This window comes from Haemaphysalis longicornis, unplaced genomic scaffold (assembly GCF_048455015.1).
Source record: "Haemaphysalis longicornis isolate Haplotype H1 unplaced genomic scaffold, Haemaphysalis longicornis Haplotype H1 scaffold_9, whole genome shotgun sequence".
NCBI lineage: Eukaryota > Metazoa > Arthropoda > Arachnida > Ixodida > Ixodidae > Haemaphysalis > Haemaphysalis longicornis.
The window spans coordinates 63,156,643-63,228,581 of record NW_027526460.1 but is presented as its reverse complement, the minus strand read 5'-3'; the positions used below and the strand labels follow the sequence as shown (position 1 = coordinate 63,228,581).

General features: G+C 47.4%; 2 protein-coding genes across 7 annotated transcripts; both read left to right on the top strand.

Annotated features, from left to right (window-relative positions):
* The first annotated feature begins 14,924 nt into the window (after positions 1 to 14,924).
* On the top strand, positions 14,925 to 18,409 carry LOC144153230 (beta-alanine transporter-like). Its single transcript, XM_077684881.1, has 2 exons — positions 14,925 to 16,058; positions 18,404 to 18,409. Exons 1-2 carry the CDS (start codon positions 14,925 to 14,927, stop codon positions 18,407 to 18,409), a joined length of 1,140 nt encoding a protein of 379 aa, XP_077541007.1.
* A 23,346-nt stretch (positions 18,410 to 41,755) lies between these two features.
* LOC144153910 (venom serine carboxypeptidase-like) lies at positions 41,756 to 62,408 on the top strand. Of its 6 annotated transcripts, none has more exons than XM_077685665.1 (7): positions 41,756 to 41,899; positions 49,386 to 49,576; positions 52,062 to 52,192; positions 53,999 to 54,176; positions 58,836 to 59,184; positions 60,194 to 60,446; positions 61,618 to 62,408. In XM_077685665.1, exons 3-7 carry the CDS (start codon positions 52,089 to 52,091, stop codon positions 62,174 to 62,176), a joined length of 1,443 nt encoding a protein of 480 aa, XP_077541791.1. In that variant the 5' UTR covers positions 41,756 to 41,899; positions 49,386 to 49,576; positions 52,062 to 52,088; the 3' UTR covers positions 62,177 to 62,408. The 6 variants fall into 6 exon arrangements, with proteins under 6 accessions (XP_077541791.1, XP_077541790.1, XP_077541789.1 ...); XM_077685664.1 differs by having other exon boundaries at positions 52,059 to 52,192; XM_077685663.1 differs by having other exon boundaries at positions 49,386 to 49,640.
* Positions 62,409 to 71,939: the final 9,531 nt, after the last annotated feature.

The following is a 71,939-nucleotide window of genomic DNA, read 5'->3' as shown; positions in this document are numbered from 1 at the left end:
GTGGGCTGCCGATAGATCTAACTGCGAAGGTTGGCGATGGATATCCGCGAAGATAGTTTTTGTAGCTTCCGGAGCCGGTGTTTTCCGTTTGCCGATGAAAACAGTAGGACACTTTAGCACACCGTTTGCGGTTTGAGCAATCCGGCCGCCGCGGCGCAACTAGCGACACATTATGAATAAGTCTCAAAACAAATCACGCATAATTTTGTTGCTCATATCTGTTTGCTTTCATTTAAAGTTGCTTGAATATTTCTTTTTTCGGGTGAAGCGTTCACAATAACTGTAGTTGTTTTGAAAATACTCTAGCCATCACCTGTAGAGCTTTAAAAAGAAAACATGTCGTTTGCGCCATCTACCATGTAGAGTTAGAGTCAAGGTAAAATAGAATTCACCCCCGCGCAAAATATTTAGGCAAGAAATGAGTAACATATGTTGTAGTAATTACTCAGGAACCTACACTACCTTGCCCAGCACAATTCTGGAGGCTCAAAGGGTACTGCTAGCTCAGAAACTTATGTGAACTATTTGATGCGGACGTTTTGGGAGGGGGTTGAAACGGGAAGGTTGTTTTGGGAACGGGTTGAAACAGAAGGCGGTCAAACGGGAACGGCGTTTCGGGAATAGGTTTTTTTGGGATTCACCCAGTCAAGATACTCTAAAGTGGCTGGAGGTGGAGGGTGGTTTTCACTCACGGAGCAGTGTTGATGGCGCGGCGAACGCGCGCTACTACCCAGCGTTCCCTGCGCGCCGGCAGCGCGACGGCGGGAACCATTCCGTCGGCTTTGTCGTCTGATTTAGCGACGGTTGTATTGGGCCTGTTTTGGCGCAGCTACGCGTCCATTGCGGGCTTCCTTCGCACGACTTGATTAACTTGTTCGACAGCCGTTCCTGCGTAACCTGGACCCGACGGAATTAAGTGGTCGTACGGCAAAGATACGGGATTGGTGTGCAGGGCGGGAAAACAAAATGTAGAGACCACGTACAGATCTGGTCGCTAGAGGAACGCTACCAATTCGGTTGTGTTTTAAGAGTTATTGCAAAAGGAGAAAGGAGCAACTGGTTCTCATAAATAGCGATTATAACAGTTCCCTCAGCTTTCTCGCAATTCTCAAACTTGCTAAACTACCTAGTTTAAATCGGTATAAATGGGAATCACTAAGCTCACATGCCGAATTGTTTCGGTGCCTGCGCTTGTGTCGCGTGGTGGTGTAGCACCGAGCTAGCACACCAGGATGGCTAGGTTCCGCTGTATCACCCTTCGAAAGACGCTCCTCTCCGTTTTCTTTCTGCGGACCCACGGCTGGGCTACAGCGATGGCGTCCGCCGCTCTAGCCCGGCTGTGGCCGATGCTGCTGTGCTCGGGATGCCGCCCCCACGAATTCTAGGTAACGGCTGGCCGAATCTCCGGTTTCGCTCTTCATAGAGCCACGTGTGTGAATTCAAGTGACGTCGCATGGGCAATGGTTGTGGGTGTAGTTTAAAGGAGTACTGACACGAAATTTCAAAGCTGAGATAACTATGTAAAACGCTTCCTTTTTATCAGGAGATATCTCCCAGCAAGTTTCAACAGCAACCGTTCAGCGAAACATATTTAAAATCCATTTTAATCTTCGCCCGCATGAGAAAGCCCAGAGCGGGCCGACGTGACATCATCTGCTACGTGTCCCAAACTGCCGACGTCGGGGCTCCCGTGACGAAGCCGACGCGCTGGCTGTGGTTGGCGCGCGCTGCTCGGGCGTGTGTACACGTCATGGTTTTGGGACTGACGTCATGCTGCCCGGGCGTGTGGGGACGGAGAAAACCTCGGCCGGTCTGGGCGCGCGCGTGCGCTCGCTCGCGCGCGCTTCCAGAGAGGCAGCGATACGGCAAGAATGGTGACGTCATGTTATACATGCTGTCATGGCGGCCGCTCGGCGTTTTTCAGTCGAAACCGAAACTGGCACGAATAAACGACGCCGTAAATGAATGTTTACGCTGCGCTCGACCGTCTAATCTGTCTTTCTATGATTAGTGGGCTGGTAGGCACGCATAGCAGCGAAAAAAACGTAACATAAAAATTTCGTGTCAGTACTCCTTTAAAGCTTAGCTATGTTGTGGGTGTCGTTTAAAGGTTTGCTTTCCAACCACCTTCACAGCGTGGATTGGAGCCAACTATTTTTGTTTTTTTTTTTAGGTTATACTAGGCTAATTTAGCTGAGAGTTCTGTAATTGCTCGCACTTTATTTCAACATGCCAATAAGATTGCGGTTAATGTCGTTATTGTTACATACCCGTTTTCAGTAATACATGTTTCTTGCTCCTAAATGAAGGTAGTGAAAGAAACTTCGTTTTCGCTTTGTTTAATTAAAACATCGTAGGGTAACGTGAACATTTAGAACTCCCCTTCTCCAGCCACACATGTTGACAACAAAAAAATGTTCCCGGTCACATCTATGGATCATATGATCTGTGCAAGGTTACCCGTTTTCAATGCTACCAATTTTCCAGTTTCCCAAATAGTGTCCCAATTGCTGCTGTCATTTTATCCCGAGCGGTGAAGTGTGACTGCACCAGGGAACCAACGGCTGGTAGCCGAATTTGCAGGTTTTTTTTTCTTCCCTGTTAAGCAAATTCAGAGTAAATCCCTCTGTAATCTGGACTCTGTGACCACCGATAATCTACAAAACTACTTCAGTGAGAACTGGATCGCGTGCATCTTGGTCTCTCAATAGAATCACGCATACAAAACACTCATACCCTATTGCGAAAAGCCACTCAACCAAGAATTTCCGGACCTATTTCCCTAAAATACCACGTAGGAAACCTCTTCGAAGATATCATTCACAATCGCCTATCAGCCCCAACTGAAGAGAACTATCCACGTAGGAAACCTCTTCGAAGATATCATTCACAATCGCCTATCAGCCCCAACTGAAGAGAACTATTTTCCAACAAAATGTATGGTTATCTGCCGCACCGCTCCACCTTACATATTTTACTTCTGCTAAAGGAAGACATACTGAGCATGTTAAAAAAGAATCAGCAATCTTGCATCCTTGCATTAGACATCAGAGGCGCCTTCGACAATGTAACACATCGTCATGTTACCATGACTGAGCTCTATCGATTGTAGACAACGTCTTTGCAATTACAACACCTCCTTCCTGACTAGCCATGTGGCCTAACTGGCCTTTGGCCCCTCCACTCAGATATTGTCCAAGCCACACAGCAGGGGACACGGCAAGGCTTCATTTTTAAAGCGAAGCTTTTTACCTCTACCCCCCAAGGGTTCTGTCGCGACCGTTGGTGTCAACAGAAACCTCCCGGGAACCGTTAAAAGTTACTGGCACCACCAGGAATCGAACCTGGGACGAATAGAGAAATGGAGTGAGAGCCTGTTGTCTTACCGGTTGTGCTTGTGGGGACGCAAAGCTCTCCACTCCGGGCGAGGAGGCGCTGGCGGCACCCTTCTCCTTAGTAGAGCGCCTCCCTCCTCTTGCTACGGGGAACTCAAAACGCACGCGAGAGACTCCCGGGAGACTGCTTTTGGGACGCGCAGCGATCGCATGGCACGTAAATGCCTTTCGGCCACTTCTGGCCGTTTTTGCCTTGGCCGTTGTGTCCCACCAGTGTGGGTCACGGCACCCACCACGTCGATTTGCGCATGCCTTGATTGCGCCAGTGCGTTTACCTAGGATGTCCGGTCAGTCTCCGGAGATTCCACGTTCCAACGGCGGGGTTACACGCGTCCGCGCTGTGACGGCTTGCGCCGTCTAACGCCAGCGGATGAGCGGCGATGCCGCCCGTTCGAGTCCGTGGCTTGAAATGCATAGGGGCCATAGAGAGAGCCCCCTTCCCCTATTTCAGCCAGCGTCGCGGCCGGCCCAAGTTGGCGGACGCTAATTGCCGTCTCGTAGACCGTAGACGGGCTGGGCACACGCCGACGGGTGGATACCCCAGGGGCTAGGAGCGAAGTGCAGTGTAGCGCTTGTATCGTGGTTGTCCGCGTAATAAACCCATGTACTACGAAATTGATCACTTCCACGTGAAGTGACTGACGACATATACGCGCGGCGAGAGTCGTGGTTCGCTCTCTAACTCGTTTTGGGCAGGCTCTCGGCAGTTCGGTGCTGCTCGAAAGCAGCGAGAGCAACGACGGCGCGTTATTCTATTATTATTCCTTACTGCTAACGATTAAGGATACGCCCACATTTCTGGCACCCAACGTGGGGCAGCGTTTGATAGTTCATTTGCTGCCCTACCGTAGCGAGCTTTGCTTGTGCAATCGGCTGGACGCAGCAGGCACGGTAGTTGCGTGCAGTATACGTTCTTGTGAGAGCCCCCTTGTCCTCGCTTGTGGATGCCGGTAGAGCTCGAGAGCGCGACGTCTTTCTTGCTTCGAGCAAGAGAACATTGGGCTTTTGCGCTGTGATAGATTTTAAGGTTTACTCGTGGGGACGCAAGCGACGCTAGGTTGCTAAGGGGATGCTTGAATTCGAGTAACTTCCTTCTACAACGCATAATGTTCAAGCTAGTGCTTGATCTGGTATCTGTACGGATTTATGAGGCGGTTTCCCTCTGTGGGAATTCCATATATCGTGTTCACCCTGAAGAGCTAGCCACGGTTTTGGCGGAACAATTCCTTTTTCCGAACAGTTTCTCGGCCGCTTTGGTAGGTGGAGCACCGTGACGTTCACTTGCTTTCCAACGGGCGCTGAGGATAGGGACCAGCTTGTATTGCTGGTGGTCCCGGGTATGAGTGTTTCGTTAGGTCCGATTCGGTGCTCGTGATGTAAACATCACCCCGTTTATGGGTATGAACGGTTAAAGGCGGAAGTCCCGAATAGTCAGGCATGCGCAGTGTTGTGTTATTGTCCTGGCTCACCTTGGCCATACAGTCTGGTAGGCTCGAAGATCTTTTAAATGAGCAGCCGCAGTGTCGCTGGCAGGTGCGAAGTGGTGCGTTTTAGTTTTTTTTTGTACTTGGGTTTCCAACTGTTGGGAGATACCGTGCAGGTGATGACCTTAATCATGGGCCGCCAGGATAATGTGGAAATTGTGCACCTGGATTATTCCTAGTACACATTGCAATTCCACGCCCGGCCTATCCGGGGTGTGGCCCGAGCACTTTCGGTACGTCCGACCGTTCTGGGCGGGCGCATCGTACCGTCTCTGCCGACATCAGCTTTGTGGAGTCGCCTTGTCTGATAACGACCATAGCAGATTGATGGCCCCGCGCGCGCAGACAAGCCTGTCAACAATCCTACCGAGGTGATTACTGGTGAACCAGTTGACCCTGTCTCCAGCCCGCTATGTGTGTGAAAGAACGCATGTTTCTTATTGTAAATTATTCGCTGTGTTTTGTTAATGCTTGTGCGTTGTTTACAGCTTAGTTTTCGAACAGCATTGTTAAGCAACTAGCAAAGTCATTATCATACCGCTGTGAATGCCCTAGCTTCTGCAAGCAGTAACCCTGACAGGAACGCCAAAAGACAAAAGACCACTGGAGGTGGTTAAGCGACCCGCCTGAGCTTCTAATGTGTTCTTTGCGCGCAGATGTTGCAATCGCTAAATCGGCACCGCGCTTGTTTCAAACCTTATCACCAGTGAAGCGTTAGGATGCTTACGGGAGGTGGTTATCCGACCAATTCCGAAATTGTGCTGCTCCGCCCGTCCCGAGCCGCTGTTGATTAGCAATCCGTGACTCGTGGGTTGCGTAGCTCTACCTTAGTTATGTTTCTGCCCGGTGGACCTCGGCCACGACTACTCGAGACGGGTGCCGGAAAGCGAGTGTGTATTTCACACTAGGTTGGGGGTGAAAGAGAATATAAGCGCGACGTGATCGCCAGACTTCATGAGATGAAGGCACCCGGCTGAGCGACGCCTAGGCCAGTATTTATACATCGGCCTAGCCAAGCAGCCGCTTTTGCCCGATATTTGAAACGGAAGTTGTCGCTTCTGAAGGAGGGTTCGTAAGCGGCCGGCTTCATGGGCCTGGGTGTTCGGTGTAAGCCGGCACACCGAGTGTTCGGGCGTTCAAAAGAGTTTGTGTTCCGTCAGTCGAAGTCCAAGCCACCCTCCTCGTCCGGAGCACGGCGACGGCCTGGGAAACATTTGAGAAATGTTTAGGACCGATCGGAATAACGGAATGGAATACTACAACTGCCTGTGTACGCTCTTGCATGGCGTCACCACAACGCGACCAAGCTCGACGTTTGAGTGGACGAGCGGCCAATTAAGCAGCATATAAACCAATGTCGATTCTAACACATGTACAGCCGGTAAAAGGCTTGTCTATAACACAGCTTTCGTACTCTCAGCCCTATCTTGCCCCGACGGAACGGGATTTGAATAAAACGACTGCGGAATTCTGAAGTCTTAGCCCTTCGCTTTTGCCTGCGACATGTTTGGAACGAGTATGTTTCGGCAGTTTTCGGTAGTAGCTGGTTGAAGTTAAAATCGCTGTTATAGACAAGCGTTTTACCGACTGTACGTGCAGCTTTTCCAGCCGTGAGTGGAGTCCAGGATTCATAAGCAAAATGATAAAAAAACGGCCCAAACGGAACGTAGAATGTCAGACGGCACCGTCCCAAAGTGATGCTGAGGCACAGAATATCGTAGTAGCATACCGCGCGTGCCACCACATGTTCTTGCAGACGTCAGTGATGACGTCTTGTCATCATGTGCAGTCATGCTGGGGCGGTGCGAGTAGGTGAATGAGGCGAGGAAGAATCGCGGTGCGGGCGAAAATTGAATGTTTTTGTTCTCAATAACTCAGTAATACTCGTCACTTGACAAACCTCTTGAAAGAGGTGATTACTAAGACATTGATTTGCATGAAAATATGAACACCCATGTGCCTGTAAAACCTTTTTCAGGGCCCCTTTCAGTATATTAGAAGTCTGAGCAGCCATATAAGTAGACATTGTCGGCGTCTTGATTGCGGACATCGCGAAGCATCAGAAAAAGCTCTGCTTCCTGGCCTTTGCCGCGGATAACTTCTGGCCCGCATTCTAAAACGACCCAGAATATTCGCCACCATTAGAGATGGTGTTTGTATTTGGTCTTGCGCAGAAAGCGATCGTTCCTACCATCACTCTACAAGAGTAAAGCATTGCACTACCCCTTCAGAATGTGTATTGGTTGTTCAGCATTACCCCAGGACATCTACTTTCGCACGGTCGGGACGCCTGTATTATCGATCGTATGCAGGTCCGACTTCATGGCTTACAGATGGTTTCGGCCGCATGAGACATCGTTACAGCTGAATAATATAGAAGTTGCAATGCTCGTATGGGTGGTTACTGGTTCGGGTTAAAGCAAAAAGTTCGACGTATTTTTCTTACTTATGCGACACTTATCTGAAATAAGTAGTCCTTCCTCAGGCACACAAATATTCCTCTTGTTTGCCGTCAATTCAGTAGAGTGTGCCAGTTGCTAGATTGTTTATGCACCAGAATATCGATAAACGAAAATCGCTTAAACAGAATTGCCGCTTAAATAGAATTGTAGCCCGCAAGTTATTTGGTTTTGTATTCAGATAAACTAAAAAAAAACGTCCGTAATCGCAACTAAAATTTCCGCTTCAAAGTGTAAACAGAACTGAAAATGGAACTTCTCGGCAAACCCATGGCCACTAGCATCAGCTTTTTTTGGTTCCGACTCTACAGTTTTTCTTTTCCTTTTTTTATTCTCGTTGGCCTCGTAAGCCTCGTCTCCTTAGTAGTCAGCCGTGTTAGAGCGACGAACGCAACATCGGAGTTCTTGTTCTAATCGGTCGGTCTCGATTGAAGCCGCCGAGGTTAGCGGGATTTGCTCCTTCCGCCTCGTTCGTGCCATCGTGGTGTGCTATTCGTGCGTCATTACAGCCATGCTGTCTTCCAAATTCGCTGGTTCGTAAGCACTAGCGAAGTCGAGGCCTGAAGCGTTGACCCCATGCGCTTACGTTAGACAAGAAAGGACATCATTCTTGACCACGAAAGCGGCTCTTTGATGCATTTTCATGCTTTTTTAGGTCACTGTGACTAATTGTTCGAAAATAAACTTTGTGAATCTTGTTTCTAAACCTGTTGTAGTTTTCTTGCTGTCTGAAAAAAAACTGCCAGCTACCTTCCGCTTCCAGTGATTAGAGTATCATGAAATGCGTTTAAGAGTGTGTACGCACATAAATTTGCACTTTTGCACATCTCTTTCAGTGAACGGAACTCCTGTTAAATGGAACTAATTTTTTTCGGCCCCTTGACGTTCCGTTTATCGTATCCTGTATACCATACGTTATTTTTGCACACCAATCAGATTGCCGATTTAAACCGTAATCTTTCCGCAGCGTTGTGGGCCCTGGTAAATGTTTGTTGCTCGTGAAATAAGCAAATTAAAGAGCAGTTTTTAATCAAAATCACCTATGAAAATCCATATATGTTCCCCCTTATTATGATGATGATGATGACGATATGGAATTGGCCACCACTCACAAGTAGGGGAAACTATGCATGTTTAACCACTTCAGATCATTTGCAGAACAGCCAAAAACGACTTTTTTGGTATACCCAGAGGCCCCCTAAATATTAGCAGTGATAGGCCGCTTGAAAGCAGCAGTTTAACCAGGTGATAGAAGAACGTCGCCGATTATACGGCCCAGCAACCATGATGGCTTCATTATTTCAATCTAGTGTGATGGTTCAGTCGCTGTTTATTCTGTGATGAGGTTGCTCTTGTGTCCCGGTTGGGAAAATGTTCGGCTCGTTTCCGTCTCTAACGATATGCGGCATTAAACGAAAACAAGCCAATTTATCATACCAGGCATGGCCATGCACCGGTATATGACGTCGTTGCATTGCTTTTCCGTTCTACAAAACACGAAACTTCGCTGATAAAACAAACGGGAAGACGACCTCTTCCTTCTACTTAACTAAATTGTGTGGTACTGACGCCACAAATCCTATTGCTGCGACAAACGTGGGACCTTGAAGACGACGATTTCTTGGCTCGAGATCATCGCGTCGTTCGATAGAGAAACGAGCCATTTATTTGGATGTCAATGGCCTGTTTTAGTGTCAGGTGATACATAGGTGGATGGATAGAAACTTCATTGTTCATGGGATGGTGGGGACGACAGAGCCGCCTCGGTCCAGGCAGCTGCTTCATCACGCTGGATATTGTAACGGAACACATACTTGCACAATACAGCATGGCGGAATTAACCACCCCTGAAGACGATGAGGCGGGTGTGGCGGGCGCGAGCTATTTCATGGCGGCCTGTACATATATCATTCATGTAAATAAATCGCTGCATCATCGCCCATATTCGTCCCATGTTTGCCTTGTCGCCACGTAACATCTTTGGTAGAGGGCGCGGGGTATCGATCCCCGTCCTGGCCCACCAGCTTCGTGCGGTCTTGGCTCCTGAACATCGCTCCAACGCTCTTGGATTGCGGCGACCTTCCCCAACCCCGGTGAGCCATGGACGTGACCATTCCTCAGCCTCCTGTCCTCTGCCCATGACCCGCCGACACCAGACGACTGACCAGCCGCGACCTGTCGTAAAGCCCACGACGTTCCGTTGCCCAGATCTCCAGCTGTTTTCCTGAGGCTTGCGCAGGTGTTTCGTTGCATCGACGGGCACAGCTGTTCTAGTTCCGGCGATAATCATGACCAGCATCATCATCCGTGGTGGCAAGCACTTCAGTGTATATTCTCATCGCATTGCTCATCCGCATCGCCACCATCACTTTGGTTTCGCCTCGACCGGGACGGCTGTCTTCGACCGGAGGGTAATGTAACGGGACACATAGGTGCACAATACCCAATGGCGCAATTAACCTCCACCAAAGACGTCAGGGCGGATGGGGCTGGCGCAGTTCTTTTATGGCCGCTTGTACTTATATTATCCATATAAATACATCGCGGCACCATCGTCCAATATTCGTCTCATCTTGGCCTTGTCGCCACGCCGTATCAATGTTATAGTAAATTCGGACACTCCACCCACATTTTGGGCTAATAAGAATGAGGCTGCTGGTTCCCTTCGCGGCTGCGGCAGCCGCTTTAATAGCTAAGTTGCTTAAGCTTGAGCTTGGTGCGGTGGCATCAGCGAAAAAACTTGCAATATTAGACACACGTAGTGTCTCCTGGCGAGGAGGGAGAGCACGAAAGCATCGCGCGTCAGCGAAGAGCGGCGGGTGTGCGCTAGCCTCACGGACTAGCCTCCCAGCAGGGCTAAGCTCTAGTGGGGCCAAACTTCCAGCAGCGCCGAGAGCTAGCCACAAAGCCGTGCTCAACGCTACTTGGGAAACGCACGGCATAAAAGACTGTCCACTGGCGCAAAAGGAGAGACAGCGGGGCTCAGCCGGCGAGGCGGCCGTGCACTCAAAAAGAGGCCCTGTGGACACGATCAGAGCACCGGCGCAGCAGGCAGCCTGTCGTCCCGTAGACTGGCACTCTCTGGCTGCTGCTGCTGCTGCTGTTGCCGTGCCTGCCAGCCAAGCCGCCCAAATCGACTCGTAGTGGAAGGCGGGAAAGACAATGGAGCTGGTGGTTCACCTCGATTCGCCACCCGTGGGATCGGCTGTCAGTGAAGGGGACCGAATGGAACGGCCTTGTAAAATCCGACTAAGCTTGGCCTGACCCATCACCACTTCGCCTAGCCTAACAACGACGTCGCAAAACATAAAATTTAGCAAAGGGTAACAGAATACTAGCAAATCATAGCATTAAAACCGGAAAGAGCTACGTCAACCACAGTCCCGCTGTTAATCCAGGCTTGCAGAACTAGTTATACTATCGCCAAATTCTTTCCTGGCGGAAGCCAAGAACCTAAACACCCATGCGTCGATGTTTATGCAGATGGTGATAGTGGTTGGTTTAACTACAGCCCTCCGCTACGCCCTGTCACATAGCCCACGCGTTCTGTAAAACTGTAGCGTAAAAGAAGTTTGCGATTTGACTGAAGATCGTGCAATTCCTCACTCGCAGACCCTTGAGCCACTGTTTAATGCTCGCTTCAAAACAGTTTAGCCCCAGAAGTCGAAAGGTCCCACACCTAAGCCGCCCACAAATCTAGCAGAGTAACACCGTCGTGAACACAACGCAGTAGGGGCTCTCCCGCTGTGATATTTTGAGTCTTCCCCTCAAATCAGGTAACCTGACTTCCTCGCAATAAAAGTATTTTTCCTTCTCTTTACAGGAACCTTCAACACCATTGCCTCACAGATAACAAGTCTATTAATGGCAGCCTGGATGTGAACTATGAAAACCCGCTACTATGCTAAGCTACCAGGAAAACACGCAGGAATATGATGAATGTCTCCCGAAAAATTTCGGCATTCAATACATTTTAGATGCGACTGCATCTCATTCACTCGCCTTGTCCCCCCATACGGCGTTGTTGTTGTCCGTCCACACCCCTCCCCCATTCTCCTCGCCGCGCGAGCTGCGCTCTCCGCCCCTCACCCCCTCTCCTCTCCGATAGCGAACACTCTCTCGCGAGGGGCATTGGATTGGATTCGATTGGGTTGGCTTGGCTTGGCTTGGATTGAATTGGATTTGAATTGGATTGGATTAAAGGGGATTGTGTTGGATTGTGTTGCGTTATAGCCGCGCCAAGTTGCGTCATAGCCGCGGCAGGGTGTTCACGGCACGTTTCACGCGATGGGAGAATCAACCTAACGGAAACAACAACGGAACCCCCTATGCGTCGCATCTACACAGGGGTTCCCGCGAGGGGAGGTGGGAGAATTTTTTTTTTTATGTGCAAAGCACTTTAGATACCCGGCTTCTAGTTGTAGCGCGTTGGGTGTCACGGTATCTAACCACCGTAGTAACGCGTAACAAGGCGTTACCCACCAAAACAGAGGCTTCGAAAACATCGCCGCTTCCCCTGGCCACGATTGAACCTTACCTAAGCCCCTCGCGTCACGATGCCGATGTCAATCCCATTGGGCCACACAAGCACATGTTACTCATACGAAAAGGGTTGGAAGTACCTTTCGCTGTGCCGTGGCCGCAGCGGCTGCCGTTTCTCTGCCGCGAATATGTACACATAAAAAAGGAAAAAATATGAATTTACTTATTACTTGTTCAAAATAATGCAAACCCACAATCCCTTTATCGGCATTTCAGAGGCTGCGGTGCCCTCCCTTGAATGATTTCGGTATTAACGCCACGCTGGTACACAAGCCAGCCGACAGAGGGCGCCACAGCCCCATCGGCGAATCACTGCTCCGTACTTGAGAGCTTTCACGTTGAATGGAATGTTTTTTTTTTAATTTTTTTGCGAAGTTGGTCGCTTTCCTGCATGTTTTTGCACGCAAACCCAATGAATAGCTTACCACTAATCCAGAAGCAATGCCTAGTGCGCATTTCAAAGGAACCGACAAGAAATTGTCTACAATGACAGGTCATATGCGCATTCCTTGATGTGCTAACAAATAACTACCTACTGAATTCTTTCCACACGGTATCGAAAATCACACTGAGAATTTCTCTTCTTCCTCAATTGATGAGAATTAGTGCGCTGAGGAGTCTTCAAAGCCAGCATCTCTCGTAAGACCCATAATACTGCGCCAGCTCTTCGCTATCGCCAGTAAAGAGATGCGGCGTATCACCCACCTCTTTCTTGAGACTCGAAATATGATTCCGCTCCGGGTATGGGTCCGAAATTACAAATGACGGTGGCTATGGTTTCGGGCATACTTCTTTTACAACACCGAGTTCAGGGGTTCGATCTTGGGACCAGAGGGTGTACTGACGACGTGAGGGCCACTTGTGGCCGAAAGGAATATTCCTTTTTTAAAGTTAGACATAGTAAAATGCCGGAACGCCATCTGGCATGCATCATACTGTGCAATACAGCAGGGCTGGCCAAGGTTTATCTTCCCCAAAATGCATTTCAGTGACCGAGCTGTTGCCCAGAATGAAAACACGGCGAATGCTTCCAATGTTTATAAATTTGGACTCAAAAAGGTCATCTGCGCTCAGGAATGCGGGACGTCGTACTTGTATTGCGCGGTTCAAGGCGCAGACTGAACAGTTCAGCCAGATTGTAGGCTCGACACCGCCGCCATCGCCACATTTCATTGTTGGCTGAATGCGTCGATTAGTCAAACACACAGAAACCTCACAACTCTGAACTATTCTTAACTACATGCAACAAACTAACATGAGCTTTGGAAAGAACTTTGTGTACTGCGTGGTGCAACCGCGTAGCAACCAGTTCAGTCAGGTTGTAGGCCGGACATTGTGTGGAGCCCCTTCACCCCTCTGTTCGTTTTGTAACGAATGAGAGACAACAGAACATTTTTTCCTCTCCTGCCGACGGTACTCCTCAATACGAAAATGATACTTGGAAAACAGGTTTAATCAGTTCGCCCTCCCAATCTCTGTTCAATCTGATAATTAAGGGCGAAGGTGCTGGGTTTAAGTCGCGCAGATCTTTGCTGCGCCGTACACGTATTAATTTTGGAATCTGGCCGTCTCCCGTGCTAGCCCCCAGATGAACATGCACGGCTTTCATCAAAAATAGCAGTGTCTATTACCATTGCTATCAGTGCCTTCGGGGCATAGAGTTTCTTACAATATACCCTAGAGAGGAATCTGGCGCTAGCGTCTACGGGGCTCACATCACGGCCGTCTGTGTCGTCATGGACCGCCATTATACATTGCGCTCAGCTTAGTTTCATCATTGGCTTAGATTGAAACGTTTTAGTGACCGCAAATTTAAACAAACTGCCACGAAAACGCGAAGAATAGTGTGCAATTATGTAAGTGTAAAATTTTAAAACTAAGAAAAAAGAAAGTAAAGCTTATTTTTGCCGGAACGGTTCTGCCCCTGCTATTCCGCAGGCCAAGGTTGTAATTGCGAACGAGGTTAATATTTGGGGAGGAAACTCATTAGAGACTTTATAAATTTTACCATTATTGCAAATAATAATTTGCTTGAAGAGTTTGGGAGTTTTTTGAGCGTCCCAATTAAAACGTTGCCTTCGTGGTGAATCGGTGCACCGACCGCCAAGAAGTTTAACAAGAAAAAAGAAAACGTTGCGTTAAACAGTCGTGCACGATGATAAGATAGGAGGCGTACAAGCGCCCGTATCTGTCGTATCCCCGTGGTCGTATCTTGTCTTCGTCGAAGTACGTTTTGTTTCTTTTTTCGTCGGCTACAAATTTCGCGGCGGCATATTACCCGCTCAATCATGCGTCCTTCGATTGAGGCATGAGCAACGTCAGGTGCGATCGCCCACTGCCTGCTGTTTCACCGAACACGGCTACCACAGAACAGGGTTGATTTCGGCTTCCTTGTAGGTCGTAAACGTGCATAGTGAAGAAAGCAAATCCCAAAAATCTCTTAAGAATCAAATTGTCATGCCAAACCCAAGCGAAAAAGGGGGGGTCTTCCCATGAACACCCATGACGACATGGCGTACAAGGGGCAGTTTCCTCTCTAGTATACTTACTAAGAAACTCTATGCCTTCGCGCCCACTGTCTGTCCTTCACCAACTTCTCTTCTTGTTTTATTTCTTTGCCCACTTTCCATGGGTTTTTGTCCTTTTCTTTACTTTTTCCAAGTTTCGATTTTATATCGGTTTCAACACTTTCTGGTGCTACATCTCCGGACCGGGAAGTATATTTATTTATTTTCTGTTCATATTTCCCCCTAAACGCCCGCTTTAAATGCACTCGTTAAATAAATTTCTTTAATTACTCATTACATAGTTTCTCTCGGTCAGCGCAGCATTCCTGGCCAATTCCCCGTGCGTAGGTATGGGCGATATCTTCTGGCACTCCCCACAACCATCTTCCCGGGGGGATGCAGAAAAAAAAACGTAGGCAAATTAAAGGAGGAAGAAGAAAAAGAAGCAGCTCGAACGACGGCGTCCTGCCACTATTATCTTCGCCCAACCAGTTTTAACAGAACCGACATACCCCACCGGCCGTCATCACCTAAGCGATGCTTCCTGACCCGACCCAAGGAGGCCCTCAACAGGCAAGCCTGGCCACCGAGCACCGAAATGAAGACCAGAACGCAGGAGCTGACACGAGTGCTTTCGGCGAGGGCCGTTTCCAACTGAGGGTGCTGCTCAGCGTGGTGGTCGCTGGTGCAATCTCCTTAGTCCATTCAAGCATATTTCGCTTGTCGACACGCGAGATGGACCACTGGTGCATGCGTGCTCCCGCCTACTCTGAATTGAGTGTTGAGTCCTGGAAGCAGCTTGCCATTCCGCGTGACGCCGATGGCAACTACAGCCGGTGCAAGGTACGAAACCCACCATACGGCGGCCCTTCCGCCCAAGTCGTCCCTTGCAGCGAATGGGAGTTCAACCTCAGTGAGTATGGCAACAACGTGGTCAGTGAGTGGAGCCTGGTGTGCCAGCGAAGTCACCTCAAGGACATAGCGACCCTGGTGAACTTCGTCGCGACGGTCTTTGCACTGCCAGTCATCGGTGCTGCTGCCGACCGCATCGGCCGCAAGACCATCACCGTCGTGCAGCTCGTTGCCCTACTCCTCACCCTCGTCTGTAGCGGCCTCGCACGCGACTTTAGTACTTTCGCAGTGACACAAGTCGTCGTGGCCGCAACATCGAGGTCGGCCTTCGTGCTATATGTCATCCTCTACGAAGTAACGACCCCGTCCCGCAGGATACTGTACTGCACCGCAGCGCCGGCGTTATCAACCATCATCGTGCCCATATTTGTGTTCTTGGTCGACACCTTCAAGCTTAGCTGGTACTGGTCCCAACTCATTGTTGCTGCTCTGAGCTCGGTGCTGCTCGCCGCGTTCTGTGTGCTGGAGGAGTCGCCGGTGTGGTTACTGGAGATGCATAACGCCGAGCAAGCTGAACGTGTAGTCGTCAGCGCCGCAAGCGTCAACGCCATCTCTCCTTCCAGGAGCCGCGATCTGTTCAGGAGGCGGCTACTCAGCATGGACCAAACTCAGAATGCCACAACGAGAGGACATACAGCGAGCTTGATCGCCGTACCAGAACTGAGGAAGCGTTCAGTGGTCCTGGCTTTTACTTGGGTAGTCCTCAGCGCCGCCCGTGGCCATTACGCGGAAGAGCGTGGCATTCCCGTCAGCAGCCACGTACGCGTCCTAACCAGCCTAGGATTGGCATCACTGTTTCTAGCAGTCCTGCCGTTTCTCCAAGAGAACCGGTTCCTGAAAGAGGCTGTGGTGGTATCTACACTGTCTTGCGCCACGGCTTGCGCGTTTCTTTTTCTTCATTTCGATGGCGAACTCACATTCTTGGGGAGTGTGCTGATGGTGATCGTTCGCCTCTCGGTCAACGTAGCCGTAGTAATTTTATTTTATCTTTCGGCCTGCCTCTACCCAACACGGGCACGGTGCTTCGGACTGGGAACGTGCTACGCTTTTGCTGTCATCGGTAACATTGGCGATTTTCATTTGTTCTCCAATGTGCTAGTGAACCGTGAGGACATCGGATTTGGCATCATGGCGTTGCTGCTGGCGCTTGCCTCGATTGCAATCGAAAACCTGCCTTTCGGCCTACCCAGCCAATTTGAGAATGGAATGATTTTTTCTCAGTCAGCCCCCACGAAGGAAAGTGTATGTCAGCTTGACGATTTTTACCAGAAAGGACCGGCGCGGGCAGTGCTTAGGCCAAAGAGTGTAACTAATGGGACACGTCGTTCGGACAAGAAACCAGCGTCAACACGAGCTGCAACTCGGGCCAACTCGATTCGTTTCAAAAACTAGTAAAAGGACATTGCTGAATATACATATCTAACAGACGTTGTGAAAAAGTGTTCACGAATGATTGCACCGTTTCATCGCATTTTGCAAGTAAAATTTTTTCTTTCACCATATGAAACCTGGCTCAACGTGTGGAATTTACGTTACAGTTGGTTGTAGAGGAAACTAAATAAGGGAACCTTTCAAAAAATACACAATACCTCAGTTTGTGAATAAAGGTGGGCCTCGTTCTTTTTTTCTCCTGGCTTGCGTTTTCCTATCCGTCAACTGTGTTTTTTTTTGTGTAAGGGTGTTGGAAAAATTACTTTGAGAAAGTGGTAAAGTATTTTCATTTCATTTTGCAAACCTCGACTTTTTTAAGTGTAACAAAACTGCCGCGTTTGCAGATTGAATATAGTGTGCCACTAAGATCTGGCGTCAATTTTTGTACTCTTTCATTTTTTGATGAGAGTTCAACGTGACGGTATTGTGTAGCACCTGTATTAAGATGTACTACGTAGAGGACGGTAAGCGAATGGTTTTCCCATACCGTAAGAATATCACGGTCTTGCCCGTACCTGGACAAAATACTGCGAGTTATAACTTTAAGCAATATTGTAAATATAAGAAGATGGCCTGGCGTGGATCAGAACTTCTCTCTTTGTATCGGTTCCCCCTTAACTGCGTGGACGGAGGGCAGGGGGTTCAAGGCCGGCTCAAGCCAGTGTTATTTTTTTTTGTTGCAATTTTGGTCTTGTTGGCTCAGGTTGGTCAGTTGTGTTTCAAAGGATTTCTTTCTGCGGGTTAGGACAAGCCATGTTACGTTAGCTTAATGCTATGTTCAGACTACCGACGTAACAGTAATATCGTGCGCTATGTACGTAAAAAATCGCGTTTTACGTAAGTGGGCTGGTTGAGACATCAAATTATGCCATTATTTGAAGATATAACAGTTCCGACAAGAGTCTGAACCCGGCCTAACCCTTTCGGTCCTGATGCTTTTTATTTTGATGGCAGATTTTTTGGTGTAGCTTCTAGTGCTTTAATGAGTCAAACGAACCTCTTAAAGGGTATTGACAGTTTAGACGAAGTAACTACTGAGTTACCGATGTGGCGTCAAAATAGGAAATGAGGGCGCAAGAGTTGTAAACTGCGGTTGCGGGTTATTCACTTACAAAGTTTGCAGGACAACTTATGAAGGCTAAGTTGTCTGAGTAGCCCGTGGGAAACACGTTAAAGCAGTTCCGTGACTTTGTCAGACATAAGTGCCCCTGGATTTTTCGCACCAAATGTCAGTTTTTTCCAGTGCACTGCTTCATTTTTTCCCGCAGCTCCCTTGTTTGGAGTGGACGGGCCAATGCCACAACACGGTGGAAGAGCGGATAGAGGGCCATCTTTCTAACGAGAAACTCCGATTGAGAGAACTGCTGTGGGTCACCGCATGCTTACCCAAATTGACTGGGTGGCACAAAATTACACTCCGCGTGATGTACTCCCGAACTCTTGGCGACAAAAAGTAAAGAGGCTCCCTTTACCTCAAAATATGAACCCCTCACACCACGAGGGTCGCCGACAAGCCCGGGCTCAAGCGCTCAACACCACCCTCAGTGGGGATCATGCAGTTATCTACTCAGACACCCCCCAACATCGAAGGCGGCAGTACGCCATCATCGTGGCTACCACCAGAACCAACCTCCATGCCTGTGACTTACTCCAGACGCAGGACTTGATCGCAGGAGTAGAGGCACCCATCTCGTTGGCTCTCACTCAACCAGGGGTTTGGTAAGTAGTCACCGATTCCCAAGAAGCCTACCGGAATTACCCGTCGGGGTGGGTGTACCGAGCTGCAGTGCGTGTGCTAAAAATTCAACAGAAATTCAGAGAATTGTCTACTAATGCGTAGCATTCTTATGCCGCGTATGTTGAGTGTGAATTTCTTACAGCAATTTTTTTTCTTTTTTTTTATATCCTGTTCGACCAATTATCTCCATTTACGCAATAATAACGGTTATAGGTGGAGCTTTTCCGAAATCTGTATTGTTGTGAAAATGTTAGGCATTACACGGTACTCCATTATCCGTATTTTTCAAATATTTTTCCTATTTTTTTTACGTTTTCAAGATTGGGTTTTACAAATTATCTTCATTTGCGTTATTTTGATGATTACATTTGGAACTTCTCCGAAATCTGCAATATTGTGGAAATACAGGGCGTTTTGTGGTTGGTCATTTTCCGTAATTTGTGATATTTTGCCTATTTCTTTAGGTTTTTAAAATTACGTTGACCAATTATCTCCATTTACACTGTTATAACGATTACATTTGGAACTTTCGGGAAATCTGCGTTATTGTTGAAATGCGGGCGTTACACGATTCGCCATTTCCTGTAGTAATTTTGTATTTTTCTTATTATTAACTTTTTAAAAATTTGGTTCGACGAATCATCTTCGTTTACGCTATTATAACGATTACAGGTTGAACTTGCGCAAAAACTGCATGATAGTGGAAATGCCATACCTTACACGTTTTGGCATTATCCTTCAAAACTTTCGCTAGACGTATTATCTCAAATATTTTACTATGCCGATTACATTTGCAACCTTCGCAAAATCTGCAATATTATGGAAATTCAGGGCGTTAAATTTTTCGCCATTTTGTATAATTAGTTATTTTTTATTTTTTTTAGTTTTTTAAAATTTCGTTCCGCCAATTATCTCCCTTTGCGATATTAAACGATTACAGGGGGATCTTTCGCGAAATCTGCATTATTGCGGAAATACCGTGCGTTATATGTTTACATTTTCCATAGTTTTTAAATATTTTCTTTTATAGTTTTAAAAACTTTCGTCGGAGCATTGATCTCCATTTACGTTACTATAACGATTTCATTTGGAACTCTCCAGAAATCTGCTATATTGCGGAAGTGCACTGTGGTACACGGTTCCCAATTTTCTGTAATTATTTGATCTTTTTCTTATTTTATATTTTTGAATTTGGTTCGAAAAGTTATCTCCGTTTAAGCTATTATAACGGTTACAGGTGAAGCCTTCGCGAAATCTGCTACATTGTAGAAAGGCCGTGCGTTATACGTGTTGCCATTTTCCCCAATATTTACATATTTTTTTTGTATTTTCTAGTTTTTCAGAATTTTGTCCGACCATTCATCTCCATACACGTTATTAAAAGATTACATTTGGAACTTTAGCGAAATCTGCATTATTGTGGAAATGCAGGGCCTTACACGGTTCGCCATTCTCAGTAATTATTTTGTATTATTCTTATTTTTAGTCTTTCAAAATTTCCTCCGACCCATTATCCCAATTTATGTGATTACTAGCGGTAGTACTCGGTGATTGCCGGGGGAGCCATTATACTAATCACATTAATGGGGATAACACGTGGTGAGTTAATTGGTAGTTGTAATAAATGGCTAGTTCATCGGGAAGTTGTGCAAAATAGTCTAACGTGGCGGCACGACACATTACACGAACCATGGCGAATAATGATGAACGATTTATTTGCAGTATTTACGTAGCAGCCATAAGATAGCGCGCTCGAGGACCTAGCCACTTCTTCGTCACCTCCGTCGCCTCCTGACTGAACGCAGGCAGTATGGGATGGTGCTCGCCTATGTGTCCCGTGGTGGCAATATAGAACCCCTGCCTGCTATCAATACGTCGGTTTCAACGGAGGCATGTCGTGTAGTGGGAAACGTAAATCTCTATATTCTCTGCAATACTTGCTAAAAAAATTGCACCAAGCGACTAAAAAAACAAATTCACGCATGTTCGCGAAGTGAACCATGACGAGTAGGCGAAGCACTGGGGATCGTTCTAACCGTAAATTACCCGTGACATTGCCCACTCCCGCATGTAAATGTACAGTGCCTAGTATATTCTTGGCATTGTAGTAAATGAGTGACAACGCGTGTGTACAGTATATACAAATCCAATCCATTCTAATCCAATGCCAATTCAATTCAATCCATTTCAATACGATCCAATCTAATTCAGTTCATTTCGATCCAATACAATCCAGCCAATGCTCCTGGTGCATGCGCAGTACGGCTCTCCAGGAGCCACGTGAAACTGCTCAACCTCTCTCTCTCTCTTTCTCTCTAATCCATTGTGAATCGCTCTCTCTAGCCTTTCGTGAACCTTTTATTTCGTTCTTGTTCACCTTTTCTGAACAGTTTGTTCACAGATGTTTCGATATACACGGTTCTGTGCCGTGAGCGTGGACGCCGGACGCCGGACAAGCCTCTGCCTTGAGGTGCTTCGCCCCTAAAACGTTTTATTGAGACGGCGAAGTGGGGGGTGGTTCCCTATTACAGGCAGCCACGTGATTAGCGGGCAGCCATCGCTCTGGAGACCAAAAGTGTCTGGAAAGAGAGAGAGAGCGATCTTTATTGAAGTCTGACGATGTTAGCCAGGCTAAAGTGCCTAACTTGCTACGCAAGTTATGACGTGATGAAGATGATAGCGATGATGTTCAAGAACTTCGTGCGCACAGAAACTGCGAGTTATTCACAGCGACTGGTCTAGACCTGTGTGTTGCAGGTACGCTATCAGAGCTTTTGTAGCCCGTAAAGCATGTTTGGGACAAGCCCATAGTCCTAAAACATCCTTTAGCTGCGTGTCCACGGAAAGCGGCAGTCCCAAAGGCACTGCGAGGGACACTCTGAGCACTGACTCGAGCACATTCACAGAGCAGGTGTTGTAGGGTTTCCCGCACATCACAGTCTGGGCAGAGTGGCGACGTAACTTGTTTAATATCAAAGAGGAAGTTGCGCGTGTATGCGACATTCAACCGCATGCAATGTAGAATTGCTTCTACCCGCCTGGAGAGTCCGGGTGGCATTTTGAATTTGCAGTTGGGATCGATGGAAGATAGCGGGCGTAATGAGGTAATACGTCATACCAGGCTGCACGCTGCATGTTCCATGCCGCGCTGGATGCAAGGACAGACGCATCTTTCCTAGAGAACGGTATAGCTATTGCCGATGCACGATGCCTATGCGCAACCGATGCATCAATGTCCGCCTTCACATTGCCAGTTATCCCACAATGGGCTGGAATCCACTGAACTGCAATGTGATGGCGCGCTTGTACAGCTTGAAAATGTAAAGCGTGTATGTCAGACACAAGCTGGTCTTTTGGAAAAGACGCTAGACATTGAAGGGCAGTTCTTGAGTCTGTGAAGATGGCCCAATCTCGTGCGGGTTGCTTGAAGGTATGAGCGAAAGCCAACCTCAGAGCTGCAAGTTCGGTAGCCATAGTTGACGTTTTGTGACTGAGCATGGCACTGATGGGGGTACGTGATGACATCCCGATAGTGGATGATGTTGATGACACCGACCCATCAGTGTACACATGAGTGTGGTCTCTATATATACGCGAAATGTAGTCCAGGGCGAGCAAAGTGCTATCCCTTACACCTTGCGACCGGAAAATGTGCGGTTTCGTGGTTTAATGGTTAGAACTCTGTACTCAAAAAGTGTCTGGACATCCAGACCGCTGCTTGTCGCCCGGTTTCGTGGGATGGCCCGCGAAACCAGGCGCCAAGGATGACCGAGGTGTGGCGAACGCCCGATAATCTCCCGCTGTGTTGCCACTGCGGAGAGGCCGACAGCATCTACCGCCACTGCCCTTAGAAGAGGCTAGGTTTGCGAGGATTCTCCGTCGACGCACCTCGCCCTCTCTCTGGCCAACGACCACGTGAGATCGACGAGTATCTCTCTCAACCAAGCCGTTGCCCAGCCCGTTTCAACCACTCACCGTCGCCCTACCCCTACCAATCGCCGAACCGCCGTAGCAATGCTGACTTCGCCCGTCAAAGGTCCCCCAGCCCACGCGGGGGAAACTAAAAGCAGTAATTTCTGGAGGTGAAGTTGCTGTACGGCGAAAAACCGGAAACCCTCCAACAACGCAAGGACGCGCCGAAGACAGTGATTCACGACATGCCCTCATCCCGACGACCCGACCTAACCCTGACGAGACTCCCGAACACGACGACAGCTACACGGCGCTACGCGTACCCTACATGGCCGAGACTGCCGCTGAGAAGACGACGACGACGACGCACAGTGCCCGACCGTCAACACACACAAGCCGAGATACGACGCCCCGACGCACCCGGAACTCGAGGAAGAGGGCATCCGACGTGAAGGTGTCCATCGATGACTTTGATGTAGTCGCCCTCGTAGACACGGGAGCCGACTACTCAATAATGAGCGGACCATTTGCGCCTAAGCTGAAGAAAGTTATGACCAGATGGGATGGTCCGCACATACGCACAGCAGGAGAGCACCTCGTCACGCCAAGTGGAACGTGCACATCCGGCGTCACCATAGACGGCACGACGTACCCTGCCGGGTTCGTTATTTTGCCTAACTGCTCCGGCGACGTAATTTTCGGAAGGGACTTTTTGATAGACAACGGTGCAATAATTGATCGACAGGCCCAGTCCGTAACTTTTAGATGCGACGCTGAGAGGAGCATCTCTTGCCGGCGGGCCTATCCTGCGTCCGTCGTCGTCGTCGTCCGCATCCGCACAGCTGCGTCCCTCCTCCGCTCACCCCCTCTCCTCTCGCCGTGATAGCGCGCCCTCTCCCCCAACATCTGTGGCGCGCGCAGTGCGGCGCGCTCTGTCACTCCGCCCGTGGGTGGCGCTGCGCGCGGCGTAAGCGCGCTGTGTGCATGTGCAGCGCCCTCTCTCTCCGCGGTCTCCTCTCCTTCGGGCGCGCTGCGCATACAAGCGGAGTGCCACGCTCCGGCCGGTCTCTCAGTCGACGGTCGTCCGCGCTACGCTTGCTCTCTCTCTCTCTCTCTCTCTCTCTCTCTCTCTCTCTCTCTCTCTCTCTCTCTCTCTCTCTCTCTCTCTCTCTCTCTCTCTCTCTCTCTTTCTCTCTCTCTCTCTCTCTCTCTCTCTCTCTCTCTCGCATTACCCGACGATTGCTCACGCAATTTGAGTAATCGACCCAACGGAAACGCACAATTTAACCCCCTTCAGCGTCGCATCACACCAGGGTTCCCGCGAGGGGAGGTGGGCGTAATTTTTTTCCCTCCCATCACTCCATGACGCCGAAACCGAACCCGGAAACACCATGCTCCTGTAAGGATCGCCGATGATCATGTCACCCTGCCACCCCGAACAAGCTTGATGATCACCGTCTACTGTGAAGATGCTGTTCCTGACGTCGACGCTATCGTAGAGAGTTAACAAAGGTTGCCCCTCGGCCGCGGTGTCTCCGTCGCAAGAGGCATTGTGGGCTTTAGGCAACGCCAATCTCAAGTTTAGGTCTCCAATTTCACCGAGGAGTACCAGCATTTAAACAAGCCAGCTGGAATTACGTTCCTCGAAGAAACGCAACAAGCAAGTGACGTGATCGCCGCCGCTGACTTGGAACGTACACCTAAAGAAAACTTTAAGCTTCCACATTTTTTCGACGTGAATCCGGCGCTACCACAAGAAGAAAAGAACAAGTTTTGGCTTTGCTTCATGGTTACAGCGAGTGTTTTTCGTCGAACTCAAAGTTACGTCAGACACCTCTGGCGAAGGACCGGATAATAACCGAAGCTGGAGCCAGACCTACCCGACAGTCACCGTACCGCGTCTCTTCACACGAGCGCGAAGCCTTCCAGACTCAAGTAGACGACATGCTAAGTGACGACATAATACAGCCGTCGAAAAGTCCGTGGGCTGCGCCGGTCGTACTCGCGAAGAAAAAAGACGGCACTTTAAAGTTCCGCGTTGACTACCGGAGACTGAATAAAATCACCAAAAAAGACGTGTACTCCCCGCCATGAATCGACGACGCCTTCGACCACCTCTGCCACGCGAAGAACTTCTCATCGATGGATCTGAAGACCGGCTACTGGCAAATTGAAGTGGACGAGAGAGACCGAGAAAAGACTGCGTTTATCACCTCAGACGGTCTATACGAGTTGAAGGTGATGCCGTTTGGGCTGTGCACGGCACTCGCAAAGTTTCAAAGAGTCATGGACACTGCGCTAGCTGGCCTCAAGGGGCACGCCTCGTATACCTTGACGACATTGTGGTATTCGCCCGGACTTTCGATGAACACCTTGCAAGGTTGGAGTCTGTACTCGAGGCTATTCGCTCGTCGGCGTTAACGCTAAAGCCCGAAAAGTGCCGCTTCACTCACGAGGAAGTAACTCAAGTTTTTGGGACACATCGTCAACGCCGCGGGAGTACTGCCGGGCCCGGCGAAAACGACAGCCATAGCGAACTTCCCAAGACCGAAAGACAAAAAGAGCGTGCGAAGATTTCTCCGACTATGCGAATACTACCGGCGCTTCGTCGCAAGCTTCGCACGCATTGCAGAGCAACTCACGCGCTTGACTTGACGAAAGATAGCACCCATTTCGCCTTGGAAAACTCGCAAGAAAAAGCATTCTGCGAGCTGCAACAACACCTGCAACACCCGCCCATGCTCGCTCATTTCGACGAAAACGCCGAAACGGAAATGCACACGCACACCACCGATATAGGTTTGGGTGCCATCCTCGTCCAAAAGCAAAGCGGTTGCGAAAAGGTGATCGTCTATGCAAGCCGCGGCCTGTAGAAGGAGGAGAAAAACTACTCTGCCTCCGAAAAAGAGTGCCTGGCTATCATATGGGCCATTTCAAAATTTCGCCCATACGTGTATTGTAGACCGTTCAAGGTTGTGACAGACCACCATGCGCTGTGTTGGCTCGCCAATTTGAATGACCCCTCTGGCCGTCTTGGGCGGGGGAGCTTGCGCCTGCAAAAGTTCGACGTTACAATACTCTACAAATCCGGCAGGAAACACTCCGACGCCAACTGCCTGTGCCGCGCCCCCGTGGACCCTCCACCACAGGACTCCAATGAAGACAGCGCGTTCTTCGGAGTCGTGACAGAGAGCGACCTAGCCGACCAGGAGCGTGCCGACCCCGACCTGCGCGTCATGATCGACTACCTCGAAGGAAGCAACGTCGCCGTTCCTATGGCGTTCAAGCGGAAGGAGGAAGGAGGAATAAACGTGTATCTGAAGCTGTCAGCCCTGGGGAAGAGTCCTCATTCCAGGACCCCTTGAGTCCGTCCGGCTTCTTGGGCTCGCTGCACCAGCCAAAGCAAGCGCAAGTTACCAGCATTCAGCCTCAAAAACTCCGTCCTCGTGAAGAAACATTTCAGCCCCGGAACGAGAATGAATTACGTACTTTTCATCCCCGCTGACCTTCGTCAGAAAATTTTGGATGCGTGCCATGACGACGCGTCTTCCGGACATCTCGGAACAGCACGCACTATTGCAAAAATCAAGGCGAAGTACTTCTGTCCCCGCCTTACAACCGACGTCAACCAGTACTTTCGGAGTTTCCGTGACTGCCAGCGACGAAAAACGCCGCCGACAAGACACGCCGGACTACTGCAACCGATCGCCGTCCCGTCGAGGCCATTTCAACAGATTGGAATGGACCTTCTAGGCCCGTCCCCTACGTCACGATCACAGAACAAGTGGATGGTCGTAGCGACAGTCAACATGACGCGCTACGCAGAGACCGCCTCTCTTCTGAGGGGGACTGCACTAGAAGTCGCCAAGTTCTCCATAAACCGAATTGTGCTGCGACATGGAGCCCCTGAAGTCCTAATCACGGACCGCGGAACGGCCTTAATTACGGATCTTATGCAAGGAATCTTACGCTACAGCAGCACGGATCACCGAAGAACGACGGCGTACCACCCCCAAACGAAAGGACTAACGGAACGCCTGAGCAAGACAATCGCGAATATGCTGTCTATGTACGCCGACGTTGAACATGAGTCTTGGGACGAAGTCCTACCGTATGTCACGTTTGCGTACAACACGGCTGTGCAGGATACCACACGGATTACACCGTTCGCGCTTGTCTACGGAAGACGGCCGACTACGATGCTTGACGCCATGCTTCCCCACGTGGAAGAAGACGACCTCAACGCCGACGTCCAAGGATACCTTCAGCGAGCGGGGAAGACCCGCCAGCTCGCTCGAGTTCGCACGGCGTACCAGCAGCTGGTGGATGCGAGACGATATAACCTCCGACGCCGAGACGTCGAGTACCGCCCAGGGGATCGTGTGTGGGTTTGGACTCCCATCCGCCGACGCGGACTTAGTGAGAAGCTTCTGCGAAGGTGTTTCGGACGCTACCGGATTCTACAACGTGTTGGCCATTTTACCTATGAGGTGATCCCCGATGGTTATTCCGGAACATCACGACGACGCACGCGGCCCGAGGTCGTCCACGTGGTTCGCTTAAAACCTTTCTCCGCACGATGACGGACTTCTATTTTTATTTGTTCGGACTGTCGCCTGTGTTAGCATCGGGTCGATGCACTCTTAGTGGCGGGGGGGGGGGGGGGGGGGGGGGGGGGGGGCGTAATGCCGGGAACCATGCACTGGGCTTGCTTATTCGTGTTTTGCTTTTGCCGCCTGGCTGCGCCGGCTTGTGTTATCGCTGTTGTCTCCGTGCCAAAGGATGCGCGTTTTCCGTTCTTTCTTCCTGTGACGCATGTGTTATTTCTTGTGATAGGAAGAGCGTTCCGAACGAATGTGAACAGCCTAGAATAATCTTCGTCGATCTACAGTGTTCTGGATACAATTCGACTATTCCAGAAATCCTCGCGCCGAGTGAGAAATTCCCGCGGAGCAGATGCCGCGGCATTCTAATCGCCGACACCAGTGTACGCGCGTCACTTTGTGGACAGCTGTTTCGCCGCCTGTGTATTCTTTGAGTGGTTAGGGGAGCACAAGTTCCCTCCAATAAACTTGTTTTTTTCTTCAAGACAGCTGCGTCGTCTTTGGTTACGTGACAATATATGGCACGGGCGCCTACGGAGGCGCATGATTTCAGAAAGGGCCAACAGATGGCGAGCGCTATGCGAACGCGGGAAAATTCAATGGAATTCCGCGTCCAACGGGATGTAAAATTAAAAATATCTCTCGGCTTTTTATTGGCGTGTTAGGACAAAATTCTCAAATATATTTTCTGGCAACTGTGTTAACACTATTTGAAAGCAAAAAGAAATTGGATATATCGACGGGCTATGTGATTATTCAGGAATGTGTAAAAATACATCATTTTCTGGAAATCCTGATTGCCCCTATTAGGTGGGTGTCATAGAAAATGTTGTAGAAGACTGTTTAGATACCTAAGTAGGTTACCTATATCAACAACAACCACTTCATTATCTCAAATGGCGATGTGTGTATATGCGTGTGTGTGCGCGCTCGGTGCGTGCGTGCAAGTATGTGTGTGTGCGTGTGTGCATCTGCGTCCATTTGTGTGCGCGTGTGCGTGCGTGTGTGTGTGCGCGTGCGTGCTTCATGGTGCGCACGTGTGTGTGTGTGCGTGCGTGTGTTTGTGTGTGCGTGTGCGTGCTTATGTTTGTGTGCGTGTGTGCGTGCGGGTGTGTTCTTGCGTGCATGCCTGTGTGCGTGCCCTCGTGTGCGTGCATGTGTTTTTGTGCGTGCGTGCATGTGTGTGCGTGTGTTTGTGCGTGCGTGTGGGTGTGCTTGTGTGCTTGCGTGGCTGTTTGCGCGTACACATGCGCGTGTGCGTGCATGTGCGTGCGTGCGTGTATGTGTGTGCGTGTGGGTTTGTGCGTACGGGTGTGTATGCGTGTTCCTGCGTGTGTGTGCGCGCGCGTGTGTGTGTGTACGTGCGTGTGCATGCATGTGTGCGTGAGCGTGTGAGTGCGCATGCGTACGTGTTCGTGCGTGTGTGCGTGTGCGTGTGTGTGTGCGCGCTTGGGCGTGTGCGCACTTGCTTGCGTGCGCGTGCGTGTGTGCGTGTGTGCCTGTATGTGTCTGCATGCGTGTGCGTGTGTTTGTGCGTACGTGTACGTGTGTATGTGCGTGTGCTTGCGTGCGTGCGTGGCTGTGTGCGTGGCTGTGCGCGTGTGAACGTGCGCGTGTCCATGTGCGCGTGTGCGTGCATGTGGGTGTGTGCACACGTGTGTGTGTGTGGTTGTGTGTGTGTGCGCGTGAATGCGCATGTGCACGTGTGCGTGCGAGTGTGTGCGTGTGCGTGCGTCCATGCGTGTGCGTGCGAATGCGTTTGTGCGCGCGTGCGTGCGAGTGTGTGCGTGTGCGTGCGTCCATGCGTGTGCGTATGCAGGAGCCCGTGTGCGCATGTTCGCGTGCTGGTGTGCATGTGCTTGTGCGTGTGCCTGTGTGTGCCTGCGTGCGTGCGCTTGTGCCTTGGTATCAAAAACACGCAAATCCTGGCGATTGAACGCTTCCAGAAGGAACGCCGTTTTCTCTACCGTTCCTTCGTAAACGTAACGAGTTACCGTTACAGTTCCACCCACTCCTAATGGAACGGTGGCGTTGCTCCGTTCCTCCCAAAAGAAACTAGCTCCAGGAACGCCGTTACTCGGAACGCCGTTCCGTACAACAGTGGGAAAAATCTTTCGCCGATCTCCTAATTGCCGTGTGAATTTGTGATAAGCCATCTCTGGAAAGCAATAATGAGCTCCTGAAAACGCTCACAAAACAGCCTGAACTGTCAAGCCAAAAGCGAACTCCCATTTGGCAAATGAATTTGGCCCATTTTGATACGTGAAACTCAGGATCTGGCTCCTTTGCGATACTAACAACGATCTGCGTATACGTTTACAGGACGTTATTTCACCTGATTTCTTGCCCCCACTTTTTTAGGGGATAGTTGCTCAGCTTTTCTTGTCACTGAAGATTTATCAGACTTCGTTTCGGTTTCTGGATCTAAATTATTTAGAGAAAAAACCACCTAAAATGAGTCTTAGTGAACTACTACCAGTAGGCTGTTTTTCCGGTTTGGGGATAGGCACTACCACGGAGTGTTTACTCACGGGCGGAATGACACCTTTCGCCCACACATCACTCAACAAATAGAGTAGTGCGTTCACGGCCTCCCCTCCAGGTTCTCGAACCGCTCATACGGTATTGCGTCATACCCAGGAGAAGAGTGAGCTTTTGATTCTTCAACGGCCGTGATGAGCTCTGGCGCGGAAAATGACTCATCTTCACAAACGACCTTGCCTTTGGGAAGCACGCCATAGAGATAAGGCGGTACCGAGTCACCAGAAATATCAATGGGTGCCTGTATCCCAAGTACACAACTGACTGCAGGAGGACCTTTCCAAGGACCGCAAGCTTCATCCCCACAAGTTGGTCGCAGATGAAGAGTCGGCTAAGCTGGCATCGCTAAACCCGGTCAAGCTTTTCCACTTTGTACGGAAAAACGGTGTGACGGAAACAGACATGTGGGATAGGTACTCATCTAGACTGAGGGGTCTGAGCACTACTTCTTATGCGGTTGAGTGTTGCGTATTCCTGTGGGAGGATCTAGATATCGATATATGTTGTGCAGATTGCACCTGCATTCCGGTTGTAGCTGCAGCACCTTCACTGATGCACATATCCGCGTGTGGGATTGGCAAAAGATACGGGGTAGCTTTCTGGGCTTAAGACACCCACCGCATAGCACAATAAAGCTGGCGGGTAGAAAGGAAGTGGTAAACAGCCCAATATTTGAATTGCGCAAGAATTTCACATTGGTGTCATTGTTGGCAAACTTGGGGCAATTACAACTTTTGGAACAGCTAGCGCGGCAGGTGTCAGATCTCTGAAATATACTCGTGAGCGGTCGTAACCACACCTGTGCACACAAAATGCCAGGGGTGTGGCTCCGAAAAGAACTCCCACCTCCCCTCGCGGGAACCCCGGTGTAGATGCGACGCATAGGCGGAGCGGCGAAGGGACCGCATTTTTATAACGCGCATAACTTTGAGGGGACTGCGTAAACCGGTCCCAGTTGATGACGACGTTGGCGTACTTGTAAAGCGGCGTGGACTCTACGTGTTTGAGCCAAGCGTGGATGTTGCTTCGCCGGAGAACGGCACACCGGTTATATGCGCAGCGCGCCCGAAGGAGAGGAAACCGCGGAAGAGAGAGTACTGCACATGCGCCGGCCCCAGCGCGTCTGCCGCGGCTATGACGCAACGTGCCGCGGCTATGACGCAACACAATCCAACACAATCCACTTTAATCCAATCCAATCCAAATCCAATCCAGTTCAAGCCAAGCCAAGCCAAGCCAAGCCAATCGAATCCAATCCAATGCGCCTCACGAGAGAGTGTTCGCTACCGGAGAGGAGAGGGGGTGAGCGGCGGAGAGCGCAGCTGGCGCGGCGAAGAGAATGGGGGAGGGGTGGACAACGCCGACGACGACGACGACAACGACGACGACGCCGGAGGGACAAGGCGAGTGAATCATATGCTCTGCATCTAAAAAAAGGAGGCCAGGCATCGACAGAATATGGCCAATGCGTTTAATTGTTGCGCCTACATAACGTTTCCTAATGCCCTTCCCGGACGCGAGGGCGAAAAAAGAGAGGCTGTGGAACTGGGCGGCCTCTTCCTGGGAGGATGTGAAAAAAGATGTAGAGAAATAAATGTATGAAGAAGAATAAGCAGTAGATCCAAACGGAGGCCTCCTAATCCTTCCTCTGGTATGTCGTTTCAAGGTGTTGACAGTAGAAGTATGCCTTCGTGCAATGGAATTGCCTATATCACGATCACAAATGGTTTTTGAACACTACCCAGCGTCCTTTTTTGCCCAATCATTTGCCATGTACAGGCGTACACAGGCAGTGTTCGTCCAGTCCTTGCTCGCCGCTTTAAATATGAACATATTTTCTGTACCTACCTTTGACTATCGCACTGCGACGGTGAACATTGATTTCATCAACATTTTTCCATCCAATGCCAAATGCTTGGCAAAGAGAACGATATCTGGTCTTTTAGCAAACTACCGAGAAGAGTTCCCGACACATGTTGTTATCGCGACACAAACAAGAAAGAGATGGACGACTTGAAAGAGATTGTGAAAAGGCTAACCAGAAAAGTAGAGGAACTTACGACAGATCATGAACAGCTAATGACAGAAATTAAACAGCTTAAGAGCGGCCTTCAGCAAACGCCCGCGCCTGGACACCCCAATAACAATAGCCGAAATAAGAGCTGCGATCAATAAGCTAAAAACAGGATCGGCGGCTGGACCAGATAGAGTTACCAACAAGATGCTCAGGAACATATATAATGGGTCGGTGAGAAATGTCGCAACATATTTGCAGGAATGCTGGAACACAGGCAGGGTTCCTCAAAAATGGAAACTGGCTCAGATCATACTAATTCCAAAACCGGGTAAGAAAAATAAGCTTTGAGAATCTGAGACCTATCTCGCTCACATCATGCGTAGGAACGCTGATGGAGCAGGTGGTGCAAACAAGACTGACAAACTACATGGATGATCACGATCTCTATCCGAACAACATGATAGGCTTCCGTCCACACTTGTCAACGTGTGACATTATGCTCCAACTAAAACATGATATTTTGGAAAACAAGACAAGGGATACCAGAGTGATCGTTTCACTTGACGTTGCGAAGGCCCTTGACAACGTTAAACACGCTGCTATACTGAACAACTTCCAGTACCTTAACGTGGGGGAGAAGATGTACAATTACATCAGGAATTTTCTCACTGACAGGAAAGCAAATATCTCGATTGGACAATGCTCACTTCATGGTATAAGCCTTGGCAATAGAGGTACTCCTCAAGGGTCAGTTCTGTCCCCCATTCTTTTTACATCGCCATGATTGGACTCCCTCAACGTCTTGAGAAAATAGAAAATCCTAATCACAGCATATATGTGGACAACGTGACTCTTTGTATAGCAAAGGGCAACGACGACCAAATAGAGGAAGCTTTGCAAACAGCAGTGGGCAAAATTGAAGACTATCTGTCGGGAAAGGGCCTGGAATGCTCAGAACTTTTCGTCCTTCACACGCCAGGGTCAAGGATTAGTGACCGAAATCCGACTATCCAGATTAAAGCAGGTGAATGGGGTGAATGTGCGGTTGCGAGTAAATTTGTTGAAGTGCCATATGAGGTTGTTGCGGTTGGCTGTTACCATGTGGTGGCAATAAGAAAATCGAGTGCGCATTGTGGGTAATACCGAATACCGTTTTCGTTTGGTCTTTGGTTTCGTAGAAGTGTTGGAGAGTAACTTGAGGAAGATTTCTCGAGAGCGGGTTAGGTTTTTGAAGAAGGTGAGGTAATCTTGAGGTGTGAAAGTCTTTGCGAAGTTTGACGGGACACATCAGTAGATATCATCAGCGTCTTCATAACTTACATCGCCAAGCAAGATAAAAATCCCTGCTCCTTTGCTTCTGTCCTGAATAACTTTAGAATCGCATGCTAAAATGACCCACATACCCAGCTTTCTCGCTCAAAATTTTGACCTCTCGGGAACCTAGCAAAACCAGTTCAGGAAAATGACATTTGGCCTAAAGCAAGAAGTCAACGTGAATATGAAAACACTAAAAGTATTTTCCAGGATTATGAATATTTTTTGCGCAATTGGCTGTCAAATCTTACTCCCCATGCATTTCTATGGGATAGTTTCCATAGCTCGGGAAGTTAGTCGCACAACGTGCGACACTTGAAACAGTGCACAAACAAAGGTTTCACCCCCAATATTAGCTGTGCAAAAAATCGTTCCACTTCGCTAGAAAACTACAGAGTAATCACTGTTCAAAGGACTGCCATGAGCGGTACAGCTGCACATGAGATATCCACCACAATTAGGGAATGTCTTTGGATTTTTTTTCTACAAAGCGATAGTTACTACCACCTCTTTTGAGTAGTAAAGCACTGTACTACCTAATTGGAATGTGTATTATCTGTGCAACAGCTTCACAGGACCTCTACTTTCTCGTGTACAGCTCCGACTGCATGACTTCTAGAAGGTTCTGGCCGCATCAGACATCGTTATGAATGAACAATATACAATTTCTATAGTACGTATTGGGGGTACTGCCTGCCACTAACACGAGAACTGCGACGTATTTTGGCGCTGTTCACGAGTGTCTACACGTATCTCTATTCCTTTGTAAGACACACAGAAATACGCTTGTTGTGGCCGTAAATTTATTACAGTTAGCCTTTTGGTTGCTCCTAAACAGGTTGTCGAACCAGAATTTTTTCGGGTTCGGTTCAAGTTCTGTTCAAACCTTTCGGGTCCGCTTCCGGAGCACCGGTTCATCATCATCATCATCATCATCGTCGTCATAATAATAATAATAATAATAATAATAATAATAATAATAATAATAATAATAATAATAATAATAATAATAATAATAATAATAATAATCAATCAATCAATCAATCAATCAACCTTTATTTTCGGTGCCCAGGAACAACCCTAGGGTCTTGGTACTGGTACACCATACAAAAAAAAAAACACTACAATTAAGACAAGACAACACACAAAAACTATATGTATGACATAAACAATAAAGTAAAAATAGTTACAGAAATCTTAGAAAGCAAAAAGGAAAAAAAAAAAAGAACAGAAAGTCAAAAAAGAAAAGGCAGGCTTAGTGTTGCAAGCCATGCCACTCGGCCAGCGAAACGTTCAGTAGATGTGAAAAATAGGAACTATACAAGCAAATATTGAATCAACATGACATAGAGTATACGTATGTAACCAAGGTTTTCTAAAAACATATTAGGAAGTTCAAAAAAAAAAAAAGGGGGGGAAAAGCTTCAGCATTACCAACACTGACACTAAAACGTACAAATATTCAAGCAACACAAAACAAGAAAAAGTGAAAAGCAAGCAAGAACAGTTTGCACATAATACATAGGGTATATAAATTTGGAATGACATAAAGGACTTAAGCTACAACAGTTTTCAACTCATTAGAGAACAAAGTAAAGGAGCTCTGGAATATATCAAGCCGAACAGAATATTCATTATATGCACATTGTATTCGGCAGATGGACGAGCGTCGGCTATTTAAAGCAACTGGTCTGAAAGCTGGAAATTTTCTGAAAAGTTTATTTGGCAAATTGACATTGATAAGTGTAACCAACTCGTCACACAAAATATTACCATGAAGAAGTTTATAGAGAAAGATAATATCAGCTCGCATTCGTCGACACCGAAGGGAAGGAATGCTTTTCAGAAGAGACATGATGCCGTTTGCGTCGTCTTGCACATGACGGAAGCGGTGCTTAAAGATAGAAAGGAACTTATTTTGAACCCTTTCGATACGGTCACTATTGAACTTGCAAGTTCCATTCCAGACAACAGACCCGTATTCAAGAAGAGGTAAGCAGAGAGCCGAATACAACTTTAAGAAAGGAAGCGGACCTTTAAACTCTCTAGAATACCTGCAAACAGCACCCAGACAACGAAGAGACCGACGGGTAATTTGTGCAATGTGGGAAGAGAAAGTCAGAGAAGCATCAAATAGTACTCCCAAGTCTCGAATTTCAGTCACCCTCGGCAATACAGTGCTTGCAATTTTATAAGAGTATTGCAGTTGTTGAGTTTTTCTACTATAGGAGACAACTTTAGTTTTTGAAGGGTTCAAGATAAGGTCGTTTTTGGTGCACCAACGATGGAATGACGCTATATCAACCTGAAGAGAATTACAGTCCTGAACACTACGCACTTCTCTAAAGATTTTTATATCATCAGCGTACAACAAAAAAGAAGAATTTTGAATGGCAGAAGCAACATCGTTAATGAAAATGGAAAAAAGAAGGGGACCCAGAACGGAGCCTTGGGGTACACCACTGGTTGCTTTGTACCTAAATGATGTTTGACCGTTAACACTTACATAGCAATATCGCTCCTTGAGATAACAACGTATAAGACCCACCAACGAAGCGTGTACATCTAACAGAGTGAGCTTTGCAAGCAATAACGAGTGGTTGACAACATCAAAGGCTTTGCTCATGTCACAGTAGACCACATCCAGTTGGCTTCTACCAACGATTGCTGGGACAGCCTGCTCCATGAAGCATACAAGGTTCGTGGAAGTTGAACGACCACGCATAAATCCATGTTGATTAGGAATGAGGACATGTTTAAATGAGAAAGACAAGACCGTATGAAGAGATAACTCGAAAATTTTAGAGGCAGAACAAAGCAGCGAGACAGGCCTATAGTTTATAGCATCAGTTTTTAGGCCTGACTTGAAAACAGGGAATACGCGAGAGATTTTCCATGAGCGAGGAAACGTTCCCGACCGGAGACAGTTATTAAATATTGAAGTGAACACAGGAACGAATATATTTGCATATGTTTTTAGGATTGCAGCAGGAATACCATCTGGCCCACAAGAAAGCGAGGGCTTGAGCCGCTTGATGCTGGTCCGAATGATGTTCTCGTCCAGTTGTAAACAACCGGAGTTCTCGCCCTGGTGACAAGGGGCGCTGCTGTTGTCACTACCACCGCTAATCCCAAAAAAAGAAGAAAATTGACGAGCAAAGCAGTCGGCCACCTTGACAACCTCATCTCCGTTTGAGTCTAGAAGACGAATAGAATCTTTAGTTGTACTAGATCTAGAATTAATGTATTTCCAGAAGGCTCCAGGTTGGTGAGTTGCTTGAGTTTCTACCGACGCCAGGTACGAAGTATGATCACGTTTGTGCAATATTTTACATAGGGCACGTAGGCGTCGGAATTCCTGAGCAAACTGGTTGGCACCAGAGCGCTTCATCTTTCTGTGCGCACGTTCCTTGAGTTTCAGGGCATCCCGCAATTCAGAAGAAAACCAGTGTGGAAACCTGAACCTCCTCGGTAAATATTGCGGGATGTATTCCTTCATACCCGAAAGCACAATCTCTGTGAAACGGTCGACTTGTTCATTGACATCAGTGTGGTCAATGACGGTCGACCAAGGGGCAGCGGAAAAGTAGCCATACAGCCCAGCATAATCTCCCCTGGCGAAAGCGTAATGAGGTTGCGTGTTGTTGGAATTTACGGAACGGTGGAGCAATGAAGGGAGGCAACAGGAAATAGAAAGAGGAGGATGAAATCTGTCCGGTATTACTAAAGAACAATCAGAGTGCAACACACTAACGCCATCAAAGTTCGAAAAGCACAGGTCCAGAATATTTCCACTGCAATTTTTTATGCGATTACACTGTGCCATAGAAGTGAAAGCCAAAAAATCTAGCAGCCTATTACCCTTCTGTTCAATGTGGTGGTTGTAGTGGGAACAAGTTAGCTGGCTCCACTCCACGCCAGGAGCATTAAAATCTCCAAGCAGGAGGACTTTGCGGTTGCCATGAGTGATAAGCACCTGTTCAATGGAGGAGATTAACTTATTGAACGCCTCAGGAGCTACATCAGGAGGAATGTAAAAAACACCAACTAGAAGTTTTTCAGTTTTAGAGAAATGAATTTCGACCCATAAAGACTCATCGGCGTTATCAATATCGCTACGTAGCACACACGGGAGAGATTTGTCAACGGCGAGAAGGACCCCGCCCCCTTTTTGTTTGCATCCTGTTAAAGCACGATCATTACGATATACATGGTAATTTTGAGGAAAATAATCACTGGATAAGATATCGGGGCACAACCAAGTTTCAGATATAGCTATTAAAGGAAAGCAAGAAGCCAGAACGTTACCAAAAAATTCAGTCGCCTTAGTTCGAAGACCTCGCACATTCTGATAAAAAACATCTAAACTAGTCATGGTTGTTTTTCTTACGTGATGCGCTCAGAGCTGTGAAGCATGCCTTCGCGAAACATGCCTCGAAACTCCTTAAAGAGGCAGTCTTTCGGCCAAACAGCGGGGTCATTTAGGCGCTCGAAACACTCTTCATTCAAGAAAATATAAAAGGATGCATAGGTGTCGAATTTAGTCTTCAGTCGTCGGCAGCTCAAGGGCGAGACACCTAAAGTGGACAGGTGAGCATTGAGACTGGCAGGGGTGGTGGACGGAGAAAGCTTGGAAACAAACATAGCTTTGGGGCGCTTCGGCTGCGAAACGACGACCAGTCCAGATGTGTCTGACGCACCCACACATGCCCGGCTTCGGCGCTTCTTCTCAAAACTGGGAGGGTGACAGTCAGGCACAGACACGGAAAGCACTGGGAAAGGGGTGGACGGAGTTGGGTGCAGTGTAGGAGACGCCGGAGACACCGCCTGCAGCGGAGCCGACGTAGCCGACGAGGATGGCACTTCATTGTTAACAGCTTGGATGAAAGAAGGCTTCCCCGAGCTGCCGCGCATTCCATTCTGCAAAGCAGCGAAGGAGCAAACCTCTGCACGCAGGGAAGTGACCAACTTCGCATAATGGGCGCGGTCTCCCTCCCTCTCCTGACGGAGGCAGGCAAAAGCCCGCGCGTTTTCCCGGCGCAGAAGGTCGTTGTCCTCGCGAAGCCCGGCCACTTGGTCGCTGAGAAAGGAAATTCCCTTCAGCGCGTCAACGAGGAGCGCGCGAAGACCGGCAGGTTCGGCACCAAGGTCACCCGGTTGGAGCGGGGGCGCCGGGGCCTTCTTGACGACTGTCGGTGAGCCTTGACGAAGGGAGCAGGGGGAAGAAGCCCTGCTTGCGGGCGCGCCGAAGTCGTCGCTGGCTCCACTAGGCCTAGCCGCCACCTCAACCGTTTGACAGATGTTGCATTTGAACGGCCGAGCGCCAGATCTCAGGAGTTGAAGCTCAGCGTCCGGCCACACAACACACTTCGCGTGCACAATAATAATAATAATAATAATAATAATAATAATAATAATAATAATAATAATAATAATAATAATAATAATCATAATCATCATAATCGTCGTCATCATCATCAGCCATCACCATCATCATCATCGTCGGCCTATCTGCGCCCACTGCAGGGCAAGGGTCTCTACCATAGATTTCCAGTTATCTCGGTCCTATGCTCACCGCGACCAATTTATCCCCGCAAACTTCTTTATCTCATGTGCACGTCTCGCCTTCTGCCACCCCCTCCCACGCTTGCCTTGTCTAGGGATCCTGTTACCCTTAATGACCAACGCTCATCATGCCTTCGCATTACATGCCCTGCCCACGTCCATTTCTCCTTCTTAATTTCTACTAAGAGGCCCGTTAACCCGCGTTCGTTCCCTGACCCACCAGACTTTCTTCTTGTCCCTTAATGTTACACCTATCATCTTCCCGTAATCATCATCTTCCCATAACATAATGGCGATGTTCCTGGGCGGGCTGCTGGCGTACGTTGTGAGGCGCAACTGAGTGGTGATGAGATTCGAGAGTTCGGATCTATTTTTCAAGTGCTAGCAGAGCTCGACCAGCTTGCGGCCCGCTGCGAGATACGATGCGGAAAACCGGCCGGGCACTGCGAAAGCCTTACAGAGCGGAATTCGCTGAAGTGGAGGGTACTCGCCTCCCATGGCGCGAGAGAAGCTGCACCACTTTGCGGAATCGAAAGGTCGCCGAGCTTCGCTTTGGGGCCTCTCTGCCTCCCAGCTCCACAGCGAGCCGAGACGGAAGGCGCGGTAACCAGTTTCGATGTATGACCCCTCATAACTCCGGCCACATTGAACGTATTCAGAAAATTCTTGCCAGAAGAAATTTCCGAGACAGTTACCTTCAATACAAAATAAATTAGTAGATTTGGATGCAACCTGTTTTTTTTTTAACTTTTAACATAAAATGCGTGAACCTATTTCACTTCGAGTTTGTGGCCGTATACGACTTGAACTTTTGTAAAGGTTCGTGTTGGGCTCGTTTTTATATCAACGTTGGGAGTTGGCGCTGGAGCGCATTATGGAGAATGACAACACAAAAAACGAAAAAAGCTCACACCAGCGCGCAAACTTCAAGGTTGCGAAGCTGTACGTAATTTCCCCGACCATCACCAAGGTTTACGTTTGCAATTGCAGCCGATTTGCTTCTTCGCTGCCGCAACGACCTTTACTCCATAATTGTTGCTTTAAGTGTGAGGTTCTTCCATTTTTTTGGAAGCGATAATGATGGGACATCACTATGGAGGGGCGTACGCTATGACGTGTCATTCTCGTTCCGAGCAAGTGTTGCCACAATTACGGCGAACGCTGGAGTTTTTTTTTTTCACTTGGGGTGGGGGGACCTCGGCCAATCTCCAATTTTTTTTTGTTTTTTTTACTGCCGAGTGGTGGCCGCAATCTTGGCCAATCTCCCTAAGTTGGCATCTTGACAAAAACGCGCACGGGACGCTGGGCGGTCATCGCGAGGCACGCACGCACGAGCGCGAGCTCGGCAATTTCTTGGTATTTTTAACTGGGGACACGAAAAATTACGATTTCATAACCAGCTTCGCTGTTAAAAATAACACTGACACTACGTATTTTGTGTTCTGTGTTTGTGTTTGTCTGTGCATGTGATACGTCCCCTCAAAACCCCCCAACGATGTATGCCACTTGATCCGGGTGTTAACGCGTTCTAATATGGGGTGCGACGGCTTCCTTGAAATATACCAATCGTCAGGCTTCTTTCGGTATGGCGTCTTTCTAGTTTCAGATTAGCGTCGAACAAGAAATGACGCCTTGTGCGTTCTGTTTAAGAACTTTTAGCACCTTTAGGTTCTCAGACACCGAGCGTTCACCAATTTTACTATATTGAGTTTTTCTTCTCGAGAGAACTTAGGCACGTCGTTAGATTTTTGTCTGTCGGTGTATTACGCTGAAAAAAAAATTTGGGAAGCTTGGGCTCACGCGCAAGGCTTGGATGGCGAAGCTGTTGTAGTTGAGAATTGTTGGACACATAGTCAAGTTTAGGTATAATTGTTTATTTGCATAGTTGCGGTACTAGTAATCGTCGTAACAAGCGTAGAAGAGGTCGTCGGCTTCTTCGCGGCGAGTGTGTGGATGGAAAGTCATCCTCAGCATTGTAGATTTACGCCAGGTCTTCGCCACCGACTCGGGGCAATGGTGGCGGGATCTGAAGTTCGTCTCGGAAAGGATTGCCACACTCGTTGCCATGTCTCCAATTATCCGTAGTGGCTTCTAGAGAATGCGGTGGCCGCGATAAGCTTTCCCAAGCAGGGTGCCGTTTCACCTTTAGCATCAGCGCTAGAGTTTTTCTTTACATGCGAAGTAGAGTTTGACGACAGTCCTGGCGTTTTCTTTCTTTTTAAATGCAGAGCATTTCAGTAACTCACGATGTCACCCGCGTTGACGTCCGTCGTAGTCCGCACCGTCGTTGTCCGCACCCCTCCCCCTACACTATATAAAAAAAATACTATCCGGCGCCTGGTTTCGATCCCTCGACCCTGCGGGCGGAACGCAATGTACATGGTGCTCTACCCACTGCGTCAAAAAGCCGACACAGAATGGGAGGCTACGAACGCGCCTTATATCCTTGACTCATTCAAACTACGTCAAGAAGCTTCTGATACAACGCATTCACTACCTGTGGGCGGAACGCGATGTACATGGTGCTCTTCCCACTGCGCCACAAAACCGACACAGAATGAAAGACTACGAACGCGCCTTATATCCTTGACTCATTCAAACTACGTCAAGAAGCTACTGATACAACGCATTCACTACCACCAACTCCCCAAACACTAAACGTTAACGCAATACACCCACCCCCTATGCGACGCATTTACTCGAGTCCCCCTCGCGGGGAGATGGGCCCAATTTTTTTTATAGCCACTGCGCGTGCCGAGGACGCTCGGCGGTCTCCGCGAGGCACGCGCTCACGAGCCTTCGGAATTTCTTGGTATTTCTTCCTATAACGGCTAACGTACGGCCAATAACAAGATCTCCACTTTAAAAGGGCAGGGAACGTAATGGAGTTAGAAATGACCTAAAAGTATGCCTTATTTTCAAGCTATACGAGAAAATTTATGCCTGGACGCCGATGAAGTTGACGGGACAACGGGCAGGTTGTGATGGTAATAGCCGAGGGCTACAAAATAGGGCACACACATTAAAAGGTACAAGGTACCAGGTAACGTTTAGAGTTATAAGCACAGGTCACACGGAGGTTTAGAACGACGAGTGAGTGAGCGCGACACAGCCAGCAGTTCCTTGGTAAAATCTCTATTCCCACTTTTTCGTCTTTTTATTCCTTTGTGAGGCGTTCCATTTCTCAGGGTGATCGAATGCGGGAGAAATTGCAGAAAAAGTCGCTACAGCTGGCGATGCAAGAACGGTGCTGCGGCCTCTGACATTGCAGCCAGCGAAAGTGCCTCGCCACCTGCTCGCTGCCGAAGCGTGCAGCTGCGAACATCTCAAATGCAGAGAGGGCGCGCAAAGCAAGAACTGGTAAAGCTCGCGGCAAAGGGTACTTGGGCGAAGCAGTTGCACGAGCCGTCGCTCCATATGCGACCGCCCGAGTAGCTCCACCCGAAAAGCAAAACAGTCAAGGTGGCACTTTGAGCAGGTGAGTGCGCGGTTGACTAATCTAATGTGTGCGGCCACGTAGAACGCCACGCATGAAGTAGTTGCCATCGTCCAATTCTTGGCTTTGTGCTTGACGTTTACGAGCCTCTTTGTCGATGACATCTACCGTGACTGCGGTCATCGAGTTCATGAAGGACACTCCATGTGACTTTTCTTCGTTCCTGCATCCCCTCGATCGAGGCCACCCATGAAAGCTCCTCTACTGGTGCAATAGAATCGGAGTAATCTGATCGAACAACGCCAAACGAGATTATATCCATGTGGCACATCTCTTAATTCAAACTTGAAGCTGAGCGTTGACAGCATGGTGGCCCAAGCCGCTTTGTTGCGAGACTGCATGCGTTCTGATTTATTTCCGTCATCATGTTCACTTCAGTGCTTGCTACTGAAATAATTAACACTTGAGGCGGAACCTGTAAGTGTGCAGGAATCTCAGCGTGTCCTCAAGTTATCGGTGATGCTTGGTGCGTGTCTCGGCAACCAAAAAAGAATAAAAAAAGGTTATCCGTAGACATCCATTCATGCATGGCAGTATTAAGGCACTCATAAGTAAAGGAACATACTACGCCTGAGCTCCGGACGGCAACAGTTTCATTTACACCACTGCAGGTTGTCAGTTATGCCTACTAATATTTATCGAAGGTATTTCTGACAGAATATACTTTAAATAAGTGGGTGCATACTGATGAATGGGGCACCTATGAGTACATTTTAAGGAGATTCGTCGTCGCTATGGGCACACTCGGCGCTCCTAGTGCGCCGAGATGCCGCGTTCAACACGTGCAAGCAGGGCCCGATGTGAATATCAAGCGCTGCCCTTCATGGCAGAAGCGGCGAACAAAGGTCGAAACATTAACAGCGTTTGTTTCCTTAGAGCCGCGAAATATATTTTCAAAGAACGGCCTCAAACATTCGCCACTGCAGGCGCCCGCGATGACGACAACAATGTCCGCGCCGCCCGAAGTCGGACCAAATTATTAAGATTTTCAGGTCGGTGTACTTTGAAGGAGGCTAGATCCCCCTGATAAAGCTTCAACCATTCCTATCACAGTTTACCCAGGGCTATTGTTACTCCGGAATTTGTTTATCGCACCTTAACGCGATGTTGTTTGTGTTCCCCTACTTCGAAGTATTTGAATTCGAAAGCAAGAAATAGGCCATTGAGATTAAGAGATGCCGTTCGGTATCTGCTACAGTAAAACGGCACGCGAAATGCCTGAGGGCGCGTAGAGAGTAAACGATAAGTAACTGACCTTGAACGCAAAAAAGGTATATGTTTGAATGGATTGGAACGTAACCTAGGGACTCCGCGTTGCGAGTCCAACGTGCAGCGACAACACCACTGCGCTTTAACATCCCTGCTAAGGGAAATATGACCGAGCGAACAGTTTTGGCTGTCGACGTAAATACCGTTAACACTCGGTACGCACAGCTCAAATTGTATTGAGCTCGGCGTCACTTCGTGCGTAAAAGGATCAGCATTGGGGTTACCAAACGTTTAGTCTGAATACATTAACAACAGTACGTCCACCCAGCCGCATCGGCCGGTGAGGATGACCGCTTTCGCTGCAAGATTAAACCCGATTCAGCAATTCCCGTTGACTGTTGACTGCGACGTCAACATACCAATTGAAGAACCAACCAGAGCGTCTAAAAAATTATTTTGCGTTCGCAATTTGCTAATTGCCTTCTGCTAAAGAGTACGTTTTTTTAATAAGAAAGCAGTAGATGGTCTAATTAGCGAAAATCCAGCTAGGCGTGGCACGACGATTGCACTATAAATGGTTGAAGCCGCAGATTGCGTAATAGTAAACAACAAACTGGGTAAACTCAAGTCCCCGGTTAGAACCATGCGCCTATGGAATCCTCGTCGAACACGCAGGCGCTACCCCACCGCTGATTTTGTTTCTTTACAGGGAAGAAGTAGTACACGTACAAGCGTAACAACTTTCGTATTACTTGGTCAAGCAGGCAAACGGATACATAAAGGTCGGGGAAAGCCCTAGTGCACGAAAATACGACTACACACGCGCGTTAAAAAGAGGGAAGCATTTATGTTGTTGGTTTAGAGAACTACACGCACTGCTACTGCCACCAGCATTTAACAAAAAAAAAGCGTGTTCATGTACGTTCCTCGGCATGCTGGTCACATTGTAGACACCACCACATACTGTACACGCCAATACAAAGGAACATGTCATAGCATAGTTGGCAAGGGAACCCGAACGGCAGAAAACGAATTCAAAATGGCGTGATATCCCTGTCGCGTCTTAGTGTTCGTTGCAAGATGTCTGAGCAAAAAAAGATGGGTTAGATTAACAATTGTAGACTCAGTCATCACGAGCAAAGGGTTTGTTGCCCTTCATTTCGCAGACTAGGCACATAGTGTTTCATAAATGTTAGGCTACGGGGTGATCGGATTCGGCCTACCGCTGGCGCTGAATCGCACTCGCAGATGGCCCAGCCGGAGTGTTATCTATGGCAAGACTGAGCAACCAACTGCTGCCAAAGCAGCCGATAACCCTTTTTTAGTCAAGTGGTACAGCAGTGGTCAACCTCCGAGAGTGCGTCGCTCCGAAGCCTCTCCGCAGGGAATCAAATCACGAGCAGTCAGATCTGCTACACTACCGCTCCGACAGTTCAAGGTCATTGCAGCGCGATGCATGACCTTGTGAGAAGTGTCGAAGTACAGATTTCGCTCTAAAAGAATCGCGGGTGCTAGCGAGCTACAGCTGGACGTAGCGAATGCGTTGTCACCTTTTGCTTAAAACTTTCTGTGAGAGATATGAAGTGAACCACGCGGGAGTCATCTGGGCAGTGTATTCACAGAACTAGCCAGAACACGCGTGTGCCAATAGCGTATATGTGTGTACTGAAAACAAGGTCATTAAGGACGAAAACAAAATAGAACAGGAAAACAATTATTCCCTGGGTGTTCGCCCCTCGCTCAAAAAGAATTGAAGGATGCAAAAGAAGAAAATATCATGTCTATGATAATATGAGGATTTTATCACCTCGTCGACGGCCTACAGACATAATTAGAGAGTGCTAATTACAAAAAGGGCACATCATGTTTGCGGTAATATCTTGTAGGCAAGACAAACAAAGATGGTTTGCAACGCCTCTCAGTCACAGTAACACAAAGAAACGAAAACAACCCAAGGGGAAAAAGTATCATGTCAATGGTGATGAGAGGAAACAATAGCATCGTGAGCACGGGGACGTGGGTTCGATTCCCTGTCGCGGCGCCCGCTTTTCTGATGAAGGCGGAAAGCAAAAACGCCCGTGAGTACGAGATTTGGGCGCACGGTGAAGATCCCCTGGCGGTCAAAATTAATGCGGAGCCCTCCACTACGGCGCGCCTCATGGCCTGCGTTGCGTCGGCGCGTAAACCCTACAATCAATCAATCAGAAACAGTCGCACCGCTGGACACGCTGCTGCTGTCAGTTCTCTCTCCACTAAGATGAAATTTCAAAGAGTACCTCAGTGGGCCTCCTCGGTAAAAAATGCAATGGAACACAAAAACACTGCATTGCGAGCAAACAGGAAACCTCTAGCTGCAGCTAAAAACACCAACACCAGCCGACGCAATAGCAACCATTACGCCGCAAAGGTTACATGCCCCACATATACCGCAGCAATCGGCTTCCATAGCAGCAATCACCTACACAACTAACTTAAAAACGGCTATACACGCGTACTATTTTTAATATTGCTCCATTTTGTTGTGTTGTTTGTTAACTATGTTTTCTGTAGGCATTTCCTCGAAACTAAATAAATAACTATCTATCTCGAAGTGTAAAGACATTTTGGCAACCGAAGACAGCGTCTACTCACGGCAGGCCTACTAATAAGTTTAAAGAATCACAAAGCTTGAAATGAAACGTAATCATTTCGCATTCCTGTACATCAGCATTCGTAAGTTCCTTTTTAAATTTAATTCATAAACCGCAGCTTGAAAATATTAAAGATGATTATTTCTAACATGCCAAAAAAAAGTCACACATGGTCCTTAATCGCGTCTTTCGCGAAAACGAGAACTTCTGCGCTGCCGCGCCGTATGTACGGTCATGGGCATATGAAAAGCGAACACGAAAAAAGTATGAACCTGAACACACAAATAGCGCGATTTTTTTTCTGTTAAAGTGAGATTGTCGCGTGCATTTATTACAGTAACTGAAGATTAAAAATGTGTTTTTCCAAGTATACCACTAGCGAGCCATTATTTTATCTCCACTCTCCAGATTCATTGATTTTGCGTGTTCTGGATCATATTTTGGTGTTCGCATTTGATTTTTTCGTTACTGTACATTCTAGAGGTCACGATGATTCCCGTCGTCAGTGCACAGCAGGCGCTGATGAACGTCAGGGCAATTTGCCACGCAAATAATTTCGTCATAGTATGTTTTATATTCTATGCACTTCAACCATTTCGGCACTGTTTTTTTGTCATTTACGCAGTTTTAATCTTTTTTTAGCCGCCTTTGTACATTATGTTAATCGGGAACACATGTTTTCGTTCCTGCTATCGGACTAGCATTATCTTGTCTGACGGCCACCAAACAGAAATGCGGAATGTAATCAAGATTGACCGTTGTTGTGACCGTCTTCTACACCGTCTAGAGTGATCGTGTTCTTCCTTTCATGCCACGTTTAACTGATACGGACGGTATTATTTCTGCATCAGCCGTGGGCAACAAACGTCACGGGATTTCTGTATCGCTACACGAGTGGCCAAGTTTGCACACGTCTATTGTTAGACCGCGTCAGTGCCGTCAAAGCCTTTACCGCATAAAAAAAATCATATAGAAGAGCATATTCAGCTTTGGTCCCATAATTTTGCGTGCAGCACAGCTGGATGCACTTAGTATCAGTAAAGTGCTATGAAATCACGTAATCTCCTTGAAAGTTAGCGCATTCAGTGTCGTTCCTAATGTCGCGTGACTTCTGTTTAAAAGTAGCTTGGTCATTGCTTGTTTTATTATTAAGGCAATGCAAACATTTCTGCCAGAACTTGTTTGTCATTTTGCATACTTTTATCGTTTTTTTTTCAGTCGCCTCGGCAGCGTGTAGCAGCCGGGAATGAATGTAACCATGCATCCTCTTGCTGCCAATACGCCAAGCTAAATTTTGTCACACTTGTAAGCTATGTGTAATATAAAGAACTGAACGCTTTGTTACAGGGGTCCTAAATCGGCTCCCGTAGGTCGCAATCTAAATAAAGAAATCGTTAGAGTAGCCCTTCACGACAACGTATACCAAATATACATAACACCTCTGTGTAAAGCAGGGGCCGCACGAACACGCAAAAAAGATCCTTTCTTGCTTTCCTTGCTTACTTACCACTTCCTCGCTGCAATACTGCCACGCTCTGACGCAACCTCTATGACGCACGAAGCATTGCGCAGTACGGCTCTGCTATTGGTTGTCCCCTTTAAATGCTAAATGCTGCAGCCAATCAGAGTTGCCGGCTCTGGGGTAAACGCGGGTGCGGTTCCGACGAGTGGTGCTCCGGCACCGGCGGCACGGCGTATCTTAGTAGGGACGAATGTCAATCATCACTATCACTATCATCACTATGTCACTCATCACAAGGTAGGAATAAAAGTACGTGCACATTAGCGGCTCCGTGCCGTGCCGCGCGCCGCTTGGCGACGTCTGCAGCCGCAGGAAACATGTTTTCGCCGAGAACGGCGAGTTTTTCTTGTTGCAGTGCGAATAGAACCGGGCCCCTTTCTGGCGTTCCGCAGAGCGCGAAGACCAATGAGGGATGGCGGTTGTGATGACGGGTTATGACGTCTCACGCCTGACGGCTTGCGCCAACGAGCGCTTCGAAGCTCCCCGTGGCGGGAGCTTCGTCGGTGGTAATCTTTAGTTACTGTCGTGAGTAACCCCCCTATCTGGCCTTCAAGCGCTAGTTTCCGCTGTTATAAAACCGACGCGGCGACGTGGGCACGACCGACGCGAGTAGCACGGTCGACGGAAATTTGATGCGGTACAGTGTTCTAAAAAATCCGGGCCGACCGCCGAACGCCCCCTTGAGAGGTAGTGGCTGTAGTCGGCGGAGGTAGGCCATCGTCTGCCAAAAAAAAAGGCCTGACGTAATGCCGAGCGGAGCCAATGGCTGCGCGAATCTGACGTTGCCGACATCACGTCTTCGACAGTGTAAGGCGCGGTAAGACGGTTAAGGCTCCAGGCCTTATTGCGAGCTTTTTTTAATGAACGATATCTCGGATAATACTCGACGATTTTAAACCATTTTTGCCGCAGGAAGTTACTTGGATAGTACTGCAGCGATTGCGCACGTAAAAGCACAACATTTAGAACCCTGTGTAGGGCCCCTTTGAGTTATTAGCGCAACAATTTCAGTTATCTGCACATTGAAAGATACGTTCAAGTATAACCTCTCAATGATTACAATGATAAGGTTACAAAGCGCTCGTTACTCTATTTATATATGACCTTTTAAACTGATAACATTTTGGCACTTTAACATATCAAATATATCAGACTTCATTAGATTGGATAGATGGGCAGATGAGGTGCGTCTTCAAGTTGGAATACGATGTTTGTTTTTTGCAGGATAAGTGCATTGGAGGAGGCTCGCTAATGTTTTCGCTATAGGCAGGGACATATCGAGCAAACATCACGTCGTTGTTCGACTATCTATCCGTCCCTTGAGGCGCCCGTTCTCATTCCTCCATCTAGTTTTAGTGCTCCCTGCCCTCACAACCTGTTTAAGGAGCCAAGCGCCTTTCTTTTGAAGACATTGCGTTTTAATGGCCCACCCCATCCCCCTATTATTTTTACATTCTAATAGCACTTCCAAATGTTACCTTATACTACCTGCTGCCGTCTTCCTTGTCGTCTACAAGCATTTAAAAATACTATAGAACTGTACTCGAGACCCATTCTATTTTACTGCCCAAGTTCACAATCCTCGGCAATCAAGGATGAAATATGTGGCATTGCTGGCTTTAGCTCGGCGTGCCTTCTAGAAGCAATCTTAGAGGTGGCTACAATCAAATAACTTGAAGCACTCAAGCAGTTCGCTAGAATAAAATCATTAACAAATTTATAATCAAAAATGGGGAAGCTTAAATGCTTTACTGTACCCGAAGTTCACCCGTAAGCTACAAAAGACTTCTTGCTCCCTTGGTATCTTTTTGTTTTCGAGAACACCACTTCAGCGCAAGCCGTGAACACACTTGTGCAGCCGACCAAGGAAATCCGTCTTCTCTGGCGAACAAAGGCAGTCAACCCGCCTAACGTGCAGCTGTTTCTACCGGCGCATGTTCATCAATCATAGTGAGACTTGAAGGACAGTGGCCTGGGGCTACTGGTAGGAAACATGCTCTTCACGTTGCGTTGATGTGTTGTTTGTTAAAAGAAGGTTAAAACAAAACGAATGCTTGGGAGCTGCGTGTAACTGTGAGTATATGATTCCACCTGACACTTCTTGCAGGTATCTTGGTTTTTCAAGTGGAGCATCTTGAGTGGCCCGGGTGACGTGACGGGAATAATGATCGTGTCACCCGACCAGCTGGCGGATGCAAGATTTTCAACTCGCCTTAGGGGCTAAAAGAAACTCGGGGAATATGCGGTGATGGATTGCACTGGCAACCCCGTGACCTGCGATAATGAGAAGAGGCTAGCGTGAGTTCAACCTGAAACTGTGTGACCCCGTCGACGTAATTCGTTGCACTAAGTGTTCCAACAGGTGAGCTGCCATAGTTACTCCACACGGAGGAAAAAACATGCACTCAAACAGCAATCTTAGATGACGTTCGCAGCTTATTTTCTTCTTGTATTTGTATTTTTGTGCTCCATTAAACAATTGTACGGCGAATTTTAAAGAAACAGGAAACAGGTATGGGTAAAAATTTGGATTTACTCTGTCTGAATGGTCAAAACAGCTAAAGTCGGCTTGTTGACGATATGCCATCCACTCAGCATTCCGCTTTTGCGAGAACAGCGTTGTTTTATATCGGTACGGTTACGTTTGATTTACTTCGGTAGATTTAAGCACGGCCGCTGCGTGGTAAACAGAAACTTTGAAGTCCCCATCTTAATATCCTATGAGGACGGCAAAGTTAACAACGCGTCGGATCGACGCGTCCGCAGACAGGCATCTCATATTCCAACCGTCGGTCGTACCTTGCCAGCAGCAACTAACTGAAAATTGGTGGAAGGCAACAACTTACGTCCACACGATGGCGTTGAAAGTAGAAGTCGTCTTCGTGCTGAACAAAATAAAGCCGCATATAGGAACCCAGAAGGTGTTCAAACACATTGTGAATGATTCCACAAGCATTCTCAAAGCACAGGGCACCCAAGTCCCCGATGTAGCCACTTACACCGTAAATCAGTTCAGCGTGTGGTACAGAGTAACAGTGATCGTTGACCCCCATCAAGAATCCTCTTAGAATCGAGCGCATCTGGCCCCACAGGGCTCCCCACATTAAAGCGGCCGTCAGTATTAAACAAAGAAAGTGAGGTCAGCAGTCAACGCCCTAAGTTATGCAGACACGTCGGTCGTTCTAATATGAAGACTGAAAAAGGCGTGCCGTTCTTGTGATTTTTTGGCATAAAAAATTCCAAACGGTTCAGTCTATTCACCTGCTCAAAAAAGTCACATTTCTTGTCGCACGTAACCAGTAGGTCGAGGCACATGCAAGGGTGCTAAGCAAACGAATAATTACTAAATCAGTAAGGCTGAATGATCTATGGTGCTCCGTCTTTACCAAACCGACGTAAGCTTTTGTACGCTTTCGGTTGTACTAAACGGGCTCCCCAATCCATACCTTTTTATTTGAGGTTTATTAGAGGCTTGTTTAAAGCATCACTAAAAAAAAGAAACAATAGCAAACGAATGGCCAGTCGTTTTTCAAGATTGCTGTATTCCCTATGTGCCGTTTGTACTGCACAAAATTACGAATACTGCCGCAAATGCAGGGGTCCGAAATGTTCTTATGATGACAACAAACACAATGTGCTGTTCAAAAAAGCGAACGCTGAAGACCTAAGAATTCCAAGTGCGAATTCAGCAACAGGAGTTATTTTGTGCGAGTAGCTCCGGCGTTGGCTATGACGTCCGACGGACGTGCGGGCGTGTATCCGTATACATACACTCCAAACCGGCACTGCCGACAATTGCGTCAACAGTTTTAAGAAGTGTCATTGTGTGCCCCTTTTTAATCATGCACGTCCGTTTATGAAGTACCAGGATTTACTTGGTCATGAACTCTGTGACGCCTTCACTGTTTCCAGACAAAAAGATACTTGCGTAAGGGTTTTTTAGATAAGGAGATTGGATGAACCGCTTGGATATGTTCTGGGTATTTTCAGGTTATTATCTTCGTTTTTATCTATCGTTAGGCTTAACTCTTTCGCGGCAAAAATTAGCCTTCAAATATTATTCAACGTTTTTGTTTGTGAGTGCTTTTATTTGTCCTGATGCTGGCGATGTTTAGTCATGAAATAAGCTAACTCGCCGAAGTTACCGTTTTAACTCAGGATTAGCGTATGAATAGCTAGCGCCTAAGAAGCCGCAGCCGGAAGAGCTTCTCACAATTACACCATTTATGTAATAAAAGAAGTTTTCAGGAAGACATGTATTAAGGGCGCCGGATCCAGTTTTCACCTGTCTCCCCAGTGCGTCCTGGAACAGAAAGTACATGCATTTTCATGGAGAACACAACCGATTGAGTCTTAACGATTGACGCCTGAGCTTCGTTTCTGTAATGAACCCGTTTGTGACGGAACTGCTTCTTAGTCCAGATAAACATATTCAACCAACAATACAGTACTCTGCACAGGCATTCCGAAAGCAAGCGCTTAGTATTACGATTTATGAAATTACCTTAGCGTTCGTGACCCCGAGAAAAAATGACGATACTAGACAGCAGAACGTACAGGCGTAAAATACATCCAGTTTAAAATACTGCGCTCCAACTGTTATGAAATTTATATTGAGAGCCAACGTCAGCACACGTTTGCTACAGTTCAATGCGCCCAGAGATCTTCAAACATTGGAAGATGTGAACTTTGGTTAGCCGTTGCCATCGTGCACACTAACTGCAGCAACACGATGTTTTTCTTGCTTTATTTTGTTTCTCTTATTTTGTGTCTCTGTCAGCAGGCTGGTGTCAAGTGACCACATACAACAATGGTGAAAAACGTCATATTGCTGTTGTTTGCTGTCTGGACTATTCTTTTCATGACCCGACGCACAGGGCGCCGCAGGACTGAGTGGACGGAAGAAGAAAAGCGGTGAGGCCATTATATATAGTGTGAGCGTGGAATGTATCTTGGTATTCTCGTATTTAAAATCGTTTCTTGCGCTCCCCTGCAGAAGCAAAGTTCAACTGAAAGCTTATGAAAAGTCTGCAAGGAAAAAAGGCACAGGGAGGGCACGAAGAATTCTTACAAGATAGCTGTGTCGTGATTTTTTTCTGTGCCCCCTTCGTTATTAAGATGGATGAGTTTCAGTATGGTCTACCAACTAGCCGATGTTCCGATTCTGCGAGAAAAATTGATTTTAGCATTGGGCTGGCATGCCACCACTTTGAACACAGATTCTCCTCGCATTGAAAACTTTGAAGTTTAACGTATAGAAGGTTGTTAATTGTGGGAATTTACTTAGGGCGAGTGTAAGTTACGCGATGCTGCAATTGATAAAATCATCAGCAGCGCCTCCTGCTCCCTGCCATGCGACCGTTTCTAAAGATAAATGCAGAAAATAGCCAGGCGACAATTGCACCCGATTTCATGCAATCCCGGACGTTTCAAGGGTCTCCCAAGAAGGGGGGAGGGTTTCTCTCTTTGCCGCAAGGGGATGAAAAGGGAAGGGAGCCTCTAGTTTCTGAGGTTAGCTGCCTATTCCTCCGGACGAACTGTAGAACTTGCGCAGCAACGGTGCGACCGCTCTCGAGTGAGCACCCGTTGACCTCCCAGCCGGCACGAGAAAACCACAGTTCAGCGGCTTCAGCAGACGTCACAATAAGGGAAACTTGGCTTAATTTCAATCGCGGGTTCGTGACTAGAAAGTACTGCACAGCGTATCGACGCTTAGATCCTAGAGGGAGGAATAATCTCAGTAGAGAATTTTAAGCTCTGGAACCTCCCCTGTTCATGGCTAGTTATGTTGATTTTCGCGTTGGATTAGAGTAGATTTGTGCGAAGCCAGGAGTATGGCGGAAACAGTGCCCAGTATGCCTAGCCACACAGATGGGCCAGCCATCCCGTTCTCGCTGATACTATCAAGAGCTCTTAAACGATGACGGAACCCCTCTTATCAAGGCAGAGGTCTAAAGCCTGCCGTTGTCGAGCACAAAATAATTTATTCACATGTAGGCGCAAGCCACCTGCGTCTTGCACAGATTATGCTGGCGTTTGGCTGTAGCGAAAGAGGGCATACTATGTGATAGTGTAGGTTTTCGGGCCTCTCCTTTTGCAGTGCTTCCAATTCCCCCAAAGGGGTTACTTTTTTATGTCGGTGCCAATCACAGTGGAAGTCCCGTGTAGCGAGTCCTGGGGAATAATTCTGAGTTTTGTTTATGTTCGCCTGAAAGCGTTCGTTTCGAACGAGCTGTAATTGACCGAAAGCAGGCGACCAGAGGCGACGCAGCACACAAATTGGTCAGACGATCTGCAAGTGCAAATACTGTACGACTGAAACGAACGCAAAATGGACATCTTCCAAACAAACAAAACTCAGAATTCCACCCCCGTTCTCCTTTCCCTTGCTGAAATACGGAATAATAGGGCTAGCGTGTTGATCTCGGTAGCTTCGTCCGGAAGCATTTGGGACTATATTTGCCCTAGTGTAGGCAGCTGCACTTGTTAAAAAGTACACTTGTACAAAACCAGGAATATTCCTTACCTTAGGCCATGCAGCGCCAGTTGTGGCAGAAAGCAGAGCTAGAGGGAAATGCTTGTAAAGCTTAACCTCCGAAGTTTAGTCTGACACCCCCTCGTCCAGAATGCATAATTGTTTATGCGGCAATTAGCTCACGAGAATGACGTCGACCGGAACTTTTTTATCACAGCGTTTTTTCGCCCCCCTTAATGTTATAGGTTGCTGGACAAGCCGCTCTTCTTGACCCCACTCATCGAGTACAACGAAACAGAAAAAGCACGCCACTTGAGCAGAGTAACAGTATTTGAAGACTTTGACATCGAGGCCCACTCCGGTTACATCACAGTGCAGAAAACATTCGGGAGCAATCTCTTCTTCCTCCTCACAAAAACTAAGGTAAATGCGTTACCATAAATCTCTGTAGTGCAATTGTGTTTATGTGAACTTTTTAATATCAATTTCAACTTTTAAACCAAAGCTTTTTACCTCACAGACAGACAAACATTTTTATTATTTGGGATGGCTCGAGGCCGCACGGTTGTAGGAGGGGGTTAATAATGTCCGGCCATGGCTGCCTCACAAACGAAGTGCCACAACGCAGCCAACGTAGCTTGGTGTCCATCACGTGGCCGGATCCAGTCCTCATAGGTGAGGACCCAGGCGGGACAATATTTTGCGCGAAGCTGATCGAATGCCCCGCAGTCCCAGACGAGATGGCGGATTGTTGGGGTCACGTGTGTTTTGCAGGCGAAGCAACGGACTGGTCTAGGAAACGCAGGAGCGGAACCACTGTTAGAGAGATTTCCATCGCGGGATGTAGGTTGGTCGCGCACGCCGTCGTCGCGCACGCCACTCCCATCGTGGCGTGCGCGACGAGAAACTCCCAACCAGGCTAAAATAAAACTACTGGCACCGCCAGGGATCGCGAAGAGAAGCGGAGAGAGAGAGTCCGTCGTCCTAGCGCCTAAGCTACGCCCGCAGGTGTGAGGCGGGGTACAGACTCTGGTTTTTGTACAGACTCTGGCGCTTTGGAGTCGGCACATGAAACAAGAGTGACGGAGAGGCAGTGAGAGAGATGAGCAGAAGCCGCCCTCCTCTTTACGCTTCGAGGGACACCCCTCTCCGCTTTCTCTCAGCCGACGCATGACCGGGCTAGAGCGGCGGCGCCCGCCGCTTGAGCCTGGCCATGGCTCAATCCGTATCCCACGTAACGGCTGTCAGAATCTCTGGTTTCAGTCTTTGTAGAGCCACGTGTGTGAATTCAAGTGACGTCGCATGTGTAATTGAGGGTGTCCTTTACAGTTTTGCTTTGCAACCTCCTTCACAACGTGTATTGGAGACAGAAAGAGAGAGAGAATAAACTATATTAAGTTTGGCAACTGTGATGCTTAGTCGTCGACCGTGAGTCCTTGTGCTCTGATTGCGGCCTCTGCCATCTGAGCGGCCCAGAGTTGGTATTCCTGGTAGGAGCGGGCAGCACGGTCTTCCAATGCTCACTGTTAGTGATTGTGCAGCCACTTGTGATCGCCTGCATACATTGCCATAACATGTGCGCCACGTCCGTTCGTTCCTGACATCTATGAAACTCGTGGGAGTAGCTTCCTGCGTAGCAATAGCTATCCACAAGTGGGTTTGGATACGAGTGGGTCTGTAGGAGTCCACTGGTATCCAAACGTGGATTGGAGCAAAATGTTTTTCTCAGTCTAAATGCTTTCGGAACTTAGTCAATAACCATTTATAATATGGGGTCACAAACTACCGCAACCAGCAAACTGCTGCTCTATGCCATCGGATAACTGTGAAACTTGCTCAAAAGAGTTTTCTCTTTATCCTGGTCTTACAGTTCTTCTACCGATATAAGTACGTCGTTACAGCGGTGTAGCCGCTATTTGCCGCCGTTCTGTTAGTTGTGGCAAAGAGAGTATTCGATAGCCACTTTAAAAAACTGTGGTTGATTCCTCTGTCATAGGAATCAGTAAAACACGATAAGTGAAATGTGCAGCGAAATCTGTTGCTGAGCATGATTTGCGAGTCGGCGGCTGTCTTGTGGGTGTGCTTGGCGAGCAACGCCCTGGTGGCGGGTTGTTTCGGCGAAGGTGCACTGGCGTCATTTCCGTGACGGATATGACGTCCGTGAAATCTTGTGGCATTGCGGCATAAAACACTTTTCATGTTGAAATATAAGACCAGAAAACGAACAAGCCTAAGTATGCCGTACACTTTCTTACTAAAGGTTGCTTCCCCGCAAGAAGACCCTAAGTGCAGGGGCGCACCCTTTACAGCCGTTTGCTTCGTTGTACTGGTGTCACTTCAGTGGTGGATATGACGTCAACGAAATCTTGGTGTATCCGGGAATAAAACTCTTTTGTGTTAAAAGAAAGCCACAAGAGCAAAGCAGGAATGGAAGGCATATATACTGTGAAGAGCAAATCACGCAGTGCCGCTCGGCGCTGGCGATAACTAACGCATTCACAATGCTTCCAGGCGCGAAGGAAAGAATGAAAAAGTTTATCGGAAGCGTTGCAGAGTCCTGTTAAGTCAATGTAAAGCAACTCTGCAGTGCAGCCTAATGGGACTCCACAACACCTCCGATAAACGCTTTCACTCTTTCCTTCGCGTCTCGAAGCTGTGCGAAAGCTTTAGTCATCAGTTCGGAGCGGCACTCCGTGATGCGCTCGTTGCAGCAGATACGTCTCCCGTTTCTGCTTTCCTTTTGTGGCCTTCCTTTTAAACTTGCTATCGAATGCGTTAATTGCTGTGATTGACGGAAAGCCGGCAAATAGCAGCTACACCGCTGCACTTACAGCGTTCGAAGAACGCGAAGACCGCGTAAGAGAGAAAAATGTTTTGCGCAAGTTTCAATGTTTTCTGATGGGCACAGCGCAGAAATGTGTTGGCTGAGGTACTCTGCGACCCCTTATTCCGAGTACTGGGTGTGTTTGCTGGCTAAGTTATGCAAGCATTTAGGATTTCGGAAAAATTGAATCAAAAAGTGTTGCAGAGTCCATTTAACCACAGTTGGCTACGTGGATTGGCCAAACCGTGTAGCCAACAAGGGGGCTAAACCTCCTTGGCAGTACGAAGGAATAAGTTTGCGCAAAAGACAAGGACAAGAGAAAAGAGGACAAGCCAACAACAAAATGTCACAACGTGATGCCGAGCATACCACCCGGCTTAAAACGTCGGTCTGTGCTGTGGCTTCACAAAATGCAGGCTTGGCGGTGGGCGTTGCGCACTTCCTTAACGCGGGTTACAATTTTGTATCGGATAGCATGCCCGCATCTTTCATTCAGCAATTCGGCTTTGCTGGAGGCATGAATACCTCACTGGAGAGCATTGTTGTGAAGCAGAACAACGGGGTTTCTTCGAATGCCGAATACTTTTTTTCCAGTACGCACTACAATTAACAGCATATTTGTTGGGACAAAGATACGTTGTCACTGAACCAAAGTAATATTTCGTATTGATCCTTTATTATATTTTTAACCTATTTATTTCGGCCTATGTTCGGGCGGGAAACCACAGGGGCTGGCATTGACGTAACGCAATTTTATGTGATTTGAGGCAAAACCCGCTGGCCGCAGCCGGAATGAATCATTATGAAATTAAGATGTTCTACAGTTTTGAAACCGTTTTCTATAGCGGAGGTGTGAGCCTATGTTAGCCATTATATACGAGCAAAACATTGTAGCTTACGACGCATTTTTTTGTGGCTTCAGCGCGCTGGTGTAAAGCATCAAGCTGGGGTAAAAGGTATATGTTTTGCGTAAATCGTTCTCAGTGGCCTGACTTATTGCAGTCTTGTCTAGTAGCTCGCCTTCTTACAAAAAAGTCACGTGGATGCCCGCAGGAAAATCGCATGAGCAATAGGCGAAGGTATCAAGACAATAGAATAAACTTCCACAACTCATGAGGAACATGTACCTACATGTTGCAGCCCAATTTATTTGAGCCATGTAACCATTCATTTCTGAAACCTGCACCGCTAATGCTAAAGTGGCTGTCCTCAGCCCTCTGCAAACAGCCCGACCACGCCATCAGTCCGCACCCATTTTACGTCACACCACTCCACCACTTGTTTCTTCGATAGTTCGCGAAAGCAAGAAGCAACCCAAAAGGGGTCAAAATAAATAAGAGCAAAGTCAAGAGCATTTAAGAACGTCCACAACTGCAATGTTCGGAGTTAGAAATGATAACTATGTGCCACTTAAAACCGAATGGACGAACAGTGACGTGTTGTCGGAGCTAAGTTATCCTGAAATATGGTATTTTTTGCCGAGGAAGACGGACATAAGCGTTTTCTGTATCTCTATTTTGTCACACGTTTTGTCAAAATAATTCAACAAATGAATTTAGAACGTGCATCCTAGAGTACCGTCGGACGGCGCTCCAGGCGAGCGCTGTAGCTATGGCTAGAGTGCCGGACGACGACATCCAAATTTTTTGGACAAGGCTGGCACAGCGCAGAGCGTCTGCTGTTTTGTAGAGGTTCCGTTTTAGCTCCCCCATACCAAAGGAGCTTGTTCGAGTGCGGCTCTCACCTTCTTTATTTTCCATAACCATAACTTTTATGTCTTAAGTTATTAGAGCATTCTGACGGGCTAGTTGGTCTGACATGATGTGAATAAAATTTGCGCTACAAGGACTGGATGACAGAAGAGGACACACCACACTGCGCTGTGTGATGTGTCCTCTTCTGTCGTCCCGTCCTTGTAGCGCAAATTCTATGTCTTAAGTTAGTTTTCAGTGTTTTAAGCAATTTCTTACTGTTGGGTACGTTAGGTTAGCTTAGGTTACATCACCTTACAATACGTTCGAGAAAGGGAAGTAGTTGCCACGCGTAGTTTCTTTTTTGGTGAAACGTTGGTAGGGTCGTTTTTTTGGAGTGCTTGTTGCGCCGTAAGACAGCGCTCTACACACGGCCAAATTAAACACTACCACGTTGCGAGGCGCAGCAATGTTGCTAGATAAATTTATGGCTGTTTCGGTGCTGAACTTCAGCGATAATTATGTGTATGTTATATGCTGCATTCCACCCCCACCCCCCCATCCCAGAATTCTCCCGAAAAGGCTCCGCTCATCCTGTGGACGTTTGGGGGCCCCGGTGTGTCCTCTCTACTGGGGCCGCTGCTCTTCAATGGGCCGTTGACACTGGATCGTCATGGACGGCTCGGGCGGGTAGCGCCTTCCATGGGCAACCTGCAGTCCTTCGCCCACGTCATCTACCTGGACCATCCAGTTGGGAGCGGATATAGCTTCGCCAAACACGACGCGGACGACCGGCCGTTCTCCAAGAGCATCAATGACAGCGTGAACGGCATCGATGAGTTCCTTCGGCAGTTCGAGTTGCTTTTCCCAGAGTTCCAAGGACGCGAGCTGTACATCGCCGGGGAGTCATACTCAGGTATATATTAGGTTGAAAGCCCTATTGTGATATCTCAGCCCACTACGCAGAAATGTAAAGTCTGCCCTGTTCCGTAATTTTTGAAAGGTGGCTGCACGCTACGCAATCGTATATACAATTTTGTACACCTAGTAAATTAGGTAAGACATTCAATACTGTGGACAAGACGCTAGTAGCAACAGTGTGGGGCAGAGGATGTGCAATTAAAAGAGGAACGATGTGGGTAGCGCAACTGGCCACTGTTGGCTTATTGCCAATATACGCTGCCTAATCAACGTTGCGAAGCATGGCGTTGCATAAATATTAGACTGACCGAGCACTAGTGCGGCCTAAACTTGAATATGCGTAATCCCTTTGGGATTTTCACACTGACATGCCCATAGATATTCATGTTCAAGTGTCGCAGGCAAACAAAAAGGACGAGGGACGCAGAAGAACGCACAGGACGGGCGCTGACACATGTAGTATTTATTGAAAAGAAACACAAATACACAGCCTACACCCTAAATGTGGTGTGGTGAAAACTAAAAAAAATGTAAACATCAGGTTATTGGGATGTTATGTGATATTTCAAATTTTCCTCGTGTTTTCATCACACCAGATTTTATGTGTAGGCTATATATTCGTGCTCCTTTTCAATGAAATGCTAGTTGCGAAACAGCAGCCGCGTTTTGTATTCACCAGCGTCCTTGAGTCCTTCTTCCGCTTTTTGCACTTCTACATGATTTCCCACCAACCAGATAATCGTATTCGTACAACCATTATGAACAGTTCTCTCGTTTGAAAATTCAAACGGGATTCCCGAAACAATGGTGCAGCGCTATGACTGCCACAATCTACGCACATATTTAGGAAGATTGTAAAGCTTTATTTCTTCCTCCTTAATCACGCACAAATCAATGTTGAATTCTGGGCTAAACGCAGGGCCCCGGCAAACTGCGTTAAAATAAGCATGAACGCTGTATTTTTGCTGGTCTTTCCTCCAATAACAATACTGCGCAAATCGCAGCACGGGACGCCTTCGGCTACGCTTACCGTTATCACAGGAACAGTGGAGACATGAAAAACAGCTTCAAGTTGGCTGGAATTATGAGTGGAGCCGGCTTGATAGCGCCGTTCGTCCAAGCCGCCAACCCTGCACAATTCCTGTTGAACATTGGCCTTGTAGGCCCGGAGGGTCGACGGAAGTTCGACGAGAAGTTTAGACAAATCAAGGACGCTGTGAAAGACGAAGAAATGCTTGTGGCACTCCTTCTCCTCAGGTGAGATTCTGTACAGATTTATGCTATGTGCCTCCCCGGCATTGTAGAATGGTTTGGCGCTCTTATAACGAATGTTGGTTAACAAATAAACAAAGAATGTATTAAGCTCATGGCCCCTGTATGGCGGCACTGGCTTAAGCCAAAGAAGTAATAATCAATGTTTTATAATGGCATTGGTAAAACTGCATTTCAGCCGTGCCTACTCATGCTCGAACACAGGTTATACTTAACGCACGGGCATACGTATACGCGTCCTTGAAAATTCGGTGGCCGGCCGATGTAGAAAATAGTTTTAACCTGTGTTTGGCAAATCTTCCTATCGGTTCTGCGTGCTGTGTGTCCAAAACAAATGGGTATATTGCCATGCTATAACGCAGGCCAAGGAAATTTTATTGGTATTATTTGAAAAAGCCTCTTTCTGACTGCTGTCATCGTATACCAGCTAAACGGTGACAACTTCGGGTTCTACTGGGTGCCCTTACAATCGTATGTTTACCTAATTATTTCCCTTTAAATATCTGAGGAAGCACATGCTTCAGAACTCATGCAGCCTGCAGCATGACCCTACAAAATTGCCTGTGTCTCTTTTGCGGCGGTCTGCTTGTTTTTGGACTAAAGCTACACAGATCGCTTACACTTGTGCCGTCCACCCCTGGTTCTTTTAATTAGTTTTTCGTAATACCCTTATCTGCGAGACATCGGTACATCTCTCTCATCCTCTGATCTTCCCCTCCGCACAAACATATTACGTATTCCCACCTAATTAACCTCTGCCGGAAATCAGGAAATGACCTGAGCTCGCCCTTACGCCTCATTATGCGACATGCGCCTCCTTCGCGCGGCTCGCCCCGATGATCAAGCGCCCCGCGATAACAGCAGTGGCGCGAACCATCTGTTATGAGCCTGGCCGTCCATTTCCTCGGCACTTATGCAGGAGCCCCGAAGAATAGTCTCTAGCTCTATTCTGGTGACCGTAAGATCTCTAAGGATAGATAAAGGGTTCATAGTACTAATTCCCCTGAAATCGTCCATGCCGGCGATAGTGTGGATTTAAGCACAAACGACCGTCTTAACCTATATGAAAATATCACCGTTAAAAGACTTGTCTGTGCTCCGCGTTTCCCTGGTTTACATGAATCTTATTGGAGTTACGTTTTTTTTCTCTGCTCAGGGAAGTTTTCTCCGGAGGCGACGGGCACGCGCCATCTCTGTACCAAAACGTCACAGGATATCGGCACCGGGCATCGGCGCTTCATTCAACAGAGCCCCTCGAGTTCACTTCGTATCGAGTTTACCTAAGAAGCGATGATTTCAAGAAGGCAGCTCACGTGGGCCTTAATGCTACGATGGAGCGCCAGAAGAGTTACGTGACTAACAGCCTGTACGCGTACGATGCCTTTACGGACATCAATGACATTGTGCAGACAGTGTTGGAAAATCAGCGTGTCCTCGTGTATGGTGGTAATATGGATGTGGTGTATCCAGAATTATCGACGTACAGGTTCTTGACGACTCTCAAGTGGAGTGGAGAGAAAGATTTCAAGAGGACCAGGAGAAAGCCGTACACGGACGCTTCTGGAACGGGAGAAGTGGTTGGGTATAAACTGCAAGTTAAAAATCTCACGTACGCACTGCTGGTGAATGCAGGGCACCACGTGTCTTTCGATAAGCGCGCGGCAGTCATCGACCTGTACAAGGAGTTTGTGGTTGCTAACACAGAAAATAGCTAGAAATGGCACTTTGTTTTTTTCCGTAGCTGCAGTTTATCGACACATTTTAAAGAATAAATTCTGCCAAAAAAACAAAAACTAATTCAGCTTAGTTTGATTGCCTCATTTTTAATATAGGTGACTCTCCTCCTATGTAAGTTTAAGGCATTAATATACAGCGTGGAGCTGCCACATTTGTTGCACATTTATTTTGTTTCAATTTAGCTTTGGGATTAAAACAACTTCGTAGATTTTCGAAACAACTCGTCGAATTCTTTATGTATTGATGGTGCACTATTATGAACAAGAGTTGCGTCGATCCACCATGACTACTGCTATAAAACAACGTAACAGAACTGCGAGTTCGCCGTGTTGCTGTATATTCATGATATGCAACGCGCAACGGAAACGAAAACAGGCAAGTATGTAGAACCAAGCGTGAGAAGAAACTGAGCTATTTATTGAGAAAAAAACATATGTACAAAGTAAGCGCTACAATCATCATCACGAAGCCGATAGTTTTAATCTAATGAATACACAAACCTACGCTTAAAACATTTCATGCAATCATACCACACCGTCCTAATCTTTAACTACAATATAACACTCAAACAGCCTTGATCTAAAAAAGAGAAATAACATGCGGTAGAAGGACAGACGGCTGGCTAACAAAGCAATGTCCATCTTTATACAAACATCCTCAATTGTCTCTTTCTCTGACGTGTTTTAGTGCTTGCAAGCAATAAGCGCATCCGATGGATTTCAATGATGCGGGAACTCCTAGCAGCACGCAACAAATGTGAATATGACGCCCCATTTAACAAGCTGTGATGTTCGCGAAAGCGAACGTTCAGGCAAGGGCCAGTCTTGCGTTTTTCTTTCTCACGTAAAAAATACGCTGTAAAAAAACGTCTTTTTCGCCATTTCAAACTTTTGTGCCGTTTTAAGCGGAATTTGTGAAGGAGGCTGCGGAGCTTTAAAGTTTCACCGACCACATTTAGTTGTACAGTTTTATGGTGCAAAATGTAGGGAAACGCTTAAGACATTGTGGTTGGTTGATAGTGTCATTCTTTTCTTACCAGATAAGACAATAACAGAAAACAGAAAGAAGCGTTCTGCGACACCTTTCTGCCATTTAAACTGGGGACTTTGTTATTTATATACGCCTGCAGAAGTTCTTTTTGGTGGAAGCGTCAAGAAGTTGCTGTCACGATGGGCAAGGGCGGGGCACTCGAGTTTTATAACTTCAATCATGCCTGAATTGCTCATGTGCTTCATAGTACAACGATGCCATAAATTGAAGGTTTTGTTCAGCACCAGATTCTGAAATACAAGCGTTTTATAACCCAAAATATTGTCCTTATACTCAGGAAAGTGAAAATTGAACGAGATCGGCAAGGGTGGCGTAATTATCGTGATTATTGCGCAAGAAGCACAACGCAGCAAGGTCTACATCGCGACCTCCGTATATCTGTAACGCAGCTTTCGTAGAACTATAGGCTGACACTGTAATAATAGCGGTGTTTACTTCACTTGATGACAAGACACTATCAGTAGTTTAAAATTGCGCGGAGTGCCTGACCATTCTTTGACATTACTGACGTATGCTACCTGTGACGTCTTATGCATAGAAAAACGCGCCCGCTGTGTATAAAAATATTGCAGTGCGCCAAATGTGCGAACATGTGCTGTTTATGAGTGGTTTGAACGCCGTATGCTCGTATCCTGTATACCTGAGTAATGTCGAAGTCTCGGCCTGTTGATTCATGATTGCTCAACGAACAAACCAGTGAAAACACGCTACACGAAGAGGAGAAAGAAATGGACATGGACGAGCACACGGTCAGTCAATTATATTCGTTTATAGCGTTAGCTTACCAAAGTAATATTCTGCCGAATTGTGGTTCCTTGCTAAAGCTCATAAAAACTGAAAGCAGACAACCGCTTTAGCCGCTAAGATATACCTACGCTAATTAGCAGATGCGAACTTGTCGTTTAGCTTGTCAGTTCCGTTTTCCTCTGGGAGCTACCATGGCCCACAATGATAAACTGAACACTTATTTGAGCTCCTATTACTTCTTTTTTCAGAAATTCGGGTCCTCAAAAAACAGCGTAGCACGGCGTGTTACTTTTTACGAGCGGAGGCTATTTTTCAAAACAAAACAGCTTGAAGATTTTGTAGGTCGGTTAAATGGGTGTGGACCAATACGACGCGCAGGAAGTGCGTTATTTTTGGCCCTGCAGCATGTGGTCCTCAAAGAGACGTCAAATATCATTTATACAGTTCTCCACCCCTCCACGAGACTTCCGAACCGAAGTTTGAATGCATGTGCAAGGCAATATATAGTCATTTTAAAAAGACGGCCGTCGTTTTGGAGAATTCGGCCCGGGCGTCACTATCCGATTTCTTTAATCTACTTCGGCTTCTCCTCCCTTGTTTCGTTTGGTTTTTTCTTGTTGTGTATGTTACTAGTCTCCGAAAAGTGTACCATAAAGTGCTACTAGGCACCATAAAGGTAATCGATAACAGAATTTCTGTCACCTTAAATTTCAGTCAACCTAAAGAACAAACAGGGTTTCGTAAAGGCTATTCAACAATGGACCATATTCACACGATAGATCAGGAGATAGAGAAGTGGGCAGAGTATACTGTACCCCTATATACAGCCTTCATAGATTATGAGAAAGCATCTGACTCGGTCGAAACCTCAGAAGTCATTAAGGCGTTACGGAACAGACGAGCATTATGTAAGCATACAAGAGAATATTTACAATGGGTCCACAGCTACCATCATCCTCCATAGGGAGAGCAGTAAAATACCTATAAAGAAGGGCGTCAGACAAAGAGACATGATTTCTCCAGTGTTATTCACAGCATGTTTACAAGAAGTATTCAGAACATTCGATTGCGAACAGATGGGAGTAAGAGTTAATGACAATACCTCAGATTTGCTGATGACGTTGCCTTGCTAAGTAACTCGGGGGATGAATTGCAAAGCCTGGACAAACAGTGTAGAACTGAGGGCCTGAAAATTATTATGGAGAAAATTAAAGTAATGATCAATAACCTCGGGACAGCAGAGCGGTTTGAAATAGGTGGCGAGGCAGTGGAAGTGGTAAGCGAATGTATCTACTTAGGCCAAGTTGTGACCCCGGATCCGAACCTTGAGGCAGAAATAATTAGAAGGATAAGAATGAGGTGGAGTGCATACGGCAGAAATTCTCATATAAAAATGGCAGCTTACCATTGTCCCTGAAGAAGAAAGTGTATGACAGCTGCATTTTACCGGTACTCACCTACGGGGCAGCAACTTAGGGGCTCACTAAGAGGGTTCGACTTGAATTGAGAAATACTCACCGGAAATGGAACGTGAGATGATAGGTTTAAAGCATTAAGGGACAAGAAGAGAGCGGAGTAGTATAGCGAACAAACGCGGGGTAGGGACATATTAGTAGAAATTACGAAGAAGAAATGGACGTTGGCAGGGCATGTAATGCGAAGGCAAGATAACTGTTGGTCAGGTACAGATTGGATCCTAGAGAAGGCAAGCGTTGCAGGGGGCGGCCGAAAGTTAGATGGGCAGATGAGATCAAGAAGTTTTCAGGGATAAATTGGTCGCAGTTAGTACAGGACCGGGGTAATTGGAGATTAATTGGAGAGGCCTTTGCCCTGCCGTCGACGTATATAGGCTGGGGACGACGACGACGATGGTGATGATGATGATGATGATGGTAGTAATATGTCAGTAGACCACCCACCACTGGAAACTGCGTAGTCTGTAGCTACGAATTTATATCATGTTAGCATCGTGGAATAAGTCTGACATTGGATGTAGGAAAAATAAATGTTCGGTATGTGTATCCAGCGGAGGCCATAATGTTAACGCGCTCACCACGCGTAAGCTGACCTAAGTGCCGAGATGAATTTTTCTGAAGCACGGGCGTGGTGCCATGGGGATGTGCAGTTTGCTGTGGTTCATTTTTCCACTTGATATTTGGCTATACTTATAGCTGGAAAAGCCCACCTTCTCAGGCTTCTACGTTTCGTATTGGTCCGGCCACATGTCTGTGACACCGCGCTTGCGTGGGCATGATTGCCGTGCCACCCATGATATTTTCTTTATCCTGATGGCTCAGGGTGTTCCGTAACCTTTGCTGCTTACAAAGCCGGGGTTTTTGCTTCATAGGACGATAGTCAAAGCCCAGGACCATGGAAAAGGTCCGCAATGTATCTGCTTGCGAAGCCCATTCTGGCTGTTTTTTCGTTGTTGCAAGGCTACGTGACGAACTAGCAAATAAAAAAAGCATCCTGACCCTGTCATCAGAGGGTCCTTAGCAGGGATGCATACCTACTCACCTCGCTTCGTACGTTACTACCTTAGTGCCGTAAACATTTTGGAGCTCTAATTCAATAACCATGTGCAATAGCAGTGTCAGTTGTCAGAGGTATCGGATATTACCTGCGCTTTCTAGGTAAAAGACATCTTTATTCAGCATAAAGGGAAGGGGAGAGGATGTGGTCAGCTTCCAGGGCCCAGGAGGCCGTGGGCCTGCGCCGAATCGTGGGCTCGTTGCACCAGGGCCAGTTAATGCTCCTGCGCCGAGCTGGTCAGTGCAGACTCCCACTGCTCAGGGGGAGAGGAGGGGATGGGGTGGGTATCGAGCAGTAAATGCTCGAAAGTGTCACTCGCATGCGTTGCTGTAGAGGAAGGCTGATTGTACTTCGTATAATCCGGTGCAACAAATGACAGAACACTATAATTAGCTTTTTTTATTTTTCCAGCAGATCCCATAAAGCAAATAGCATTTGATTACTCTGGGAGCCACAAGGGGTGTTCTTTAGCAGCGTACACTCCAAAGAGCCTTACGATGGCCTCGGTAATCGAGTTGAAGAATGCAGTGTTCCACGCTTCCTGCACAAAACCGTCGAAAACCTTGCTCAGAAATTTAGAAGCCGCCTCCACACCTTTGCCAGCCCCTTCAACCACCACATACAAGTTTTACGCGGCAGTAGGGACCACTGGTTCCTCTGGCCGCAAATAACTATTCTTGTGGGCATCCCTGTATATGCGGAACTTCACCGCAAAGCGCGACAATCCGGCGGAAAGCTTTATGCTGCCTTCCCCTCCTGAACAGCTCTTCCAAGGCGTTGTGACATACACGTCACCTCCGTTGATAAGATCGAGCTGAAGAAAATGGCTACCATTGCGGCAGTAATGAACCGCGGGTCTGGACTGACTTAGCAGATGCAAGCCTTGGACCTCAATGGCGCCCACTTCGAGACCAGAGAAGACTGTCCTAAAGCCTTGGGGACCCATCTTTATCTGTTCCGGCTTATTGGTCAGGATCCGGGACGTGATGTCTTCTACATCGAAGTCCATGGCGTCGCACTGAATGTCTGTGTAAATTGAAAAGAGGGTCGTAAGTATCAGGAAAAGCGTCGACGCTTGTAATCATTGCCTGTATGTGCGGAGACTATGATCCTAGAATAAATATCCGCTGGTGTCATGCTTTCGAAAATAAAATATTTATTTTCTTCCGGTAAGGTTACCAAAGGTTTAGCCTCGAAGATTGACTCTATTTCTGGGACCGAATTGCTCGTACCACCCATCCTAATGGAGTGTATTCTTAGCCTTTCCGCACCACTGTTCGGGACAGGGACGACTTGCCTGCTGAAACAGCCGCGTCATTAATTTGCAGTGCTTTCGGCGAACCACTGGAGCACGTGATACTTGGCAATTTTACCGTATTTAACATGTGTGCCTACCCCTCATCTTATCCCTGATGTAATTCCCCAAGCCGTGGAGTTTGAGGAAACAATAAACAAGGATAAAATAATGAAAATAGAGTATTCGAAGAATCAATACTTTCAAAGCACGATGAACGGTGGATTTCGGGGTGAAACAAGGTACTGAAGCTATGGCTGGAGTCGATTTGTCTAAGCTTTACGTTTTAAGGAAGAAAGAGGCCATTACCAAAATATTTATCAAGCATTTGTTTGTTATCGCCCGAGGACCCGCTGACGGAACACAGACATAGCTTTTTGTTTCGAAACCTCAAGGAAGAAGTTTTAAACCCATACTTTGTGCGTGCGTGCGCGCATTTGTGCGTGCGCGCTGTGCCGTATTTACGGAATTCCTCACAAACTGTCTGCTTGAAAATAGTACATTTTTTTTCCAAAAGTGAGATCACTGGGAATTTTCTCTTTTTTTTATGAAAATTACCATGCAATAAGGCCAGGTCACACGCAGTCAACTGCGACACGAACACACGTGGTTGCTGACCATGTTGCAGTTTCTCGAGCATTTTGCCAACAGCTTCTTCAGCGCAGCAATGTATCATTGAAAAGAAAACGTCGGAAATACTTAAGTGACGCCTAAGTGAGACTAAAGTGTGTAATTTTTCAGAGAAATATTCTCTGCGCGCTGAGAGAGGATTAAAAAAAATTGCAGCAGCTAAATAAGACCCGTAAAACGCCAATTTTCGTTGTGTGTCACTTTTTTAACATTAATACCGACCAACTTCAGTGACATAAAATGCATTTTTGTGTCTTCTCTATTGAAGTGACTTTGCTTCCGCGTGCTAACACAACGCCCTCTGTTAAGTTCCACAACGGCAGGCGTCATATTAGAATACCTGAATAGACTCAAATGCATTCGCAACTGCAATGCCTCATCTTATCCAATGATAATTATTTTACATTTCAATTTTACCAATCCTTGTAAATTGTTCAATGCACTGGCAATCTTCCTTTAATATTTATTGGCAAGAACAACATTACAACAAAGGTTCTAGAATATGTGGCACATTTTTACCACTGTTGCTGTCCAGAAACCGTTGTTTATTAGAAAGATTGTTTATTAGGTAATAAAGTTCTGCAGGTATTACCTGCATTGTCAACAAAAGTTCATTCACGCAGAAGGAAGTTCCGCAATTAGCCGGTGTCCCACAAACGTTTGAGGCCTCCTGCGCAACATTCGCCAAGGAGTGAAGGAAAACCACCTTATATCCACATCAATAGTTTACAATTCATCATCAAACATCGCACACTTTACGGTTCCCAGAAGATTATTTAATAATGGGAAGATCGTTCTTGCATGTACAAAGCACCAGCATACCTTTGGGATAATTCGTCGCACTCACAGAGACAGCTATGAAGAGAACAGACGCCAGGAAATTCACTGGAGCCATCGCTGCTTTGAAATTCTGAAACGATATTTCTAGTGTCAATGTCATAACATTTTATGATGTGGAGAACACTTCTTAACGGAGAATATCAGTCCTCCAAATCAGCAGGTGACTGCCTCGGTTGAATATAACCCCTATGCGCAACTTTTTCTTTTGCACAGGTTAACTTTTAACAGAGAGCGCCCAAGTTTGTACCACTTCTTCCGAGCTTGTAAGAAATTCTCATCGCTTTTCAGCTTGCGCGTGGCATGCTAAAATCACTCTTGCGGTTCAGAAAGACATGCTATTACAACCGTAAAGGGTCAATTATTTCGCTACAACAATAAAGCTTGGACGTCATGGTAAACGCTTCTCCTTTTAAGTAGCGGTTTTTCTTATCTCCTGTATTCAACTTGGTAGGACAGAGGGTATTAGGAACGGCGCACCAGTTCGCCGTAAAAAGAATTGCCTGGATGAAATCGTTGAATGTGACGCTGAAACATAGGGTCCATTTGGGCGTTTTGGGTAAAATGTTTCAACGTAGCGCTGTAAAATTATTTGCGGACCAGCATTATTTGCTGAGCGGTGAAGGTAAGCCGTGGCAATTGAACACCTGAAATAAGGTATATTTATAGAGACACTGAACGAATTTGTACAACCCTTGCATCTGGCAGCACTAAGGTATTCGACCAGCCCAATCCTGAATTTCGTTTTTTAGTGAAGCTGTGCATACTTAGTTTGTGTGAAAAGCTGCTGTATTTTTATGGTCGCTGCTTCTACCACTCCGACGTCAGATTTTTCTAACGTAATTGGATCTTGATGTTCACATGTTTATTAATTTAACTTCTCGTGTCACTTCACAGAAGGTGGAAATATAAAAGCAAATTTCAACTCTCTGCTTTCGTCACAAAATTGCTGCAAACTCTCCCATCGAACTCAAAACGTACACCTAAAAGTGGGTATATTGTCCTGATGTGGATAGCAGTCCGCAGAGCGTCTTAAAAGAACCACGATAACAAAATAAAATCTTGGTGGTGTGGAAAAAATAGCCGTTGGTAGCTGACTCAACTGCAACCTGCCATTTTTGGACAGCATAGAAGACCACACGAAATTATCTGATCACACATATAGAAAGACAACACGCTGATGCTTCCCATTTACGACAGTATATTAGGCGTTTTTTTTATATGAGTGCAATGTACAAACCCGAACTGTCAGATAAAATTGTAGTTGGTAGAAAAACTCGGCAACTGTACCCTCGAAAAGAGGTTGCAAGGAAAGAGGTGAGATAACGTCCGACGAACGTGTACTCGTATCGGATTTCGTATGAAAATTGCACCTGATTTTGTTGTGGAACGGATCAAAATCAGCCAAATCCATTTGCACAATGGGAGTGTGCTTTTCAAATAACGATCTCCACTGTTTCCTTGGTGTCTTCACAATTTTTTTTTTCGTTTCGAAACTGACTTAAGGATTCGGACGGGAATTAGGAGATCGGCGAAAAGTCTGTATCCCAGACTTCGACGACAAAGAGGTGCGGAGTATAGTAGGGCTACACAATGTCCGTCCACGTTCGTGGTCTACAAACGCAAAAAATTACACAGGCATTGGCCCTGGCAGGATTCGAGCCTGTGTCTGGTCGACCAGACAGAGTTAGTGTTAGTCGTCTTACCTATTGGCCTACGACCATGAGTTAGTACTCGAGAGGCAAACGGGTTCACTCCGTTGGTTGTAACGTTGCGGAGTCCCTTACGACCTCCCAATGTCCGTTCGTGTCCATCCGTGCGCACACCACTGTCAAGCGAAAATCAAGCGAAATTCGATTTGAGCCGTGAGTTGCAGTATCATTTAGGGAATAATCAAGGTGCAACTCACGGTACAAATCGAATAACAGTCGGGGCGCTAATCGGATGTCACTCGGGGCGCTACTTGGATGTGATTTCAAGTCCCCGAACTCCGCACCCTCGCCATCGTCCACGGAGTGGAGATGCTGCCATTTTTTTGCTGCATTACACAAGAAAACGGTCTCCCAACCGTCGCGGTGGCTCAGTAGCTAAGGCGTTGTGGTGCTGAGCTCAAAGGTGCTGGGTTCGATCCCGGCCTTCACCGTTTATCTGGCAAAGGCGAAGAGCAAAAGCGCCCGCTTGTCGAATAAATTGCGGCGCGCGTTAAATATTTGCAGGTGGTCGAAATTTATGCGGGGCTTTCCATTTCGTTGAGCCTCGTAACCCAGGTCTAGCTTGTGTGCGTTAGACCCCACAGTTAATCAAATCAATCAAAATATTCTTCCGGGTGTACCTTCAAGCGCCATCGCTGCTCCTCTGTCACCAAGACAGTTGTCACCAAGAAAGTTGGTGTCTTCGTTCTGTGGAGTGCCCCATTTCTCGTATTATCGAGCTCGCTCAAAGAGCGAGGCCTTAAAACTTCTAACGTCGACATTAACGACAAGACAGAGTTCCAGCAGAACGAGGTGACCTGTGACGCTCACCCCACCATTCACGCACTATTACAGGCTTCCATGCTCCCCAAGAATATGAACACGAAAGGCAAGCACGGCATGTGCCGCGCCTTAGGTAAATCGCTAGACCGACGATAGGGCAATGACACACGCGCACTC

Coding starts and splice junctions, on each gene's coding strand:
- LOC144153230 (XM_077684881.1), top strand. CDS start 14,925: ATGCTTCCTGACCCGACCCAAGGAGGCCCTCAACAGGCAAGCCTGGCC.
- LOC144153910 (XM_077685665.1), top strand. CDS start 52,089: ATGGTGAAAAACGTCATATTGCTGTTGTTTGCTGTCTGGACTATTCTT. Junction 52,193..53,998: donor TGGACGGAAGAAGAAAAGCG/GTGAGGCCATTA, acceptor TTAATGTTATAG/GTTGCTGGACAAGCCGCTCT. Junction 60,447..61,617: donor GTGGCACTCCTTCTCCTCAG/GTGAGATTCTGT, acceptor TTCTCTGCTCAG/GGAAGTTTTCTCCGGAGGCG.